This window comes from Acomys russatus, chromosome 1 (assembly GCF_903995435.1).
Source record: "Acomys russatus chromosome 1, mAcoRus1.1, whole genome shotgun sequence".
In the NCBI taxonomy this organism is placed as follows: Eukaryota; Metazoa; Chordata; class Mammalia; order Rodentia; family Muridae; genus Acomys; species Acomys russatus.
In genome coordinates, this window is record NC_067137.1 from 112,341,260 (window position 1) to 112,412,927 (window position 71,668).

Genomic DNA, 71,668 nt, shown 5'->3' on the forward strand with positions numbered 1-71,668 from the left:
AATTTGGCAAACCAGCCATTGGGTCAAATGTCCTCATTTCAACCACTGACAAAATTCTGCCTAAAAATAGGCAAGCTTGCATTCAGGCAGAGTCAACGGCCAAACTCTGCCACAGCAGGGTAAGCAAGTCCTCAACAGTTCCTACCTCACAAATATGTCTGTCAGATATATTGGGCCAAAAGGCTGAAGATAATGCTCCAATGTTATAGAGAGTCTTGGGTGACTGTTCAGGCAGAAAACTGTCTCTGTCATTTTTTTCACTTTGGAAACTGATAACCTGCACTTCCTGTTTACTCAGGTAATTGATTTTATTCCTTGTCAAGTCTCTGATGGGGTTGAAGACCAAGTAGTCTAGTTTCACAATTAAGCTTAGGGATTAAGATGTTTTTAGGTCTAGATAGATGTTTCAAGTTGATAGAGATGAGATATGATAGATATTGATTTAAATTCAGAATTTTAGACTCACCAAGACAGGAAAATGTTTTCTTCAAGGTTGCCAAATACAAATTGCGAAAACACGAGGAATATAACATTAATATAATTCCTGATTGTTTTATGGTTTTTCATGCTTTATGTAATTTATTCTATATAATATAAATGTGTATGTAAAAAATAATAAATATTTTTTAGAAAACACCTATGACTTGGGACTTTAAATAGAAGGCTTGGGTGGATTCTGAGGAAGGTATAAACTGAGAGGGAAATGGTGAGCAAAGCAGCTTGGGTTAATGATTTGACTTTTATGGAAAAATTAGCTGCCACAGATAGCCGACCTTGGAATTGTCATACTAAAGGTGCCCTTCAGTCAAAAACAAAACTGGCCGAAGAGTTCAAACATTGACGTTAATAAGAAATAAAATGATGTGCTTGCTCCTGGGCTAGTGGGGCATAGACATGGGACTTGCTGCTGCTTCCTGAAATTTAGATAATTTCTGTAAAATTTTATGTAACCATCATGTGAAATCACTGACTTCACTTCCTCAAAAAACTTTTTTACTTTACTTCCTTAAAAAAAAACAAAAAAAAAAACTAAAAAAGAATTGAGGTTTGTGTTCTGTGGTCTGCTTGCTTGTATGCTTGCATGCTAGCAGCTACCAAGAACACTGCCTGTCAGTTTGCATCAAACACCTGACTTGAGAATTGATTTTGCGCAGCTCCCCTTCATCCCTGCTTCAAGGACCCTCACAATATCTGGAAGTGCTAAGGCTGGTCCCCCGCACTGAATGTGGATGGTGAAGGCCACATGGGTGTGTGAGAACACTTGAATTTCTGAGGTTTCTTCATGCCTGAGAAAACTGATTTACATGCTAGATACTCCTGCTGAAGAGCTTGTGACTGTCCGTCCTCTACTACCTGGATATAACATATGCTAGGAATGTATGGTGTGGAAGTGCTTTTACCTGGTATTAGACCACCACAGGCAACAACCTGGGCTGACCTAAGGTGCCACTGACAGCCCACTGCAGTGCCAAAGCATTTCAAGCCTTGGCTTCCTCACTGCAGAGCTAGGCCAGCACATCTTGACCTGCACCCAGAATAGCCACACTGAAAGTAATAACAGGAATCTATTACAGTTCTAATGAACAGCCTAAGAGTAGGAGAGAAGACACCTTAAGAATGTCTTACTACAATTCCCTGATACTTAGGCTGCAGTGCCTATAGCTCTGTACACTACCCACCCCCACCCCACCTCCAGCCCTGGGCTCAGTTCTGTATCATCATAGCATGGCAGTCTAGGAATGTGAAGCCATACCCTGCGCATTGCTGTCGCATATCCCATGGAGACTGGAGCAGGAGGGATGCTGAAACCTGCACCAGCTGCCAGCACACTGGCTGTGCCTTGCAGGGATGCTGGGAGTATTTCTGTGTGGAACTGCCTGCCATTGCCTACTCCCATCCTCCAGTATGTTGAGGGCAACACAGATTCAGACACTGAGCAGTCCCAAGGCATGCCTCATCTCAGACCCTGAACAGAGATTTGAAAAATTCAGGCTTAGAGCTTATGATAGGAACAAATAAATTCACCTACACATGAGGCCAGCAGGCACTTCATGCTTCAGGCTTCTCTACTTCCCTCCCTGGTTGCCAGTGAGTGATGTGTTTCTCTCCCAATAGCTGGTCCACAAAGTACTAGGTTGGTTGAGACAGGCACAGAAACAGCTGCTGCCACAGAATTTAAAATGATGATAATATCTACAAAATTTGACCCTGTGACTGAATGTCTACAGGCCACTTCTGATGACTATCTTTGATACAAATTCTCAGACTTCTCTCTTTACGGCCAAAGGCACAAACCCCAAGAGAGGCTACTTCTCAAGTAGTTAGGCTTCTTACCAGGGCCCAGGGAGTGAGTTCTCTGTGGGTCTCTGTGTGCATTTTGGCCTGCATGCTGTGACTGGTGAGGACACGACTGGACTGCACAGTGACCATGACTAACTGTGTGATTCTCACATGCACAAGAGCCTCTGGGTGCTCAGTGTCAGGCTCCCAGACCTCTTGGCAGCAGAGCTTATGTTCTAGAGCTGCAATCTGTCTTTATTTCCTGTCACTGCTCACTCTCTGTATCTTTCTCTACCCCAAAGCCTGGGCCTCACATACAGGCTCAGTCCCAATATAGGCTGTAGTTATGTCTGCCTTCAGCTTCTGCAGTCTTGATGGAGCAGTACAAGCATACCAGCCAACCCATGTGGACCTCAGGCACAGGACCAAGAAGGGGACCTGCTGCCCTGTGTCTGTTCTCAGCATCCGGAACAACCTGGTGGCCAGTTCTTGTGTCACTCTTTCCCTTCTCCAGGCCCTGACAGCTACTGCACATGTGCTCCCATCTGGCACAGTGTTGGAGCCCTCACTCCTGCAGCTGCATGGAGGATGTTAGCCAGACCATCTGCTTTCCCTCTAGCACTTATACTTAAGGCAGAGGAGCCATTTTGCAAATTCCCAGCTGACCACCTGACATGACAGATGGACACCTCTGCCTTCATCACCCAAAATGAAGGGCTATGACCAGATGATCAATAAACATATACGTGCATTGAAAATGGCCAGGCAGTGTTCACTCAGCTCCTGTTGGCAGGGGTGTGTCTCTAATGACAACAGGAAAGTAAAGGTTGTCACTCACATTCTGTGACTCCTGTGATGGACCTCTGGCCTACTTGCTATTATCAATAATGCCTTTAATGGAGGAGGAAACTGAGGCACAAAGAAACATAGTCACTTCCCATGACCACACAACTAAACACTATGGTATTCCAAGTTTTCTGATGCCACGGAGACCATCTTCATCAAGCCTAGAGTCTGCTCCTGAGGCATCACAGTGGGTGTGGGCACATAGATCATATAACAAGACTCTAGGTGCTTCCCAGAGAGCACCCGAAGGGGCCTGGCATCAGGAGGTGAGCTCTGTGCTAAGGTCAGAGGAAGATGAGAAGGTGGTCAGACGACCAGAAAGAATATTTTGGGCAGAGCAAAGAACAATGGAGACATTTCCCAGAATCTGAGAGAAGGTCCCTTTGGGAAAACAGCATAACAGCCATTAGATGGCAAAGGGCCTGGGCCTGTGAGATTCTCAAATGACTCAGAGCCACAGGGAGCTTTGGAGTGTCAGTCAGTGTTCCTGCCTCTTGAACATAACTCTGTGTGATTACTATGCAGATGCCTGGGCTGGGTAGAGGTGGTGGGGATTGTCATTGAGGGCAGGTTCAGGGAACATCAGGCCACATCTGGAGAGAAGAGGATGTGATTCAGAACACTAGTGCTGAGCCAGTTTAGTGCCCAGATAGAGGAGGAGAGGAGGCCAAAGTGCATTTGGGTTGGGGTGCTGGGTGTTCATGGGAGAATCCTGTGAGCCTGGAAACACAGCCAGAGGCCTGCAGACAGAGGTTGAGACATACCTGAGTCTCAAGGCTCCTAAGAACACACATGTGAAATTGTGGTCATCAGAGAATTAAACACATGGGATTTCCTTCCCCCATGAGCACTGAGTTGCCAACCCATGAGGACCATGGAGTGAGAGAAGAAGGGACCCATCTATTGAAAGAAGCCAAGTGCCCCAGGCATTCCAATGTGCCTGTCACTCAAAGCCCTGGGATGGACACCGCATGCACTCCATGAGTGTGGACATGTCCCAGCTGTACTCCTCCTTCCTTTCTGGATTCATCCCAGGTGTATAAGGAGCCTGGTGTTAAATACATCTCATGCTGCCTGTGATTTGGCTTAGAACTTCTGGCCAAGTCTACGTCCACCTCTTAACAGAGTCTAGAACCTGGATGTCAAGGTTTACTTCTCCTCATTCCGTGGCTGCTGAGAGTTTCCCCACATCTTGTCCATCAAATGTTGTAAAAGGAGAGACCCACTGTGCAATAGAGGTAGTGCACTGTAGAGGCGGAAGATATGTGCCTGGAAACAGTCAGTTCACTTGGATTAAATGCTTGAGAACTTCTTGCATAGCTCAGTGGTTTCCATATGCTGAACATCCACTTTAAACAAATTTAACAATGGTAAGTTGCTATACTCTTGGGGTCTCAAAAACTCAATGCATCTTGTCCTTCCTTCCCTGCTTCTGCCACACGGCCTACCAGGTCTAATCAAAGTCTGACACATAGTCATCTTGTGACTTGAGCCAAATTACCTGACAGAGGTAGTCACCAAGTTCTCATGCTTACATATCAATGAATGGTCAGAGAGAATCTACAGGGGAGCACTGTGGGATGGAGAGTAATAGTGGCAACAGTACTCATAGTGACCTCCAGGATCTGGAGGCCGCTTCTATCCTCACACGTCTCCAGCCACATCAGAAACCTACTCCAAAACTCAAGCATATGAAGAGCACTTGTCCCTCCAGGAGATGTGTGCTTGGCACAGCTTAGGAGGGCTGGAGTTCAAAGCCTTCTTAAAACAGGAGGAGAAATGGAGAATGGCACAGTGTCTGTGGAAAAGTTGATACACAAGTCCACTGGAGGTTTGTACTCAGAGGAACAGAAAAAAAAGGAGTTGGCAGGAGCTGCAGTCAGTGTCCACCATGACTCTTCATAGTCAGTTAAGGTCTTGCAAGTCAAGTGGCCACCAATGGGTGAACGGATAAGCAAAGAGAGTTTGCTGTAGCCAAACATTGTTACTATACTAGACTGAGGAGGGAGGTGCCATTTCCTGCTGCAGTGTGTGTGAGCCTGCCAATGTGCTCTGTGAAAGAAACAGCCACAATAGGGCATGTGGGGTGTGACTTCATGTACAAGCAATATCCAGAACAGGGGATTCCCATACATATGGAGCGTTCTAATGGTCATCAGGAGCTCTGAGGAGGGGGAGTTGGGTGACTCACCAATGGGCATGGAAGCTGTTCAGAGGTGACTAAAATAGCCTGAACACGGACGAACTGGGAAATCACATAGATGGGCAGGTAAGGTGACCACACAAGACTCAGACAGAAATGAAATGTCAGACCTGAGGGGAGGTTCTCTGAGCTTTTTAAGCATGTGAGAGGGCTGGACAGCAGAGGAAAGGCCCAGTTGCTGGATGTGAAGTGTGTGTGTGTGTGTGTGTGTGTGTGTGTGTGTGTGTGTGTGTGTGTGTATGCAAGTGGAGGAAGGATGGAGACAAGACACCAGGCTCCACCCAGAGTCTTTGGGAATGGGGAGCAACGCTCTTAAGTCTGTGTCATTCCCAGCCTGCTGAGGACTTGGCCAGCAGAGGTGCTCCTTGCCAGGTCACTGGATTTGTCCTGCCACAATGAGGAGAAATTGAAGTACATTCTACTGTTATTCCATCCATTCCTCCTTTGGGGGCCAAGAAGGCAGTATTTATAGTGAGTTTAAGGTCAGTCTGGGTAACCTAGTGGGACACTGTGTCAAAACAAAAATGTAAGTAAAGGGCTGTGCACATGGATGCACACATATATTAACAAACACACAGACACACAATAACTTACTGTTCAAGAATGACTCAGTGTTAGGGAATTTTCTGAGTATATGTGAGGCTCTGAGTTCGAGTCCACTAGCCTCCCCCAAAAGGAAACGGATCTTATGAGGATTGTTGACAGAGGTAATGACATTTTAATTTTTGTCATTGGTATTCCTTTTGCTTTGCTCTCACTGACAGACACTTTGTGGGTTGTTGTTGTTGTTGTTGCTGTTCCTGTTGTCTGAGAAGAGGCCTGTGCTTAGAAACCAAACTCACCCCATCTTCCTTTATATCCAACATCTGCACAGCATTGTGAGCTCACTGCCACACTAAATCACTAAATGCCACCACACAAGAAGTCCCCAGCCATTCAACCGAAGTGAACTGACTGTTTCCATTCACACAACTTCTCCCTCCACAGTGTGTCACCTCTATTGCACAGTGGGTCTCTCCTTTTACAGTGTTTGATGGACAAGATGTGGGGAAACTCTCAACAGCCACGGGATAAGGAAAAGTAAACCTTGACATCCAGGTTCTAGACTCTGTTAAGATGTGGACGTAGACTTGGCCAGAAGTTCTAAGCCAAATCACAGGCAGCATGAGATGTATTTAACACCAGGCTCCTTATACACCTGGGATGAATCCAGAAAGGAAGGAGGAGTACAGCTGGGACATGTCCACACTCATGGAGTGCATGTGGTATCCATCCCAGGGCTTTGAGTGACAGGCACATTGGAATGCCTGGGGCACTTGGCTTCTTTCAATAGATGGGTCCCTTCTTCTCTCACTCCATGGTCCTCATGGGTTGGTAATTCAGTGCCCACTGGGGAAGGAAATCCCATGTGTTTAACTCTCTGATGACCAGAATTTCACATGTGTGTTCTTAGGAGCCTTGAGACGCAAGTATGTCTCAACCTCTGTCTGCAGGCCTCTGGCTGTGTTTCCAGGCTCACAGGATTCTCCCATGAACACCCAGCACCCCAACCCAAATGCACTTTGGCCTCCTCTCCTCCTCTATCTGGGCACTAAACTGGCTCAGCACTAGTGTTCTGAGTCACATCCTCTTCTCTCCAGATGTGGCCTGATGTTCCCTGAACCTGCCCTCAATGACAATCCCCATCGCCTCTACCCAGCCCAGGCATCTGCATAGTAATCACACAGAGTTATGTTCAAGAGGCAGGAACACTGACTGACACTCCAAAGCTCCCTGTGGCTCTGAGTCATTTGAGAATCTCACAGGCCCAGGCCCTTTGCCATCTAATGGCTGTTATGCTGTTTTCCCAAAGGGACCTTCTCTCAGATTCTGGGAAATGTCTCCATTGTTCTTTGCTCTGCCCAAAATATTCTTTCTGGTCGTCTGACTACCTTCTCATCTTCCTCTGACCTTAGCACAGAGCTCACCTCCTGATGCCAGGCCCCTTCGGGTGCTCTCTGGGAAGCACCTAGAGTCTTGTTATATGATCTATGTGCCCACACCCACTGTGATGCCTCAGGAGCAGACTCTAGGCTTGATGAAGATGGTCCCCGTGGCATCAGAAAACTTGGAATACCATAGTGTTTAGTTGTGTGGTCATGGGAAGTGACTATGTTTCTTTGTGCCTCAGTTTCCTCCTCCATTAAAGGCATTATTGATAATAGCAAGTAGGCCAGAGGTCCATCACAGGAGTCACAGAATGCGAGTGACAACCTTTACTTTCCTGTTGTCACTAGAGACACACCCCTGCCAACAGGAGCTGAGTGAACACTGCCTGGCCATTTTCAATGCACGTATATGTTTATTGATCATCTGGTCATAGCCCTTCATTTTGGGTGATGAAGGCAGAAGTGTCCATCTGTCATGTCAGGTGGTCAGCTGGGAATTTGCAAAATGGCTCCTCTGCCTTAAGTATAAGTGCTAGAGGGAAAGCAGATGGTCTGGCTAACATCCTCCATGCAGCTGCAGGAGTGAGGGCTCCAACACTGTGCCAGATGGGGGCGCATGTGCAGTAGCTGTCAGGCCTGGAGAAGGGAAAGAGTGACACAAGAACTGGCCACCAGGTTGTCCCAGATGCTGAGAACAGACACAGGGCAGCAGGTCCCCTTCTTGGTCCTGTGCCTGAGGTCCACATGGGTTGGCTGGTATGCTTGCACTGCTCCATCAAGATTGCAGAAGCTGAAGGCAGACATAACTACAGCCTATATGGGGACTGAGCCTGTATGTGAGGCCCAGGCTTTGGGGTAGAGAAAGATACAGAGAGTGAGCAGTGACAGGAAATAAAGACAGATTGCAGCTCTAGAACATGAGCTGTGCTGCCAAGAGGTCTGGGAGCCTGACACTGAGCACCCAGAGGCTCTTGTGCGTGTGAGAATCACACAGTTAGTCATGGTCACTGTGCAGTCCAGTCGTGTCCTCACCAGTCACAGCGTGCAGGCCAAAATGCAGAGACTCATATAGAGGCTTACTCCCTGCCTCCTGGGAAGAAGGCCCACCTCTCGGGGAGTTCTAGCCTCTCTTGGGGTTTGTGACTTTGCTCATGAAAAGAACAGTCTCAGTATTTGTGTTATAGATAGTCATCAGGAATGGCCTGTTGAGATTCATAATCATAGGATCAAATTTTGCAGACATTAGCATCATTTTGATTCCTGTGGCAGCAGCTGCTTCTGTGCCTGTCTCAGCCACATCCAGCACAGCCTTATGGACCACCTGTGAAGAGAAACACATCACTCACTGGTGACCAGGGAGGGAAGCAGAGAAGGCTGGAGTACACAGTGTCTGCTGGCCCCATGTGCTGGTGAATTTCTTTCTTCTTACCATGAGCTCTAATCCCATTTTTTCCAAGTCTCTGCTCAGGGTCTGAGACGAGGCACACCCTGGATCTGCTCAGTGTCTGAATCTGTGTTGCCCTTAAACCCAGTACACACTGGAGGATGGGAGTAGGCAATGGCAGGCAGTTCCCCACAGGAATCCTCCCAACATCCCTGCAGTGCACAGGCAGTGTGCTGGCAGCCTGTGCAGGTTTCAGCATCCCTCCAGCTCCAGCCTCAGTGGAATGTGCAACAGCAATGCCCAGGGCATGGCCTCACATTCCCCCAATGCTATGCCCTGCTGGTACAGATTTGAGCCCAGGGCTCTGATTGGGCACTGTGCATCTAGGAATGTAGTATGAGGGTCCTAAGACATCTCCTATTCTTAGGCTTTTCATCTGAAGTACCATAGATCCCTTATTATTACTTTTGGTGTTGCTATTCTGTGTGCTGCTCAAGACGTGCTGGCCCGGCTCTGCCTTGAGGAACTGTTTTGGCCCTGTGGTGGATTTTGGGTATATCTGCTATGGGTTGTGGGTGTTCCTGCAGTGGATTGTGGGTGACCCTGCAGTGGGTTGTGGGTCATACCTGCAGGTCAGCATAGGTTGTTGCCTTGGTGGTCTAAGACCAAGCATAGCCACTTTCCACCATGCGTTCCTGGGTCATGCTATGTCCACGTGGTAGAGGAGGGACTGGCTAGAAATTCTATAGCAGGGGTATCCAGGATGTAATCCAGTTTTCTCACACTTGAGGGAACCTCCAAAATTAAAGTGTTCTCACACATGTAGCATCCCCACACACCCATGTGGTCTTCACCATCCTCATTCAGGACCCGACATGAACCACCCAGTGTTTCTAGGCTTACCTGAGAGACTCTCAGGTCCTTGGCTCCTGTGATCCCAGACAGATCAGCCTGTGTGGAGAAGACTTCCCTGATGCCCAGCTCAGGGAGGATTTTCTCCAGGCTGTAGTCAGTGGAGATGGAGAACTTGGGCAGGTAGAGCTCATCGATCATCCTGAGAAAGAAAAGGAGAAATGAAAGTCAGTGGACTCCATGGTCCCATCAACCCACTCTGTAGCTGGGGATCCTCTCCACAGAGAGCCCTCTCACTGGAGAGAGGCCATCTTCCCATCAGTACATAGACTACTTGCTTTTGCCCTTCCTAATGTGTTAATTATCCATCAGGGCCTGAGAGTGTTTACAGCAGACAGGCAAGTGATTAGTGCTAGCTGTTCCTTTACCGAGAACTCTCTCCTCCTATATCCACAAAAAGCAGTTCTCGCATGTCCTGCCAATCCACAGACATCACCTAATGACCCTGATGTTTGAAATCGCACACTGCATCATACGCCAGCTTTCCTTATCCTGGCTCTCTCCCCTTCTTACCTTCACCCTTCCCATCTTTTAACTTGTTATACAATGAGTGTTGTTTTCCCCTTCCCGTCCCCTCTCTCTTCCTCAATTGACAAGGAAGCCCATGAGAATAAAAAGGTTTGTGCTCCAGTCTCTGATACACTCTGAGGGTCTATGTCAGAGCTTCCCACATAGTAGGTCCTCAAGTCACCATCCCATGAATGGCGAACGACTGAGTGATAAGGAGCTGAGATGGTCACACAGCAGAGTTGACTCTCAAAGTAGGTATGTCACCACACTTCCCTCTGCCTCCCAAAGACACATTCAAAGTTCCTTGTAATTTAAGGCCTGTTAGAGATAGAGGAAACCTCAGCACCTGTTCTAGAGGCTCTCATTTTGTGAACAGCAAAACCAACAGTAAATTCAGACCCCCCAAAAATGGAGTCAGCAGAGGGAAATGTGTCTCAACTCCACATGTTCCCTGCAGACTTTCCACCATCACACTGGGCACTAGTGAAGTACAGGGACATTGGACCATAGGTCCTCAGGAGGACAGGAAGCCAGGCCAGCTCTGAGTCCTGTAGACACACACCTGGGCTTCAGAGATTCCTTCCATTTCCTCAGAGTCTCTAGTTTTAAGCTGGCTTCCACCTGCTGCATCTTGCCCTGGTCAGGGAGGATGAACAGAGCGCTGGCATTGCCTGTGTACTTCAGCTCCACCACAGAGCAGGACAGCTCTTCATCCCGGAAGTAGGGTGTGGTCAGGTCCTCAATTTTCATCATGGGCACCTTCACAGACTTCTTCTCGTCCAAGTGGAAGTCAGACTCGAATGTGTCAAGAGGGTCAAAGGGCATCTTCCATTTGCCTGAAGACAAAGCAAATTATCAGAATGAAGCAAATTTTAACAGCACCAGAACAACTCAACCTCCACCCCTTTTATGCTCATCCTCTGAGTTATGTTAGCCATCAAGTCCTCTTCAGTCATCCAGAGTGTCCCTTAGAATTGGGAGGAAAACCTTGCCAGTCATTCAAGCTTCTAGCAATAAGAAGTGTCTCCAGGCTTGGTTTGGAAAAGGGATTTCATAACCACAGCCTGGCAACCTGAACTCCTGACAGAGTCAGGGATCTGGGGAGGTTATGTGTCAGAGAGAGTGAAAATGCTGAGACTAGAGCCTGGGGAGAGTTGGCGATCCTTTCTTCCTCAGGAGGAACCATGTGTAGAAGGCAGTGGTGCATGGGACAGGTTTTTGGGAAAGCAGGTTGAAAACAACAGAGTTCTCCCACACTGTGAGCAATCATAATGCCATAGACTGTGGGCTAAGTGGTGGGTAATGAGCTCGCATCTCACTTATGGGCCATGGCCATCTCCACAAGTCACAGATAGCTCCATCAAGCTTATTCTGGATCCCTAGTTTGTATCCTCACTACCAACAGACATTATAGGACATGGTTGTGAACCTACTTGTTGGCCTCAAGATCAAGTAGCTTATACATCCATCCCACCTCACAGCCAGGCAGCCTTGGAGCTTGGGTCCTGGGGGTGATTTGAAGGAGTCATGGCCTGTAGTCTAGTCCTCAGGCTGTCACTCTGCTTCCACCACTCCCAGCCCTCAGCAGGTCTGAGGACATCCTATACTCCTATCCTTCTGTCCGCATACCCTCATTTTCTGTCTATGACCACCTTTATTTTCTGCCTACGGCCTCAGAGCATGGCCTCCTTCTGCCATGAGATATCTTTTATCCAGCCCCAGATACATCCCAGGTCTTGCTATACACCATGGCTTCGGTGATCTCCTTGCTTAGCTCCTTGTTCCCTGGTCTCTATCAGGCCAGGTGTTGCAGGTGCAAGATCTCTGGATTTCCCTCGCCCCCAATACTCCTACCCATAACATCTCCAGCTGAATCTCCAACTATCCTTCACCCAACACTCATCAGACTCCCTGGCTCAGGAATGTGTCTTGGGAACTCAGACCTTTCAGGATATGTGGCTAGCAATTTTACAAAAGCAAAATTACATTAAACAGACAGAACACTGCCTAGCTGACACTTCCTTCTCATTAAATGGCTTTTCTGCATGTCTCTTTACCAGTTGTGGGCCATGCTACTTTCCCCCTTAAGATTAGAGTAACTAGGATTCTTAAGAACAAGTAGTCCTCAGCCCACCTGAGCCCTCCTAGAGACAGAGGCTCTCCAGCAGGGAAGGACACCTCCTGTAGGGGCATATTAGAAATGCCTGCAGTGGGCAGCCTGAGGCACCCCATCTCTACAGGAAGTAGCAATGGCTTCTGTCTAACAGACAGGACTGGACATGTGAGCTATGGCATTCTGCCAGATAGTAGGTTTGAGTCACAGCCCATATCATGCCTCTTAGACTGAGAGCTCAGTATTTCTGGTGAGTATGTACCAAGAAACACAACCATTGTCCAGAAACACCCCAGATGAGAAGTAAGACTTGTGAGTAATAAGAAGTTGGGCATCCATGTCTCCAAGAACGATAGCCTGCTTTCCAGAAGTCAGCCCGTCACCACAGGTACCCAACCAATATTCTTTCCCTCCACTCCCCAACCAGTGCCCTTTCTCACCTTTAAAGTAGATGTAATTCACCAGCACCATGGATATCCTGTCATCCAGGTCTGAGATGAGTTCCTTGATCTTCCCCTGGGTCTGTTTCCTCACATAGTCATTGATGAGCTTTTTGGCCTTTTGAGGCTGCTGGAAGTCGGCCATGAAGGCTTCAGCCTGGTACAGAACCCTTGCCTTCTCCTTGAACTCTGCCAGAATCTGCAAGCGCTTTTCAATAAACATGGCGCTGCCTGTGCTGATCTGCACCTGGTCCTCTGGCCGGCTGAGCATGTGTAGGAGGTGTTCAAAGCCCTGGTGGATATCTGCCTCAGGGGTCTCTGTGATATTGAACTTAAGACCTTCTAGGATCTCTTCAAGGGTGTTGCTGTTTGCTCCCAGCGACAAGACGGCCAAGGCACTAGAGATACTGAATGGGGAGAAGAGGACATTTTTTCCTGGATTCTTCGATACCAGTTCCTTGTAGAGGCTGAAGGCAAAGTCAGTGTTGATGGAGGCCAGTGTTAGACTGTCCATTTGTGTCCCGTTGTTTTGGTCCTCTTGGACTGTAGAGTTTATTCCCAATGTACCATCTGGGTAGCAGAGCACAGCAGGGCAGATCCCAGCCATCAAGATCCCCAGAGCTACAAGGATGTCCATCTTCTCTGTCCCCCCTGGCTGAAAAGAAAAGACACTTTGAGTCTGGGAGGACCAGGGGTTTCCCCGACCATCCACTAGTTCTCCCATCAGGCCTGCATTGTGCCTTGCCCTGCTACCCCTTGCTGCCTCTCTATGACAATCCACAGGAAGTACTCTTGACACCCAGATAGTAGTACCTGATCTCATGCATCCTGTAACCACTGGAGGAAGCGCTGTTTCAGTGGCCAATTTTCCTAATAGATAGCCAAGATCTAGAGGTAAAGGGACATGGCAGGTTCACAGAGAGCAAGCCAAAGAAGGATGTGGGATGGGCACAAGCTCTGCTTGACTTGGAACCTCTGAGAACAAGTATTAGAAGGACCAATAGGAGAAGGTTCTTCCAGTCCTGTCATGTTAGCACATGGTGGTTTGCCCCTCAGGCTTGAAAAGCCTCCCGGTGGGAAGAAGGAAGATGCCATCAGTCTCTGATACCTGGACCAGATTTCATTTTGACTGGCAGGATGGCTATGTGGTGGAGAGCAAATGGGTGGACCTCTCTGTGCAACGTATTGAATGAGCCAGGTTACATTACTGGTAAGGGTCTGGCTTCCTATTGGGTGTTCTGGGTTTGGGGCCGCTGTAGAGAATGTTTAGGTGGCTATCTCCTCCACATGCCTCTGGAGTGGAGGTCAAAGGCACCCTGAAGGACTATAGTTGATAAACATGGCTGCCACCTTTAGCATCTGTCTGTTTGCTCGGGTGTCCAAAGGTGAAAGTGGATGACAATGGATGGGAGGAGGGGAAGAAGAGATGAGAAGGGAGAGCTGGAGATGGGAGAAAGGAAGGAATGAGAAAGTAGAAGAAAGCAGGAGGGAGGTAGGAGGAGGGAGGGGGAGGGAAGGGGGGAGGGAAGGAGAAGGGGCAAAGCAAGGAGGAGGGAGCCAGTGGGGGAAGGGAGCGGGGATGGAAGCTGGAAGAGCACAGAGGAATTTGGAGGGAGCAGGGGAGAGTGTGTTGGAGCTTAGCCATGGCTGTGGCATGCCTGGTGAAGAGCCAGGGACCTCGCCACTTGGCCACCTTTACCCTGCGCTTCCCTTTCAGAGCAGTGTAACCATGTCTTTGGAAAAAGCACAAAACAACATTTTGTGCCAAAACTATTTCCAGAGAACAGGGCCTGCTTGGTTTGTGCGACAGCTGAGCTGTTGCCTTCTCTGCTTAGCAATGGGTTCTAGGAAAGGAATGCAATCCCCGACCCCCAAGATCTCCTGCGTGATGTGAGCTTGGCAGTGCTGCCCCCTCCCCCAAAGTCCTGTCTCACCCTAGCTATGACAGCTGCCTACAAGCTGGACAAAGGCTCAGAACTTCCTCCCTGTGGAGGGTCACAAGGAGCAGGCTCCATTCGCTCTCTGGCAGCATAGCCCACAGCACCACATCTGCAATAGGCACAAGAACCAAAACAGAGAGAAGATTTCACAAACCTTAGAAGTGTTTCCTGATTCTAATCCAATAGAAAAACCCCTGCCTCACCCCCACAAGCATAGGCTGCCAGTCATAACCAACACCACACAGTCCTGGAAGGTTCCTTTCTCTATATCCAGAGGGAAGGAACCCTGACCTTACCTGCAAAGCGAATGCCTGTTGCCAGTCACTGCGGTTGCTGAGTCCTGATGTTCAGGGTTGCCACTTGCCTGGCGTGTTGTTCTCACTGTGCACATGAATGCTTATTTATTCCTGCCACGGACTCCTCCCACCTCTTAGGAAATGCTGGCCTGTACAAGCTGTGCTCTGTGCTCAGACTGGAAATGGACAGACAGGATAATTTCTGGTAACACGGATTTATAGGCCGTACCAGAACTACTTACTGACGGGAAAACTCACAACTGTCTTCTAATCAAGCCTACTGGATCTCCTGGGCATGACCTCCAATGATTAAATGGTTCAAGGTCAATTTGGAAAGGGGTGGGGGAGAAGTCAGAAGCAAAAAAAAAAAAAAAAAGTGTGCCCCACACTTGTCACCAAGGAGGGCTGCAGCTGTCCATCCTCCCAGGTCTTTAGAGAAAATCACATATGAATAAACACATGCTTAATGTTGACTGGACCCTACCAGCATCTCTGTAACTGTCCTGTCTGGCAGGAAAGGACATTCTAAATTGAGGCTTGCTTCCTCCCCCTCCCCACTTTATTGAAGTTCCCAAACCCTCACTGTTGGGCAGGAACATCATGGCCAAATTACAGTTTTCCTTTCTCCTTCACTGCTCCTTACCCTCATCCAACTCCTTTGAGAATTCTCCCTCTCCTTCTAGGCTCTGAAGAGCCTCCTTGTCCCTGAATGACACTGATGCTTCCCCGATTCTCTCGCAGACTGTCCCTCGTTAAGGTGTGGCACATCTCGCCCTCAGTGGTTTCCCACCATCTTCCCATTAAGATCCTACTCCAGGACCCTAGTGTTTACCCCTGTCGCTGTCAGTACCACACACAGGCTTACAACAGACCATACAACACCGACTTAATACAACTAGTCCCCAAAACTACTCAGTCACCCTATAACGCCCATAGGTTGCAGGTCATAGCCAACACCACACAGTCTAGAAGGACTTACCCATCCCAAAGCCTGATGGCTGTTAGTGCACATGCTCAGGACCTCAGGACGAATAATGAAGGAGTGGTAACTATCCACCCAGAGGTGCCTAACCCTTATGCTCTACTTTTTCCCATCCCTTCCTCTACTTCTCCCTTCCCTGTTTTAGAATAAGGATGCTTTCTTTACCTTTCCTTCACACCCAGATAACAGCATCTCATCTGACATGGACTGTCTGCCCCAGAGAATCCCAGTGAGTCCCCACTACCTCAACCAAGCTCTAGCCACTGACTTCCTTTCTCTCAACCTGTCCCCGGCTCCGGCTCCTTATTCCAATATGTAGATGACCTTCTACTGTGCAGCCCCTTAGAAGACTTCTGCTTTGGAGCAGTATTCAAGAACCGCTCTTCTTGCCGGGCGTGGTGGCTCATGCCTTTAATCCCAGCACTCAGGAGGCAGAAGCAAGCAGATCGCTGTGAGTTCGAGGCCAGACTGGTCTATAAAGCGAGTCCAGGACAGCCAAGGCTACACAGGGAAACCCTGTCTTGAAACCCCCCAAAAAAAGAACCCCTCTTCTCAAGCCCCCTATCAGCAGGAAATAGCCAGAGGACTATTAGAACCTATTATTTTGAGATCCAAACAGGAAGAGTATCCTTGCAGGGTAAGGGTTCTGTTTTCAGTTAAGACTGTTGAGAGTACGTTTCTGTTTGTCTGGTGCAGGCTAAGGTTTCGGTTTGTAGTTAAAGAAAAAGGTCCTGTTTGTCCTGGGTTAAGTCCTTGTAAGTTATGTAAGACCGAAACAGGAAAAAGATACCTTGCAGGTTAAGGGTCTGTTTGCACTGGGTGTCCTTGGTCACATGTGGGCGAGAGGAGCTTGGGCAGGAAATACGTCAGGATGTGAGCTTTCCCATGCTTGGACCTGATGTTGTGAGTTTTACCTCATCTCTGCCCCCAAGATAGGGTTTCTCTGTGTAACAAGCCCTGGCTGGCCTAGAACTAACTTTGTAGACCAGGCTGGGCTTGAACACAGTGATCTGGCTGCCTCTGCCTCCAAAGTGCTGGGATTAAAAGTATGTGCCACCACACCTAGCTCAGGTTTTGCCTTTTTAAGCCTCTGCAAAACTTGACTGGTGGTCATTTTCTGGGAACTGGGAGATAGACCTGGTCAAAGCCTAGCCTCCTGGCCAGTATTTAATTAAAATGTGCTTCAAATTGACTTTAAATTGTGATAGTGGTTTTACTCTGGCCTAGTGGGATTAACAGCTTCTGTTTGCACTTAAAACAGTTAAGAATAAGTTCCAGTTTGTCCTGGGTTATGTCCTTGCAAGTTTAGGTTTTTATTTGTAATGAAGAATAAGTTCCTGTGTCTTAGATCAGATGGAAACTGCTCTCACCCCATTCACACGGTGTATAGCCTTACCCTTGTTTCTTCCCTTCCATTGCGTCTTTCTAAGAATGTGTAACCACCAACTCTCTCGCCCCTGTCAGCATCTTATCTCTCCTATAAAAGGGACTTCAAGAGGCCAGCAAAGGTTGCTCTCTCAAATCCCAATTTAGAATGAGACAGGCAGCTGGCCCAGTCCCAGATGCATCCCAAAATACAGATTGCTTTAATTGGACAATCATGGATTTGGTCTTTTCTCCTCGTAATTCTCAGGTTTAACACTATCTTCAATAAAAGGTTGAGTCCATAGCAGAGACTCCAAAAACAGCAGTTCAGGAAACAATTCCCTAAACAGAAGGGCTTTGTCTGGGTCACCAGAAACCTAAAGGCAGCTTTCTATTTACCAGAAAAGCATATCTCTTAAAGTGAGATTTCTTTACCAGAAACCTCTCCATCTTAGTGTTCTATTGCTGTAAAAAGACACCACAACCAGGGCAACTCTTATGAAAGAGTATTTCATTGGCACCTGGCTTACAGTTTCAGGGGCTTAGCCATATCATCATGGTAGAAAACAAGGCAACAGGAAGGGACAGTACTGGAGAAATAGCTGAGAGCTACATCTTGCTCTTCAGGCTGGGAAAGACTGGAATCAGCATGGGCTTTTGAAACCTCAAAGCCCACCCACAGTGACACACTTCCTCCAACAAGCAATACCTATCCAAGAAGGCGACACACACACACTGAGTTTTATGATCCTTTTGAGCAGTTCTACTCCCTAATCTCCAAGCATTCAAATATAGCTTCTGTAAGAGTACATTTGGTTTCCAAAACCGAAACAATTTATTTCTACAGATTCTTGCTTCCCTTACCCTATCAACCCCCCTCCCCCAATAATGACTGGCCACAAGAGATGTGTATCTAGGCACCAAAAAAAAAAAATTTTTTTTAACTCACTACTCCTTGGTTTTCCTAGCAATGACCAAAAAAAAAAAAAAAAAAAAAAAAAAAAAAAAAAAGAACCTTTTCAATCTCCTTGTTACCTTACTTCCTGAGAAGACTTTAAGGGGCCAGCACTGCCCTAATCTCTCCTCCTAAGCCATGCAGCTGCTGAGTGTTCTGCTGCAGCGCATGGCTGGCATGGCTGGTATGGCGCCTCTGCTACCTAGGGGTGGGGCTTCCCCTCTCCCACAAGGTCACTATAGAAACCAGACATTTTGATTCACACCCTCTTTCCCTTCCCCCTCCCAAGCTGCTTCCAATAAACCTGCATTTATAGTATGGCTTCGTCACCAGTTAGCCCATTCTGGTCTCATCAATCGTCTGGTGCCATGACTGGGGGAGCAGGGAGCAGGGTTTGAGCCCCGTTCAGCCAGGCATGCCAGATTCACCGGGCCACTACCCCCTATGCCTCACATCTCTCCACCTGCTCTGACTCCATCACCGTTAAACCCAGAATTTAAGTAACCAGCCTGGTGACCCAGGGCCACGGGGGGGGGGGGGGGGGAGGGTGGCTTCTCCCAGCTTCTCCGCCTGATGCAACTTAGCGCTGTACCCCAGAGCCACAGGACAGCGAGTTCTCAGGAACAAAGCCAGGCCTTTGTTCCGAGGTAAGCTCGTGTTCCAGAGAAGTCTGTTCCTGGAATTACCTCGCCAAGCTTAAGCAACCACAGGATATAGAATTGGGATGCCACTTCTATAGTCTTGTGATTTGGCAAAGGCTGGGAGACAGGATTGCCGCTGGGTGTTGTCATTATTTTTTTTTTCCCAAACTACATCTGTCCAGGTGTTTTAAAAAGCTCATACTCTAATTTAAAAAAACAAAACAACAACAAAAAACAAAAAAAGCTCATTCTCGCCCCTCCCCCTCCCCATCGCCCCCCCTGCCCCTCCCCCACCCCCTCTCCCACATGGTCCTGCAAATTCTGCTCCATCTCCCCAACCCCGCCCTTCCAAGGAAAGCCTTGCACATTCCTGGCATTTCTGAGGACTGCCCCAAACCCCCTCACCTGAAGGAAGCCACCATTTCTTTAGATCAGCTATATTTTTATAGATGACTGTCCTCAAACCTGCAAGAGAATCTGCAGCATAAGCACATTTAAATGCTTAATAGAAAAGCTTAGTGTGACAGAGACCCCAGCTTCTAGTGGTGACCCTAAGGCCTCCAAGAAGACTCGAATGCAACCAGAGATGACTCCACCTGGACTATGATACTGGGCAAATCTGCCCCAGCTGGCCCTGCTGCAAAGGCTGTGCCCAGAACTGTGCACACCTGGAGATTTGACTGCCCCATTTTACTTAGACAAAATAAGGTCGGTCATCCTCCCAAATTCCTCTTCCACAGAAAGACCTCTCAGATATGCTGGGCCAGGGCTGACGCTGTGATGCTGCCCTAAGATCTGTGCCCAGGATGAAGCCACTGACTCCACAGGAGCTTGTGGGGAAGGCCGCCTGGATAAGGGGGGGGGGGGGTAAGCCTCTGTCATATTAATTAATACTTAGGCTGGTTGGCTTATGCTCCCTGTGGTCTTTTTTCTTTTTTGGGTCTCTAGTGGGTTTGAAGATAAGTTTAGCAACAAAGACCAAGTCTTCAGTTGCCTTTCCAGGACAGTGTAAAGTTTATGTAAGGTTTGAGGATCTAAGCCGTGTTTGAGGGTGAGAAGGGGTTTAAAGGGTGTTAAAGGTATATAAAAACTGTTCCCCAATTATGGACTGGACAGGGGCGGGGCTTCCCCTCTCCCAGAGAGTCACTATATAAACCAGACACTTTGGTTCCAGGGTCCCCCTTTTCTCCCCACCTCCCTACCCTCTCTTCTTACCTTCACACCCCACCCCCCAGTGCATGCTCCCCCTCCCCTTGCCCCTTCTGGGCCGCTTCCAATAAACCTGCATTTATATATTATAGCTTTGTCGCAAATTGGAGCATTCTGTTTATTTAATCAATAATACTAATTTTGATGTTAACACTTCTTTAATAAATCTCTTACTCAAAAGAGTCATCTATTTCAACATCCCCCCTTGGTACCCCAACCTTTGATGCTCTGTACCCTCCTATCCCCAGCAAGCTACAAAGCAGAGTTGTCCCAAGTTGAGCTGAAAGAATGAAGGGAGGATGGTCCCTGGAAACTGCAGTGCTTTAGACCAGCCCAGGCTAGCCTCCTGGACTTTGCCATCCTCACTCCTTCACCTCTACATGGGGCAGCATTGTTCTCTCTGTGCCCCGAATACCTCACTCCACTCCAGTGCTGATTCCCACAGTCCTCTGGACCCTCCTATGCTCCTGTGTCTATGACCTCTGAGCTGCCCCCATAGGTCCACACTTGTCTCCACAGTATCCCAAAGGGTGGAGTTATGGGGTCACAGGCCCATTAGAAGCTCTTGCTGGCTTCCAAGTGACCTAAAAACACCCTGATCTCTACATTCCCAGGTGCTGTGGCCCTAGCTCTCTGCAGCTGTCCCTCTCCCCAGCACTCCCTAGAGCCTGGGATCCCAATATGAACTGAGGGAAGAAATGCCCCCCCTTGTGGGGGGCTTTGTAGAAGAGTCTTTGCTATGAAGAGTCCTCTCCCACCCAAATACTAACCAGGCCTGACCCTGCATAGCTTCTGAGATCAGAGGAGATCAGCATGTTCAAGGTAGGGGGTCCCTGCGGCCTCAACTCTCTCATTAAATCTGCTGAGTTAGCAACGCTTCAGTGGAACAGGCATGGCAGAGAAGATTCTGTCTCCACTTTGACTGGATGCAATCTCTGATGAGCAAGGAAGGCACTCTTCATGTTTGGCTATGCATCACAAAGCAGGGTATCTCCTGGTTTCTTCCTCATGGAAGCAGCTCTCTTCTGACTCACCCAAGCCCATTGACAGCCCCACTACACTGAACTTCTTTGACTGTGGTTCCATGACTCCCCCTCCTTTCTGTGAGGTAATATATGGGCTCCTGGCCATCCCAGCTGCTGCTCCTTGCTCATCTCTGCTCCCTTCCAATGGAATTGGCAGGTTCAGAATCAAAGAGCTTAGGTTTGGGCTAGGGCTTGTTCAGACCGTGCGTTTCTCCCACTCCCCTCCCTCTCTCTATCCCTGTCCCTGTTTTTATGATTAATAAATAAGATATAATATAACAAGATAATAAGACAGCAGGCAGCAGATATTATTATGTTGTGGAAGAGTTTATTAAATGAGCATGTGGGGAGAAGGAGTGGAGGGAGAGGTACCCCAGAGAGAGACAGAGACAGGAAGAGTGGGAAGAAGAAGGAGGAGGAGAAGGAGAAGAAGAAGGAGAAGAGAAAGACCAAGTGGAAGATTTATCCTTTTGTATGGCCCTGGGCAGGGCCACGCCTCTGTGGCAGTCAAGCGGTAACATCACCGGTAGGCAGACTGAAGCAGAGCTCTAGCGTTCCTACCTTTTCCTATAACTAAAAAATGAGGAACACTGGATTGCTTTATATACGGTAAGTTAAAGTATATAAATGCAGGTTCATGGGCAGCAGCTTTTGGCTGTCATGTAAAAACATAAACACAGTGCAAAAACACAGTCCATAAAAAAAAAGAACAGTTTTTGTAGATCAATAATTCACATTTAGAATTTTAGGCTAAACAAGTTTTAAGGCTCTGATTTACATTTTAATGTTGTAAACAAATTCATGTTAATACAGTAGACTATTATAAAATAATTTAAAAACTGTAGCAAACACATTAGCCAGGAATGGTTGAATCCAGGTTAGCTGGTGACAGGAGGAACAGCATTTATTTGCTTGTCTACAAATTAGCAAAAGTGTTAGTTAGAAACAAAACATTTTGGATCAGGGTAAAAACATAGCCAATAAGCAATCATATAACCAATAAGCAATCGTATGGTTTTTGTTTTGTTTTGTTGTTGTTGTTTTGTTTTGTTTTGTTTGTTTTGGGGGGTTGGGGGGTTTTTGTTTGTTTGTTTTGAGAGCAGACAAGAAATCAGAGACAATTTTTGTTTTTAAGAGTTGGAAAATATGAATTTAGAGAAAAAGGCGGTTTTTTGTTTTGTTTTTTTAGCTGAGAGCCAGGTGTATTTGACTCTTTTAGACCACAATTAACCAAGTGAGCAAAGCTGAGAGTCCCTGGTCACCAGTTGGAGGTTATCTCCACCCCTGGCCTTCCCTGGCCCACCTCTGGGCAGGCGGGGCTCAGGGAGTGCCGCTCTTGCTCCTGTACCTCAGGCTGGCCTGCGGTGGGAAAGGGGAAGGGGCCAGGACAGTGAAGGGAAGCAGTCTTGTAGCTGGCTGTAAAGATGGCAGCTGGCCACAGGGTTGACCGAAATGCTATACCTCCTCTACCCCCAACCAACAGGGCTGTAAGGGCGGCGGGTAGATTTAAAATGCTAGCAGGCTGCCATGATGTCCAGCTGTTGTAGCTGCCAGCACAGGGACACTGTTGAACAGCAGCCTGCGCAGCGGCTCTGTCGCCAGGGAAGCACGGCTGCGCCGGTGGTCGCGGTCTCTCTGCCAACCCTGTTCCATGCCGTTCTGTCCAAAGTTCCATCCTGTCTGGGCTTTGTGTAGCCCGCTCAGCAGGAATAATCCAAACCAGGAACATTAGCCAAGGCATGCCCAGGGGTGGGGGTGCCATGCAGTAGAGCAGAGAGAAAGCTAAGCAGCAGAAATTGTCTCAGCTTAGAATCACTCGGTCTGAAGACAGGACGGTGATGGGTTAAGACCAGAATGAATGGAGATTTAGAATGAAATTTGGAAAAATGGAGTTTGGGATAAAGGATTCAAGACTTAAGATACTCATGGAAGAGCCTTTTTAGTACATGGCCACCAATTTTATGATTAATAAATAAGACATAATGTAATAAGATAACAAAGTACCAGACAGTAGATATTATGCTATAGAGGAGTTTATTAAATGAGCGTTGGGGGAGAAGGAAAGAAGAGAGGGGTACCCCAGAGAGACAGAGACAGGAAAAATGAGAAGGAGGAGGAGGAGGAGGAGGAGGAGGAGGAGGAGGAGGAGGAGGAGGAGGAGGAGGAGAAGGAGAAGAAGATTGAGAAGAAGAAGAAGAAGAAGAAGAAGAAGAAGAAGAAGAAGAAGAAGAAGAAGAAGAAGAAGAAGAAGAGAGACCCTGTGGAAGGTTTGTCCTTTTGTATGCCCCTGGGCAGGGCCACGCCCCCATGGCAGGTAAGCAATGACATCACAGGTAGCAGAACTGTAACACCTGTTCCCTCCCCCCCCCCACCCCAATTCTCATGGCTTACTTTGCAATTCCCACTGCTGACCTAGAAAGTCTGCTTGTGAGTCTTAAATCCTTTCTTCCACAAAGGAAGTTTACCAGGCATGCGGCAACCAGGATCTGCAGGCAACACATCTGATATACTGGATACACAGTAATTAAATCCAAGGACTCCTTTCCCTCCTGTCTAGAGAACCACATTCTGGCTGCAGGGCTGCTCACCAGCCCTCTGGTATCTCCCCCATTCTCTCTGAAACTTGTAAGAGGTTGTTTTGTCCCTGGGCCTGAACATTCTTCAGAGACCCCCACCACTATGTGTATGGCATAAATAACTCTCCTAATTTCTTTTTTTTTTTCTATTTTTTTTGTTGTTGTTTGTTTGTTTTTATTTTATTAATTTATTCATATTACATCTCAATGGTTATCCCATCCCTTGTATCCTCCCATTCCTCTTTCCCTCCCATTTCCCCTTACTCCCCTAACCTATGACTGTGACTGAGGGGGACTTCCTCCCCCTGTATATGCAGAAGAACATTATGATAGGCAGATTTGGGCCCAGGGGTCCCGCTCAAACTATGGCACCAGCCAAGGACAATACAGGCGGTAAACTTCAAACCCCTACCCAGATCTAGCCAATGGACAGGACATTCTCCACAGTTGAGTGGAGAGTGGGGTCTGATCTCCTAATTTCTTAAGCCAAAGGGCAAGCAGCCTCAGTTTCTAACCTGAGATGTCACAAAAGGGACCTCAAAAGTCATGGGTCAAGTTAGAATGTACCCTGTGTCTGAACTCTCTAGCTCACTCAGCGTCCTGCATGCGGTCAGATCACTGGCATGCAGGGACAGCACAGCACCGATGTGTGGTGAGGCCTGATTACCTGCAGGACAGGAGATGTTCATGTGCACTGCAGCACAGAAGATTCACTTGGGCTTTGGTGTGTGGCATGCCAGGTGAACAGTTACAAAGCTGCCTAGGCACATTTCCACAGTGAGGAGACATATTAAAGTGACCAATGGAGCAATTTCAGGAAGCAAAGTCTCTCTGGGACTGAGCGCTCTGCTGTCTATGAGATCACCGTGGGCACTGGGAGGGAAGACAGCACTGCAGGGATGGTTGGGTTGTGGTGACCCTTGGATCTGAGTGGTGGGGTGGCAGTTGAGCTGACTGCATAGCTCTGCCTGTTAGGTACAGTGAGCACCACATGTCCATCTAGAGCTCAGGGAAGAACCTTAGGGCCTTTACCGTTAACACCCTATTCCTAGGCGTGAGCCAGGAAGATGAGCTTTTTTATTCACTTCCTTGATTCATTTATTTATATTTGTGCAAATGCAGGTTGTGATTGGAGAGTATACATATGCAGGTGTGTGTGCGTGCACATATTGGTGTCATGGCTGTCCCAGGAGGCTAAGAATGAGTGTCTTGGGGGAGCAGCTGCTATGTGTGCAGAAGCCCTGCACAACAACGCTTGCCCAGTGAGTAGAGACTAATGGAACCTTAGAGATGAAAGGCGAGTACCCTCTCCCCTGCCAATAGCAAGTCGATGTCTCTGCTGATGTGCAGTCTATGAATGAAGGACAGGAAGAGGTTCAGGAGCATTGTCACACTGCAATGTCAGATATAAGAGACATCAGAAAAAAAATCTGGTCCTGTGTCCAAGGCCCTTGTTCCCAAGTGGCCAGAACAGCCACTTCCTTTTCCCTGTTTTTCTTCATGCTCCCCACACAGGTCCCAGCTAGCCTCTGTACTTTCTCTTTCACCAGACCGTGTCTATTTCTGCTCACATCCACCTGGTCCCTCTGTCTGGAAGTCCCCTATCTGTTCCAAATTTCTATCTACTAAGGCATTACTTCTTCGTCAAAGCCGGTTCCATGCTGCCCTTTGGCAAAAACCTTCTGTTCGTCTCTCTGCAATACTTTTCTGAACATCCCAGGATCCTGTGGCCACTGAGTTCAATACCATCTAGGAAGTTCTCAGACAACACTGACGTGTGATGTGCAATAGAGACCCCACATGCTGCTCCCCCTGACACTAGAACCGTGCACAGGGGTGGCTTTGTCTCTGTTTGCTGAGTGAGCTTTCAGAAGCACTGAACCTTGGTCTCACACATGACCTTTAGACAGGACTCCTCTCTGATATCTGACAGACTGGGCAAACAGGGAGAGACACAACTTGCCAAGGAATACTAGACATTATGCAAGGGGGAAGGCATGAGGGGCTGGATGACCCATAAGAAGATCTGATCTTATTCAGCACAGACACAGATAAGATGTGTGGATCTGGCCACAGCCGTGTGCCCTGCTGCAGCAAGGCAGCACACATATGCCAGGCTTCAGAGTCTGGGCCATCTCTGTCACTGGTTACTTCTTAGTGTGGAGCAGAGACAGCAACAGACCTCGGTAATGAGAAATAAATATTATTTCAATTGAAAAGTGCCCAATGCAGACAGGCATGTGCAAGATCTTAGTTCTGTTGTGGGCAGTCAAAACTCAAGGCTTCTTAAGGAGCTTGAATGATGGCTCAGTGATTAAAACACACTTACTGCTCTTCCAGTGAACGCAAGAAGCACAGCGGTGGCTCTCCCCTTCCTGAAATCCAACTCCCAGGAATCAGATGCCCTTTTCTGGCTTCTTCAGGCATCTATACACACACACACACACACACACACACACACACACACACACACACACACACACACACACACACACACATAACAATTTTTTAGTAAGGATTTGACCTTGTGTGATAGCTTACCTTGGTTGTCAAATTGACTACGTCGGGAACCAACAAAAACCCCAGCTGCTGAGTACTTCTGTGTGTGGTGACTTTTCTTGGTGATTGTCTGAAGCAAGAAGACCCATCCTAAATCTAAGCCACACCTTCCGGTAACAGCCAGGTAAAAGGATAAGGAGAAAGGAAACTGCTGTTTGCATGCTTTCCCATGCCCAAGCTGGTAAGTGTATCTGCCCCATAGCTATGGCATTTCTTCTCACCCATATCAGAACCAGCTACTTAAGGATTCCAGTGTAGACTGATGGACGGCTGCTCCTCTGGACTCCTGCAGCCTCCACTGCGAGACTGGGACTGCAGAGACACCCAAGCCTCATGGATTAAAGATCTACCAGATTCCCAGCCTCTTCAATGTGAGACAGTCACTGCTGGACTACCAGGACTGCATCTGTAAATCTCCAATAAATCATCACCCCCTCTTGTTCCTTTAGAGAACCCTGATTAACACACACCTAGATATTTCCAGTGGAACACCCCTCTTCAATATGGTCCAGGAATCAGAGCACGGGGCACAGCTTCATGGAAACCATGGTAATGATATGAGGGGAGGGGGCAGATGCTCAGATCTGTCATCAGCTAATGAGGAGGGCACAGTTTGGTGGAGGAATTGCTCTTTAATGTGCCAAATTCCCTCTTTGACAGAGCACAAGAGGGAACTTATGTGAGTCCATCCAGGCTGCGGACACACACACACACCCGTACTCTGTCTTCATTCTACCTACTCAATAGAATTGAAAGCTGAGGGTAGCTGTGCGGTCATACTAGTCAGCTGTTTAGTTTACGTGTAAAAAGCTCCCTGTGTGTTTGAACACTTGGTCCCCAGCTGGTGGTGCTGTTTTGGTCGTTGTGGGAACCTTTGGGATCTGGAAGTGAGATGAAGGAAGTAGATATTTGGCATATGTCCCTTTGCTTTATAGCCCAGCCTTGCTTTCTGTCCGGTCTCTGTTTCCTGATATGCTCAGAAGTGAGCAGGCAGCCTCCCCTGCCACTATGCCTTCCTCACTGTGACAAACTATACCCTCAAGCCATGAGCCAAAAGGCGCTGACATATCACAGTGGTGAGGAGATGACCAACATACTATTGAGCTTAGTTTGAACACACACGCAATCTATGTGACTGTGTAACCCTCTTAAACCTCAGAAAGCCTTCCTTTCCCTGTCAGGCAAGCAGGAGTGATGGTGGCATCTTGCCTCATGAGGTAGTACGTTGGGGGATGTGCCTAGCACCAACTTTGCAACATAGTGACGGTCGCTATCCCCAGGGCTGTCTCCACAAGGACATTGAGTCCAAGTCTTTGCAAAATGCTTTATTGTCATTGCCAAGGTGGAAATCAGCAAGTCTGCAATCCAGGTTCTACAGACCTCTGCCATTCCACCATAGCCAGCCAGGCTCGTGAGTTGATACCTTTGTTGCTGGTAAGACACTTCTACGCTGATGCTCAAGTATGCTACTGAACTGAGTTCTTATGTCAACCACGGCTGGCGTAGAGCAGATAACCCACATAACAATTGCACAGCACAGTGGATGGACTTCTTGGTCTTCGCCTTCATCGCGCTTCATCTATAGAGAAGCAAAGGTCTGGAGCGGAGCACTGCCATTCCCATGTTACATAGCTACAAGTGCCATTTCAGAACCTCCATCCAACCACAATGAGCTGGTAGTTGCTGCTGAAAGGCAGGAGACCAGGTTTAAGGATGACCCTCCCACTGGCCTTTATCTTATAGAGCTATGTAGTGCTAGACTGAGCACAAATGGCCCGCAGTCTGCGCATGACTATGACACAGATATGGTAGTTGGACCTTGGAGAAACCAACGGGTCTCTTTAGGATCAGTGTTAGCAGCTGTTGAAAGATGAGAGCATCTCTTGCAACTGTGATCAAAGAAGCAGTCATCAACATATGTCAGTCAATCCATGTTATGCAAATTGCTAGCTACGGAGAGTTGGATGAGCTGTAATATATGCCTGGCTCGCCCTGGGTAGACCTGTGGGTTACAGAAGGAGTCCCACCTCAGGGTTTGGCCACTTTGCCAACAAAAATGATATTCTTATTTTGAACAATGACTATCAAAAAGGGTTTGTTGAATCTTAACTTCAAAGAGCTTGGGCGAGCAGATCTGAACGTGAAGGCTGTTCCTGTGGCAGCAGCTGCTCTGGTTCCTGACTCATCTACTTCCACCACGGATTTGTGCATCATCTGCAGGCAGAAAGCAGGGCTGGGTTGTACTGATGCATCATGATAAAAATATTACTTATATTCTAAGGAACCGGAACTTTTGTTCAACCTTGCAGCCAGAGTTAATCACACACGAGAGGTCTACTGTGTACTCAGCCTGTTTCTTAAACCTGTTTTTAAGAAAGCAATGAAATAATCATTCTTACTTGCCTTGGGTTTCCCGTGCAATCTTAAATTATGAACTCTTCCATGTCCCTGATCTAGAACAATGCATGTATATCATTTACTGAAACAGCAAATGTAAAAGTTGACAATAATCATCTAAAATGAAATCTACTGTGGATACCAGTTTATAAATGATCATGTTTGCAGAACTGTTTGATGTCTGGGTAGTTGGAGTCAGTGACTTAATCCCTTTTAAAACACTGTCAAAGATTTCTGTAAAGTGTTCCATTTCTTTTCCACGTGATATTTTTTGTGCTGTTGAATAAATACAGAGCAAAACTTCTTGTCAGGGACACACACGCACATGCACAGGCATATGCACACACACACACTCACAGACAGATTCACAGACTAGCATTTAGAAAGTCACATATTCCTCTAAGGCTGGTGGCAAATATGGGTTCCCACTGTAAGAAGAACAAGGCACAAAAGGATGTATTTGAATCTCAGGGGGAAGGAAATAATATTGAGATAGTATGGAGTGAGATGGGATGAAACAGAATGTAATAGGGTGAGGTACGATTGAACAGGATCAAAGTAATAAGATGAGCTAGAACTAGATAGAACCTAATTAAATGGAACATGAGAGGGTGGGATGGTGTGGGATGGAACAGGATGGGGTGGGATGTAGTGGGATGAGGTAGAATGGGATGGGTTAGTAAGGAATAAATAGGATAGCATGGGATAAAATATGATAGGTTACTCTGAAATGGCATAGGATGGGATGGGATGGGATGGGATGGGATGGGATGGGATGGAATGGATAAGATGAAACAGGATGGAATTGGATGTGTTGAAATATAATGGGCCAGGATGAGACATCATGGGTGGGATGAATAGGATGGATTGTGATTTGTTGGAATGTGTGGAATAGGGTGTCATAGAATGAGTTGAGATGGAGTGGAATAGAATAGGGCAAAATAGAAACTACCAAGTTGTAAAAGGACTTAAGAGAATGAGATGGGATACAATGGGTGGGATGGGATAGAATGAGATGGGATGCTGTGCTATGTAATATGATGAGATGGGATAGAATGGGGTAGAATGGGGCCAGGATAAGATGGTAATTTCTGATACCAGGTGCTAAGGAACTTCTAGACTCACCTCAGACAACTTGATATTGGTGTGGTCAGTAATGCCAGACAAGTCAGCATGGGTGGTGAAGACGTCCCTGATACCCAGCTTGGGGAGGATTTTCTCCAGTTGATAAGTACCCTCCATGGAGAACTTGGGAAGGTAAAGATCTAAGCGTCTGGAGAAAGCAAGGACCATTCTTAGACAGCACAAGCTTGCTGAGAAGTCCATAGCACCTGCTCTCTGTGTCCTTAAAGACTTTCTGGAACCTTCATCTCTGATGGCATGTCCCTTGCTTTGTACTTATACTTGGGTTGCCCAGAATTATGTCACCCTAGAACCCCAGCTTTCCAGGTCTTCTCCCTCAAGTTGGGCCAGGTTCTGGACTAAAGATTTCGTGGGAAGCCTAAGGTTTAGAGAGAGCTCACTCCCTGAGGAGACAACCCCACAAGCATTGTGTGGTCCTAGATCATGGTCTCCCTAGGGTAGTGGATGTGTCCCCAGAATAGGCTAGAGAGTACCTCTTTGTGGATATTTTAAGCCAGTTCCTCAGCACTCCCTCATTCAGACCACTCTCCATCTGCTTCATCTTGCCCTCACTGGGGAGAATGAACAGAGCAATGGTGCTGTCCTGGTAAGGGATGCCCACAACCGCACAGGAAAGATTTCGGTCCATGATGTAGTAATACTCATCTTCACGGTTCATCATGGGTACCTGAATGGTCCTCTTGGGGGTCACGTGGAAATCTTCCTGGCGGGTATTTTTGTCACTGAAAGCAACCTGCCACTTCGCTAAAGATGAACATGGGGTAGGAATGAAAGAGCACTGGGTTAAAATGAGAGACCCTTGTTGTGACTGAAGAGTGGAGATCATCCAAAGAGCATCTCTACAAAGCAACCTCAGCAACAGGAGCAACCACACCCCTTGGCCTCAGAGGCCAAACCCCACAAAACTCTGGGCAGCCTGAACCATTTCTGTTCCTGTCTTCCTGTGTTCCCAAACTCTTGCTGTGGTGGCTCTAATGAGAATGGCCCCCTTAGGCTCATCTGTTTAAGTGCTTGGCCCCTGATTGGTGGAACTGTTTTGGGAAGGATTAGGAGATGTGGCCTTATGGGAAGAAGCTTGGCATTAAGGGTAGGCTTTGAGGTTTCAAAAGCCCACACAGGCTCAGTCTCTCTCTTTCTGCTGAGTGCTTGTAGATCAGATGTAAGCTTTCACCTACTTCTCCAGCTTCAAGTCCTCTCCATGACACCATGCTCCTTACCACTGTGGTCATAGACTCACACTTGGAAGCTATATGCAAGGCCCAGTTAAGTGCTTTATTTTTATCAGTCTGGCCTGGTCATCATGCTTTGACATAGCAATAAACACTTGCTTTCAGAGGTCGTTGACTCTTCCTGTTCCCTGTCCTTTTAGCCCTGGCCTATATTCTTGTTTCTAGTGGGTGTGATGCTAGTGTTGTTTTGTCATGAAGGCTAATACAAGGACCAGATCCTGACTGGTGAATTGCTGACAGTCTTATAAGGATGCTCTGTCTTACATGTGGCTGCTTTCCTGCCACCCAGCTGGAACCAAGTGAGTTATTCTTTTGTGAGGAAGGGAATGCTATCCTGTGATAAAAACAGAGAAGAGAGAACATTCAAATGTGAGCCTCAGGCTTACCTTTAAAGAAGATGTAATTTACCATCACCATGACATGGGTGCTGTCAAGTTCCCTGATCAGGTCTACGATCTTGCCCTTGGTCTTCTCGGCCACATAGTCATTGATCTGCTTCTTAGCACTTTCGGGGTTCCCAAAGTTGGTAGAGAATGCATCTGACATGTATAGCATCTTCATGGCACTCAGGAAGCTGTCTCGAATATGTATTGCTGGGTCTGTAAAAAGGGCACTTCCCAGGCTCAGCTGGAGGCCATCACTAGGCTGGCTGAACCTCTGCAGCAGCTGTTGGAAGCCCTTGTGGATCTTGTCCTCTTGGCCTTGCTGGAGGCTGAGGCCCAGGCCCTCCAGGATCTGTGTCTTAGCGTGGCTGCCAGCTCCCAGGGAGAGCATGCCCAAGCTCATAGACACGCTCATGGGGGAGAAAACAACATTCTGACCAGGAGCTTCCAAAACCAAGGCCCTGTAGAGGCTGAAGGTAAAGTCCTTCCTTCTGGGAGTCCCCACAGTACCCCTAGAAGACTTCTTAGCTTTCTTTGCCTTGGGGTGGGAGTGGCGGTGGGGGGCCACCCCAAGGCTGAAGAACAGCAGCAGGTAGAGAAGTGGAAAGAGCCTCATCATTGCCCCAGCTCTGAATGGAAGAATAGAAGAGGGAACGGTCATAGATCAAAGTGATCTCCTCAGAGGATGTCCCCACTCACCCTCCAAGAGGATAAGGAGCCCAGGGCCCCAGAGCCACAAAGAGAAGTGGTGGTCCTCAGTGCTCTGGGGGAGGTGAGATGAAGTAGGGAATGGCGCAAGACAGACTTGCAGACCAACATTCAAGAGGGTTATAAAAAAAATCATCAAACATTTTTCTCATAATGTCTTAGTAAGTTTGGAATTTTGTATTGAGCTTCATTCATAGGGGACCTTGCCTGAAGCTTGGACAGAGTTGCCTAGGGTTTGTGTCCAACCCACCCACCTCCTTAAGCCCACCTCATCCCATCACAACAGGCGTACTCACTTCATTTCCGGTGGTTGAGTGTCAAGGTGGTAGTCTCCCTGGCTTAGCAGAAGACAGAGAGCAGCCTACAAATGCCACTGATCACAGGGACTCTGTCCTGCCCCACCCCACCTCTGCCCTTTTGGGAGCTGGGCTGGTTTAAGGAGTTCTCAGAGGAGGCCCTGATAACAGGACAAAGGAACATCGGTTTGTTTCTTTTTCGGGTGTGATTTGGCATTGACAGTCTGAGCCTGCAGCTGCAGCCTCTGATAAATTATGGTTTCTGTTCCTGGGACTTGGCTTTTTTCCCCCATGGGGAGTGGAATTTTCAGTGCTGAGGCCACTGTGTGCTCAGTCTGTGATGTTCTTGAGACATCCTGCTCTCCTTGTGCAATGCTGTCTGATTAGCTCTCCTCTGACTGAGTCCCATTGTGTGATAATTTCTGCTGACTCTGTCTCATTTTGTCCCTGAAAATACTATGTAAGATACTGTACTTTTTAAGAAGCTTGTTTGGTATAGGGCATGGTTTGTGCATTCAAGGCCTCTTGATCCCAAACTTTATCTTCCTCATCTTCTATTCTTTTTATCTTCTAATCTCCTGGTCCTCTCTCTCAAGATCTTCTTACTAAAGAATGATGAGCTGGTCCAGACCAGGTAGTGCCTGAACAAGGACATCTGAATAAGAGAGAGAAAGTATGGCCATAATACAAAGATACATTTTTTTTTAAAGGCTCCTCCAGAGAGACCTCTTGAAGGAAGAGGTGGAAACATCAGGAGTAAACGACGGCATAGCAAAATCGTTTTTAACATAACGTTTTTATTGATTATTTGGGAATTTCACATAACGTACCCTAATCACCCTTACATCCCAGTCCTCCATGGCTCACACACTCATAATTGGCTCCTCCTGAATGGTAAAAGAACAAGTCCAAATTGTGTTGTCCATATATTCACTGGAGCATGGCCAAAGCCCTGGTGTCCAGTCCCTTAAAGATAAGTGGGTCCATCGCCACCCCAAGCTTATGAGTAGCCATCTATTGTGAAGAGCTCTACCCTAGCATCATTATCACAATTTTTATGAGTTCTCTTCAATGGCTTCCATGCTACTCTACGTGTGTGTGTGTGTGTGTGTGTGTGTGTGTGTGTGTGTGTGTGTGTGTACATGCAGTGAGGTGGGCGGGCTGTCATAGAAGACTTCCATATCCTTCTTTCTCAACTGTGAGTCTATGGTCATGGACATCACTGCAGAAGAAGCTTCCTTGTTCTTTACAGTCAACAAGAGTGTGGATCATGGACTTCCATGTGGTATCTGGTGACAATACTGGCCATGGACATCAATGTGGCATCAAACAGCAGCACTGACCTCAGCCATCTTTATGTCCTTCACTGGTAACACAGACTACAGACATCAACATGGCCACTGGGGGCAGCAGGACCATGGACTGAGACATGGCCTCCAGTGGCATCACAGACCACGGAGGTCAACATGGCCTCAGGTGACAACAGAGGCTACTCACATCTGCATGGGCCCCAGTGACATCACAGTCCATGGACATCTTCCCACCTCTCCATTGCAAATCCCTTGGCTGTAGTGGCACTGGAAATGGCAGCATGCCACTCAGTGACATTTCCCACAAAGCTCTCCTCGGAAATACTTATTGCCATGAGTCACTCAACTAGCTCCAGGCCTCTGGTCTCTGAAGCATCACAAATATCCAACCACTGATTAGATCTTTCAATTATTACAGTGCTTCTGGTTTTTACCTTTGGTGGTGAAGACATGCTCCAAGACCTGGTTCTGCAGCACCAGCTCCTCCTCCAGTGTAGGAGCTTGTAGCTGCAGTAGGTGTTGGGGTTGACCAGCTCGAATAGCTCTATCTAAGCCTTTGGCTGCCAGGTCAGCAGGATATTCCAGAGAAGTTCTTTTTTTTTTCTTTTAATATTTTTTATTTTTTACATATACACTTATATTATTACACATATATAAAATAAACTACATACATCAAGAAGAACAATGAAACAATCAGGAATTATATTAGTTCATAGAGTTTTGGCTATTTGTATTTGGAAACCTTGAAGAAAACATCTTTCCTATCTTGGAGTCTAAAATTCTGAATGTAAATCAATATCTATCATATCTCATCTCTATCAATTTAAATCTCTATCTAGACCTAAAAATAGTCTATATTTTATTCTAAAAATATTCTATTGAGAAATTGCTTACCCTGTCTTGGCAGAGTTTAGCCGTTGACTCTGTCTGCATCCAAGATTGCCCATTTTTAGGCAGAATTCTGTCTGTAGCCAAAATGAGGACATTTTGCCCAGTGGCTTGTTTGCTATATTAAATCCATCTCCATAAAGAGGTTCTTTGATGTTCATCATTTTCTTTGAGGTGAGCTTAGTGTTGCCAGGAGTTAACTTGTCTTACTGTCAAAGAATCCTTAAAACAATAAAAATATTTTAAATGCCATATTCCATAGGTCTCTGAGGTTTTTTGAAGACCTTATCTAACTACTTTACCTTATCTTTCTATAGAATCATATCTATCTGTTACGCCCAAGAAGTATGTTCTTATGTAACTGATATGACCATGATTTCATCAACTAATGGTTAACGTGTATAACTTACTTATCCTAAACAGCCTGCAATAGCACTTTCTAAGTATTAGAGGTAAATCTTGTATTCTACTTGAGTTTTATGGGTACAATAACTCATATTAGGGTAGAAATATATATATACTGTGTTTAAAGAAAAATCTTAAGTTTGAATTCTATACCAATGTATCAAAATTAAACTTATTTTACATCTATATACAAAATTCTGTACCAGTGAATTGAAAATAATCTTGTGAGTAACAATTAAGGCCTTAAGTTGAGGAGTAGACTCAATAATCTATTTTTGTCATATCATACCTATATATTTCTATATCCCACTTCTTTCTTTTCAACCCCCTATCTTCAAACCTAAGAAAGATAGATAAAGGAAAGGAGAGACATCCCTGAGTCCAACCTTGTTTTCTCTTTGAATAAGACCAATACTAACTTATAACCAACTCCCAATGAAAATAAACATCTATTGCCCAAGAAAACAACTAAAAATCTACCCAACCCCCCTTAAGGGAAATGAGGTGTTGTTGATTTTCTCAAAAAACCAGCTCTTGGTTTCATTGATTCTTTGAATTGTTTTCTTTGTTTCTAATGTATTGATTTCAGCCCTGAGTTTGATTATGTCTACTCCTCTTGGGTATGCCTGCTTTTTTCCCATAGGGTTTTCAGGTGTTCCACAAGTTGTTTGTATGGATGTCTCCAATTTCTTTATGAAGGCACTTAGTACTATGAACTTTCCTCTTAGCACCACTTTCATTGTGTCCCAAAGGTTTGAATATGTTTTAATTTCATTTTCATTGAATTCTAGGAAGTCTTTAATTTAATTCTTTATTTCATTCCTGATGTGGCTGTCATTGAGTAGAACATTGTTCAGTTTCCACGTGTTTTCGAGTTTTTGTTAATTCCATAGTCATTGAAGTTCAGCTTTAGACCATGGTGGTCTGATAAGATGCAGGGGATTGTTTCAATTTTTTGTATCTGTTGAGGTTTGCTTTGTGATAGATTATATGGTCAGTTTTGGAGAAGGTTCCATGTGGTGCTGAGAAGAAGGAATATTCTTTTGTTTGGGTAGAAAGTTCTGTGGATGTCTGTTAGGTCCACTTGATTCATGACCTCTGTTAGCTTCATTATTTCTCTATTTAGTTTCTGCCTCAAAGATCTGTCAATTGGTGGGAGTGGGGTGTTGAGATCTCCCACTATTAATGTGTTGGGATCAATGTGTAATTTAAGCTTTAAAAGCGTTTCTTTTATGAATGTGGGTGCCCTTGTAGTTGGAGCATAGAAATTCAGGATTGTGATGTTTTCTTAGTGGATTTTTTCCTTTGAAGAGAACAAAGTGTTCTTCCCCATCTTTCTTTATTAACTTTAATTGAAAGTCTATTTTATGAGATATTAGGATGGCTATTCCAGCTTGCTTCTTGGGTCTGTTTGCTTAGAAAATCTTTTTCCAGCCCTTTACTCTCAGGTGATGTGTCTGTCTTTGTTGCTGAGGTGTGTTTCTTGAATGCAGGAGCTTGTTGATCTTGTTTCCGCATCCATTCTGTTAGTCTGTGTCTTTTCACTGTGGAGTTAAGGCCATTGATATTAAGAGATACTAGCGATCAATGATTGTTTGGTGGTGATTGTGTGTGGCTGTGCCTATTTTGGTTTTGCTTTTGTGAGATTATCTATATACTGTGTTTTCTTGGGTGTAGTTGACCTTATTGTGTTGGGGTTTTCCTTCTAACATCTTGTGTAGAGCTGGGCTGGTGCATAGATATTGTTTAAAGATGATTTTGTGGTTTTGTAGTGGACTATCTTGTTTTCTCCATCTGCCGTGATTAAAAATTTTGCTGATATAGTAGTCTGGGCTGGCATCTGTCATTTCTTAGTGTCTGTATGACCTCAGCCCAGGCCTTTCTGGCTTTCATGGTCTCTGTTGATAAGTCAGGTGTAATTCTGATGGGTCTGCCTTTATATGTTACTGGGCCTTTTTTCCTTGCTGCTTTTAATATCCTTTCTGTGTTCTGCCGACTTAGTGTTTTGATTACTGTGTGGTGGGAGGAATTTCTTTTCTGGTCTAGTCTACTCGGTGTTCTGTAGGCCTTTCATATGTTCAAGGGCATCTCTTTCTTTAGGTTTGGGAAATTTTCCTCTATGATTTTCTTGAAAATATTTTCTGGTCCTTGGAACCTGGCATCTTCTTTTTCATCTATTCCTATAATCTTGAGATTATGCCTTTTCATGATGTCCTTGATTTCTTGAATATTTTGTGTCTAACTCACTTAGTTGAGCTGATTCCCGCCTGTTTTTAGTATATAGAGGATTGATAATCCTCACACTAAAGACTTCTGTCTTTCATAGCTTCTGCATTTTGGGCAAAAGCAAAACAAAACCTGCTTGTGTTTCCTAGATTTCTCCTCTCTACAGAAGAGAATTTTACAGCAGAGGTTTGGGGGTTATGGAAGTTGTAAGGGGAGGCACAGGAAAAACTCAAAGCAGTGCTCCACAGACTTCAGAGCCTGAAATTACACAATAGAATGTCCAAACTCCTAGGCAAAATGGTCCCTCATTGACCTGACTTGCCTGAATACATAATTGCTCTGAAAATCCTTCCCAGCTAATTTTATATTTTAAAAAAGGAGAAGACTTATTTACATGACTATAAAAATTCTCATAATATTAAAAATGAATAGAAAATGTTATAAAAATAAAAAATAATTTTACATGCTATTAAAGAATAAAAATGTTACAAAGATAAGAAGTGATATGTAAAGTATTAAAGATATGAGATAAAATATTCTAACAAAAATTTATATATATATAAAATGTAAATTATTTTAATAAATATGGATTTACATAAATATTGAGTTGAATATATATGTATAATTAAAAACTAAAAGGCTTATAAATTATGAAGGTCTTAGTAAATTATTTAAAGTATATAAGAGATAGACTTAAAGATAATATATACAATATTAATGTTTCTAAGGTTTCAGATTATCAATTACAAAAATAGTTAAAATTAAGATTTATTTAAAACCTGGAAGCCAGGCATGGTAGTGCATGCCTTTAATACCAGCACTCAGGAGGTAGAGGCAGGCAGATCACTGTGAGATTGAGGCCAGCCTGGTCTACAAAGCAAATCTAGAATGGCCAAGGCTACACAGAGAAACTCTGTCTTGAAAAACAAAAATAAATAAATAGATAAATAAATAAATAAATAAATAAATAAATAAAACTACCTGGATACTAAAATATTACATGATAGTTAAAAACATAATACTTATGTAACTGACCTGGATGTTTCTCACATAAGGCCCCACACTGTTCTCTTTAACTATATTTGAATATATGGGAATCAGATGCCCTGGCTTCAGAATGGAATTTCCCCTTCCCTGGAATATTCCGCAGTTCTAAAGAATCTGTGCCTCTGAGTAAATGACCTGAGGTGCTGGTCCATTTGTTCAAGAGGTGCCTTCCTGGTCTGGATAAAGATAACTTCCTAGTTCCCCCTCATTGGCCACATCCTGTTATAATGTCTCCAGAAAAAAAAAAAAGACTCAGCTGGACCTTTGGCTGTTAGCCACAGCCCTGGACAATGAGGTCAGCTATGGGACTTTTGAAAAAGATAAACAGTTATAACATCGACACCTTTGATGTTTGCACTCACTGCTTATGCCAACCTTCCCTACATGTCACTCGACTTGGAGTTCTTCAAGAGAATGTGGACGCGTCTGAATTACTGTATCAACTGCTCCCTTTGTAAGTGTGGAGATCCCCCTTCTGGGCCGACCAGATTCACTGCACAAAATGCAACCCCTTTAGCTTCCGCCAACATTTATTCAGGATTATGATTGGGATACTTGTGGTGACGATCCTTTTGATTATGCTAGGACGCATTTCTCAGGTTAGGAAAAACGAGAGTCCCTTAGACTCTCTGAGTGCTAGGTCCAAAAACAAAAGAAAACAAAAAACTCTTAGGACAAGTGGTTTACCATGTAGCTGTGGTATACCAAAGTGCATCTTACTAAAAGAAATCTACAGAGTCAATGCCATTCCCATCAAGATTTCAACACAATTTTTTACAGACCTTGAGAAAACTCTCAACTTAATACAGAAAAACAAAAAACCTAGAATAGCTAAAATCAAGGGTGGAAAGATGGCTCAGAGGTTATGATCACTGTTTGCTCATCCAGTGGTCCGGAGTTCAATTCCAAACAGCCACATGGTGGTTCACAACCATCTACACTGGGATCTGATGCCCTCTTCTGACATGAGGTGTACATGCAGATAGAGCACTCATACACATGAAATAAACAAACAACCAGCTTCTAGAGCTATCACCGTCCTTGATTTCAAGCTGTACTCCAGAACAACAGTAATAAAAAACTGTTGGTAGTGGCATAGAAACAGACAGGTTGATCAATAGAATCAAATAGAAGACTCAGAAATAAATCCACATACTTACGGAGGCTTGATTTTTGACAAAGAAGTTAAAACCATACAATGGAAAAAAGATAGCATCTTCAACAAACAGTGCTGATCTAGCTGGAGGTCTGCATGTAGAAGAATGCAAATTGATCCATATTTATTACCCAGCACAAAACTCAAGTCAAAGGAATAAAAGACATCAATATAAATAAGATACACTATATCTGATAGAAGAGAAAAAGCGGGGATAGCCTTCAACTCAGTGGCACAGACAGGAAACAACTTCCTGAACAGAAAGTTCAGGCACCAAGATGAACAATTAAAATGTTTAGTCTACTACTTTCTTTCCCTGCCCTGGGCTCTTCCAGATGCTCCTGGCTGTACTCTCCCTTAGATCTACAATAAACTCCTTCTTATCAACCATACCTTGGAGAGGTCATAGCTTCATTTTATTCATCTAATGCTCAAAACCCAGGAGGGGCATGCCTGACCTTCCTTCCGAAGGGCTTGGCCTTTCCTAACTGAACCGAGAGGCTGATTCAACTCTCCTTTGGTACCTATGGATTGTTTGTTTCTGCTGGCTTTGGCCACCTACAACATCTGACTCCAAATACAGCCACTTCTTCCCTCCGTCTGATCTATTTGTCTCTCCTCACCTACTCAGTAAGTGTTCTCTCTGTCTCTCTGCCTCTTGCAGCCTGCTATGCTCCCCAGGATGCCCACCACATGGTCCTCTCTTTACTAAGACACTTACCCCCCCCTCTCTATTGGAACCTTTCCTTGCCCCAAAAGCCTCACCCAGCCTACCTCTTCAGCTATTTCTCCTCCGCCTGCTCTAGTCACTTGCCTCTGCTCCTCCACTGGGTAAGTGTCATTGGAGCTCCCTGCTTTGTCTCTGTTGGATTACTACAAAAGCCCATTGCTGAGCCAGGATGCTCCTTTCTCCCTACTGAGCCCCTGCCATGTGGAAAGGGACACCTCTCCTCTGGGATGTGGGACATTTCTCTCTGACAAGTCTCTCAGTCCACTTGCGGACACTCCAGATTCCTCACACACACACACACCCAGGCCTATATAACACTTGTTCTCTTTCTCAAAAGACTCAGAGATTTTCTTAAAGCCTTGCTGTGCTACTGCAAACACCTTCGCTTCAGTACAGCTCAATGACCAAAGAATGACACACTCAAATTCAATTTCTTTCAAATGGTAACAACTTTTGCCACTGCATGACAAATGATCCAAAAATATCTTATACCTAAACTTTTTCTGCTCTGTGATACCAAAAGTCTCTTAATTCTAGGCCTTTTCTACTGTCTACTCTTAAAAATCTTTTACCTTTATGATTTCTTTGTCCTTTGTTCTCAAAAGAATTCTCTAAAAACTACTATGTAATCTCTGTCTCAGGATTTGTAAGTTTGTTGGGTATGATTAAAAATCTGAAATAAAATATTGATAGTTAAAAATATATACCTGGTGGTTCAACTCTTGTTTAGGAAAGCAGTTGTTTTAAACTAGCAACCATGTGGCTCCCACCACCTTGGCTAATGAGTGCATCAAGATGAAAGCAATCATGTGGTTGGTAGCCATCTTTACTAAAGTTAAAAAAAAAAAAGAGTACATGGCCTGGTGGTGCATACCAGTAATCTCAGCACTCAGGGAAGCAGAGGCTGGCAGATCACTATGAATTTGAGGCCATCTTTGTCTACAAAGTGAGTCTAGGACAGCCAGGGCTGTCACACAGAGAAACCCTGCCTCAAAAAGCAAACATGAACAAACAAAAACTACATGGCATGTAATTTAACCACCATCTTAGTTAAGAAGACCACATGGTTTAAGCCAATTAAGGCAACACTCACAAATCTTAGTCTCACTGAGCCCTCTGCTTAGCATTGTATCTCCCTTCTAGACTAAGGAGTCAACACCGGGTCTCCAGAGTATTTTGCACAGGGATGGGTTATTGTGGAAAGATGAACTCCTAAGGTTATAAAGATATACTCAAGTTAACAGAAACTGACCTAGAGATGTGTGTCTAACTACTTGCATCTCTGCTAACTGCTCAATACCAAGTTTCTAGAGAGTTTTAGGTAAGAAACAGCATGTTTGATAAGTAAGGCATGTCTGAGAAATAGGCTGATAAATTCCTAAGGGCTATTGTTCAAGTTAACAGAGGCTGACTTGACGATGTATGCCTGGCCTCTATGTCTTCACTTTGTTAAGCCTTTAGCATTTGGATAAACTGAGTCAAACAAGAAACTATCATGGTGAACTATGAAAGGATAAAAAGGTAAATTTCCAAGTACCTCTGTGGACTTCTTATGGCTTAAATTTTATTTTGACACTAAAGGATCTTCAATTGAATCTTCAACTCAAAGCTCTAAGGTTCAAACTTAACAGGGATAAAAACCTTAATCTTATAAAGTCTCAACAAGTCAACACTTGTTGTAAACTCTGAGATAAGCCTCTGTGTCCAAACTCTCTCTAGATATCCAACCCTAAGGACAGAGGAAAAAATATTAAATGCTTTTTAACTCAGAAGCCTTTTTTGGGGTCCCCAAGTTTTGCTGTTACTCAAAAGTATAAGTCTATTGTATGTTTTACAGTGAAGGCCTCAGTGAAGATTACAAACACTGGTAGTGTTAATATCTCTAAAATTTTTATTTCTTCTGTAAACTCAAGACATTCTTGCATGCTTCAGAGAATCTTGACTTGGATCTGACTGTCTCAGGTCAGATAAGCACTCCTGTCAATCAATAGCCAGAGCTTCCGCACTTCCTGCCTATTCCTGAGGGTGTGACCTCCCTCTCTCCCCTTTTCCCTCCACCTTGAGACTCCTCACTTATCAGAAGCCTGGGCCTCTAAGTTGCAAGTGTAGAGCCAAGATAAAGACACTCTGTGGCCTGGATGAAAGGACAAAAGGACCTAGCTCTGTGTCTTTGCTTGGGAGTGGACTTGTCAAGGCCAGTCTGGGCCTGAGGCCACGGCCTGGAGAAAGTTAAGGTGTTGGTTCCCAGGACATGTCTTTTTCCCCTCTCATTACTGTAATGTTCTTGAGATATCCTGTGTTCCCTTGTGCAACATGATTCGGTTAGCTCTCCTCTGACTCAGACCCGTTGTGTAATAGTTTTGCTGGCTCTGTACCCTTTGTCTCCTGAACATAGTGTATAAGATGCTGTGCTTCTTTAAAATAAAAAAGCTTGCTTGACCAAGGGCAGAGCGTGTGCAAACCCAGTTACAATCTTTGTCTTCTCTCTCTTCTACTGTTTGATCCCCGTGCTCCTCTCTCTCAGAACCCTGTCCCTAAAGAATGAGCTGTGGTCCACACCACTGCCCCAGCCTGCATTGTGTCATCCTGTATGGTTTCCAGACAACATTCCAGCCTCAGGCAAAGTGGCCCAGGACACAGGTTCTCATAAGGTTACCGAGTCACTGCTTTCTGAACCCACTTCAGTCACCGCTGTCTAGCCTTGTGGGCACTCCAGGAATCAGAGTGCCAGGTTACTCTAGACTGACATGACAGAGGCAGGGAACAGGACACAGAAGAACAGCATCCCTTCTCTAGACTCAACTCCGTCATTTTCCTGCAGCCAGTTTCCAATGGACCCAGGGAAAAGGGCTTTGAACCACTTCCCTCAGGCCTGTGTGCTTGCTAGATAACAATCCTGTCAGTCTGATAATGGCTACAACAGGAAAGTCCTGCGTCAGTGGAGACACAGAGGTCATTATGTCCACCTTGTACGTCCTAAGAACCCAAATGGGGCTCAGAAAGCAGAAGGTGATGTCCCTGATAAGGCATCAGATTAGGCCCCAGTCTGGGGCTGTGGCCAAGGCATGACAGGAGCTAAGGTTTTGGGTCCCTGGACTTGGCTTTTTCCCCTGAATAGACTGGTGTTATCAGTCCCATTACCGTAAAGTTCTTGAAATGCCCTGAATGTTATTTAGTTAGCCTCAGTGTCTAGGGGATTGACAGTGCCCTTTATTGAGGACAGATTTCCATCCAGGACTTCAGTGGCCTTGTGGCGTTGTCTTTTTCTTACTTGATATGAGGGCTCACTCACGCACTCACTCACTCACTCACTCACTTACTCTTCCTAACATTGTAGATGGTTTCCAAGATCTGGTATAGACTGCTAACTCAGGACTTATGACATTTACATAGTCCCCATTCCATGGGCTTTTAGTTGCTTGCACAATGTGGAGCTGGAAGATCCACACGTGGCTCATGTATGACGTACATAAACTGATCTTGATAGACACCCGCCCAGGGAGCACCGACCAACCTTCAGGACACTCCGCTGTTCCTCTCTCTGACTTCAAGGCCAAAGTATTTCCTCTTCTAGGTCAAATGTTGATGTATCAATCCCCAAGGACATCAGATAGCCTCATCTGCAAAGCAGGTCCTCACTGCAGATATAATTAGTTAAAATAAAGAAATAAAGTCACTTTGGACCATGGTGGTGCTTTAATCCAACATGGGTTCTCACACCCCAACTCTCCACCCTCTCTCTTTCTTTGTGGTGTGTGTGTGTGTGTGTGTGTGTGTGTGTGTGTGTGTGTGGTGATTAGTGCGTCTGTGTTTGGTGTGTGCACTTGAGTCTGTGCACATGCATGTGTTTGTTGTATGTGCTTGTGCATGTGTACATGTGTGTGCTTTTCCATGTGTGCATGTGTGCATGTATGTGTATGCATTTATGTACATATGTGTGCAGATAGAGGATACTTTCAAGAGCCATCTACTCTATCCCCTAGGAATTCACCAAATAGCTAGCCTGGTTGAGCAGCGACTCTCCGTGACCCGCCTGTCTCTGCCCCCTTAGTGCTGGCATTATATGTACGCATCAACATGGTCAGAACTCAGGCTTCGGGTCTCGGGTTTGTAACAAGCAGCTTAGCCTGCAAGGATCAATGGGGTCTTTGATATGATCAACATTTCTCAATGCTCCAAAGTAAAGGTTTTTTGAAAGCTGAGTGATTGGACTCAGTATTTGTCCAATCCTAGGCCAAGGGACAGTGATCAAACCATAACTGAGTCAGCTTCCATTCCTTACCTGCTCTAGTCATTCATTTCTTTTTTACTGCCTGGGCCTATACCATACAGTTTACCTGAGGCCAGTGGAGCTTTGGGAATTTGGGGGGTAAACAAGGCTCTCCTCTAAGATGTCCCATCTGATAGAGGCTAGACTGACATGGGGACAGAAGTGATGCTCAGTCTAGCCATGCATGCTGACAGGATGACAGTCTGGCCATCAGAGGGAGTTTATGGACAACCAGGGTAGCATGTGGGGTCTCAGGTAAGTGCCTGCAAGAGAAAGGCTTGGAGATGAGCTGCAGTAGGAACGGACAATGAAAAAACCTGTCCTTAAAATCACACAGTACAGGAGAGGCAGCCAGCATCAGGTCAGACAGTCCGTGACTATTCGTAGGAGACTTGGAGTAACATCTCCTTTGCAATAGGGAGTCACTGACTGTCTTAGAGTGAGATGGGCACAAGCACAGCATCAGCTTAAGGAGGCATCAATCACCTCCTGTCTTGCTCCTTGCTGACTTGAGGGTGAGGTGCATTCGTCTCCCCTCCATCACACCTTGCTTGTTGCCATAGCAAGCTTAAACTGCCTGCAGCTTGCCTTCCACCGACCCACCTGCAGCTTGCCTTCTAACCATCTGCCTGCAGCTGCCTCTTACCCATCCACCTGCAGCTTGCCTTCCACCCACCCACCTGCAGCTTGCCTTCCACCCACCCACCTGAAGCTTGCCTTCCACTCACCCTCCAGCAGCTTGCTTTCTACCAACCCACCTGCAGCTTGCCTTCCACCCACCCACCTGAAGCTTGCCTCCTACCCATCCTCCGGCAGTTTGCCTCCTACCCATTCACCTGCAGGTTGCCTTCCACCCACCCACCTGCAGCTTGCCTTCTACCCATCCACCTGCAGCTGGCCTTCCACCCACCCACCTATAGCTTGCCTTCCACTCACCCACCTGCAGCTTGCCTCCTACCCATCCACCTGCAGCTTGCCTCCTACCCGTTCACCTGCAGGTTGCCTTCCACCCACCCACCTGCAGCTTGCCTTCTACCCACTCACCCACATGTGTCTGTAGGGTTGAGAGGGGTCATGATCAGGCCCTGGCCTAAATTTAGCTCTTAAAGAGATGTTGAAAACCAGAACCCAAATTGTCACCTGGCAGAGGGGAAGTGGACCCGAGCTCAGCCATGCAGTTCTGTGATCTGCAGGGCCTCTAAGCACTTATATGTCCTTGTGAGTATAATATAGAGCAGGAGCATTGATCTCTAGAATGATCCCTCTCAGCAATGACCCCTGATTGACCCTCCTCTGCCAGCGTTCTCCTGAGGCTGTCTTGGGTCCTATTCAAATCTGTGTTTTAGAGGCCTGAGTGGGGAACAGCCTCCTTCTTGGTTCTACCCACCTCATTTCTCTGGGCTTCCTGTTGTGAGCTACTGGTGGCTCTCTATCTTGCTTTTCTGGCAACCAACCTATTCCTGGGCTTGTGGCTTTGTCACATGTTCTATATAACATGTCTCTATGTGGCCATGGCTATGTCACATAGTCCCTGTATACTCTGACTCTTGAATAGGCGCTGTCCTTGTTAGGATTTCTATTGCTGTGAAGAGACACTACAGCCACAGCAGCTCTTATATAAGAAAGCACTTAACTGGGGCTGGCTTACGGTTGATAAGTTTAGTCCCTGCATGCAATGTGCATGTGCATGCAATGTGCGTGCAGACATGGTGCTGGGGGAGGTGAGAGTTCTAATCCAGACTGGCAGGCAGCAGGAAGAGAATCAAACACACTAGGAATGGCTTTAGCTCTGAGACCTCAAAGCCCACCCCTACTGGCACACCTTCTCCATTAATGCCATGCCACTTTTACAAGGCAAAGCTTCCTGATAGTGACAGTCCCCACGAGCCTTCGGGACCATTGTCATTCAAACTACCACAAGTATCAGCTGGACTGTGCTCTCCAGCTTGCTCTTCTGGGTTACCAGTGACCACTCTGGTGTTGTTACATGGAGATTCTTATATGCCAGAGAGAAGAGTCAGGCAGCCTGGGTCCTGTTCTCCAGCCATGGACTGAAATTTCAGAACCACCTCTTTGTACTCTGGAGTGGGTGTGGACAGCTACCTCCAGTCTTGAAGTCTAGGAAAATTTCATGAGTTGGCCACAAAGTAGCAACCCCCATTTCTATCCAGAACAAACTGTGAAGAGAAGTTCTGCCTCAGCTTGGCCTACACAGAGAAAGGAGAGAGCTGTAAAGTTGAGTGTTGATCTAGAACCTTCTGGAAGTTCAGCTGACCTTGGACACAACAGTAGCTCTGCCTGGTCTTTCTTCATGGGAGGGAAGATTTAATAACACACCTGGCTCCTAGACTCGTCCTTCCCTGCATAGCTTCCTAAACCTGGTATTACATACTTTCCTGTGGCTTTAAGTGAATTACCCAGAACACCCTCTGTCATGTCAACAGCTTCTGCCTGGAGCATTGGAAGAACTAGAACTGGCAGATGCTGCTCCTGAGTTGTCTGTGTGGAGGCTTTAGGGCCTTGAGTGGCAGCAGCCCAGCAAAAGATCAGAGGCACTGAGCACAAGTACACCAGGGTTTCTATCTAGTCTGACCATTTCTACCAAGTAGGGAGGGTGACCGGATGTCCAGCTGGCCCCAGACTCCCCTGGATTTAGCTTTGACATTCAGTGACCTGGGCAGAGCTTTTGGTCTTGGGCAAACAGTACAGCAAGTCACCCTCTTTTGACATTATTCCCCTTCTCCCTGAGTTACTCACGGTATAATCCATCCTGGAGTGGCCCTGGGTGGCTATCTGAGCAGCAGAATGATTTGTAGAAGCTTAAGAAACTAGAATACTCTGACCTCCTCCAGATCAACTAATGATTAACAACAAGACCATGGAAAAGCACAGATTCCTCACCGGGAGTGAGCCAGTCACCGGTAGGACAACACCCCTCTACCCTCCCAGAGGAATTTGGCATGGCTTGCCTCTTTGTGTTTGCCTGATGTGTGGGGTTTGCCTAGGAAAGACATTGAAAGGGTCTGGTCTCCACCTGGCTTCCCATGTGCTTTGTGAATGTATGCCCTCCACCCTTTTCCCCAGGTTTAGCTGGTTGACTCCCATCTCAAAAATAAAAGGTCACACTGGACCAAGGCCAAGTGAAAAGTCCTCAGAATGTCACTGTGAGGAATGGAGGGCATGCACCACTGGAAAGAGCTAGTTCTCATAGGATGGATGTATGGAATAAGGGTGAGAGCCTTCCAAGGACCTTCATTAAGAGCTGAGCGAGTCGGAGTCACGCCATCATCTGCTTACTCAAAGCAGGTGACACATTTTTACCCCCAAATGTGCAAATATTGCCAATGCAGCACCTCATATTCTTTGGGTACAATCCCTTTAAGCAATTTCAAGAAACCTCTGGGCATTTCTGAGGCAGGCATTAGATCTGGCTGGGTTGGGGACCTTTCTCGCTCTACTCCAACCCTCTTGGTTTTTTGAGATGGAATCTTGATGTGTAGTCCTGTGTGGCATGGTACCATGTAGCCCAGGCTAGACTAGTACTCTTGGAAATGCTGTTTCAGCCTCCTAAGTATTGGTAGTATAGTCTGTTTTTATTAATTTATTCATATTACATCTCAATTGTTAGCCTATTCCTTGTATCCTCCCATTCCTCCCTCCCTCCCACTTCCCCCTTACTCCCCTCCCCTGTGTCTATGACTGAGGGGGACCTCCTCCCCCTGTATATCCTCATAGGGTATTGAGTCTCTTCTTGGTGACCTGTTATTCTTCCTCTGAGTGCCACCAGTCTTCCCGATTAAGGGGATGTAGTCAGAAATGGGGCCCCAGAGTTTGTATGAAAGTCAGACCTCACTCACCACTCAATGGTGGAGAATGTCCTGTCCATCGGCTAGGTCGGGGTAGGGGTTGGAAGTTTACTGCCTATATTTTCCTTGGCTGGTGCCATAGTTTGAGCAGTAAGGACCCCAGGACCCAGATCCGCCCATCATAGTGTTCTTCTTGTAGGTTTCTAGGACCCTCTGGATCCTTCTATTTCCCCACAAGTCTCTCAATTGTTTTTGTTGTCAAAACCAGGCCAAGGTGCTTTGGGAGTGTCAGAAAACAATGAACTGTGTGTCAGAAAAGCCTGGCTGGGAGAGCAGCTTCTGGTTTTAGTCTTCTTGTGCAATATGTTGCCAAGTAACAAGAAAGAGCTGTGTAAAGGAGGCACCGCTCCAGTCCATCTGAGTCATCTGAAGCTACGCTGCTGAATTCTAACTTTAGCCTCTGTCACTCTCAGCTTGGCTGGATCCCAGCACCGATCCTGGCTTTGGGATGCTCAGCTGTGATGTGAGAGTGCCAGTGTCCCCATGCAGCACTGTGGATGTATGTCCTGAGAGGAGGTGTGTGTGTGTGTGTGTGTGTGTGTGTGTTGTACATGCAAATGATGCATAGATGAGGACCAATCAGGATAGAGGAGGAGAGCTGTCAGACCTGGGAATGGAGAGAGAAAGCACAAAACCTGAGCATGCTTTCAGTCATCCCATAGGCCTGGTTCAATGTGACCATGGGCTGTAGCCCATCACAGATATGGCCAGGAAACTCTGATTTCTCTCACACCCAGGGTTCTCAGACCCTGCTGCTTCAGGGTTCAAGAGGTCAGAGAAATGCTGAGAACCCTTCTGTGCCTGCTGGCTGGGATGGCCATGGTGGGAACTAGGGTGGGGGATGATAAGGGTTGGCAGTCTTCTCTCAGCCTGTCACTAAAGACCAGCATCACTGAGCTTCGGTTTGCTCCCTGGGTCTCTGAGGCTGAGAGACCACTGTGGTTGTCAGCCTCAGCTGGGGCTGCCCCTGTTACTGGGTCTGTTACATTCTTCACTAGGTAAAGACTGGCTGTGTTTGGGTTTAACTTTTCTAGAGAAAAACACTGCAACAGAATTTCTATGACTTTACAGCCTCAAACCAGTAGCTTGTATTTCCAGACAGGAGAGGCCCTTATGTCAGAGGGCTAGTTCTCTGGACGAGGGTGTTAGTGGTCCATCCTCAAGCAGCTAGCCCTACAGCCCTGAGCTTTGCATGTCAGGATTATTGCACCCTTAACTAACCCTTGGTAGCTCTCACAATTTTACCTCCTTACAGCTTCTTGGTCACATGTGCACAGATTCTGCCCTCAGCTGCTCTACTGGACTCTTCAACTGCCTTCCCACTGCTGTTGGGTAGGTGGAGGGCTAAAACCCCCCAGTATCCCTTGCTCTGTATGCAGCAGCTCAGATGAAGCCATGATAAATACTGCAAGCAGGCAATAGAAGATGCCTAGAGAAGCCTTTATATGGGACCCGATGCTGCTACACTGGACAAGAGCCACAGAAGAGAAACTTCTCATATTGACCCAAAACTATTGGAACTAGTCTGCGTATGTAGCCAGAAAAGGGGTGGGACTTGCTGGAGCATAACCGCTAGTTCAATGACACCCTGCTTTTTGTAGGGTGCCAATCTCAGTCTTCTCATTTGCACCAATCACAGGCTTTTTGTCTAGTCAGTGGGAGGGGAAGCACAACTCCCCCATCCCCAATGAGAGCAGCTGCAGGATGGGAAGGGTCTGTCAACTGTCAAACAAATGGCTGGCTGGCTTACTTTTGATATTTTTGCTCCTTTAAAACATCCAAGGAGTGCTTATAATATACACTGAACACAAAATTAGCATTCTCAACAGTGCTTAGCAATAATGGGAAGTGGGCATGGGAGCGCTCACGGGAAGTCTCACCACTACAAAGCCAAGACAGAGAATACAGAGTACCAGGACAGCCTGGGCTAGATAACAAAACCCTGCCTCAAAGAACAACAGCTACAAAATAGCCCTTGATTCCTGGCCAAGATCTTAGCCCTCGGCCCTTGAGAAACTGGATCTCCTTCATTCTTCCTGGGCTGAATTCCCATCTTCTGCTCCACATGAATTGTCAAGTCTGACTAAAGCAGCAGAAGTTCCTGTGTTGAGTCTTCAGGGGCCCTTATGAGGGGTTCTCATCCACCTAGATCTCATGGAAGGCTCTTAGCCCTTCCCATATACTCCAGAGAGCCACTCCCCCAGCAAATGAGCAGCTGACTGAGTCCAACTCTGTGGGGATCTTTGTTTTGCCATCTGCTGCTTCTCTCTCCCTGCTACTTGTTGCAATATTTAGTTTTGGGGGGTCTAGGATGGTTGTTCATCCTAGAAGAATGGAAGTGGTAGAGAAGAGGAGACAGAGGCGAGGGTGAAAGAGAAATGGCTGGCAGACTCCATCTGAGATCTGGCAGGGGAGGGAGAGAGAAACAGAGGAAGGAACAAGAGGGAAGGAGAGAGAGACAGAAACAGAGAGAAAGAGAGGACAGAGACAGAGAGACAGAAGAAGAAAGACAGAGACAGACACAAAGAGAGACACAAAGAAAAAAAGACCTATAAAGCAATGGTCACCTAGAGAAAAAGTACAGAAACAATCAACTTAATTTGGAGAGAGAAAAAGCTCCCAGTGGGCATTAGGGATGAGGGGCCCCAGACCTGGGAATCCACTCCCAATAGGCTTCAGACCTTCTCCTTTCCTCCCCTTCCTCTTTTCTGGTCTCATCTAACACTCAGAGGACAGGGAAACAATCCAGGGAAGTAGGAACAGCGCCTCCTGGGGGCCGTTCTTATGCCCAAGGGCTGCACAGGGTCCACTGTGCCCCACCTTCACACCCACACTCTCTTCAATCTTTGTTTGCTCTGAGCTTGGCAAACTCACTCCTTGGAAACCCTAAGCAGGGCTTCCCTAGCTCATCTCCAGTGCACAGACATTTTTCTGTAACTATTAGAAACAAGGTAGGCTGCCCATCTCTCCAGCAAGTATCTATTGAGCATCTGCTCCTGCCAGGCACCTGGTTGGGGCTTGGAAGACAAGGAGAGTCTGTCCTTGCAAGGGTGATGCTAGTGTGTGTGGGAGCCAGACAGCAGGCAGCTGCTAGGTGACAAGAGGTAGGGAGGCACCTAGCAGGACTAGGGTGGAGAGAGGATTAGTGTTTGTTACAAGGTCATAGAGGGAGGTCCCTGGAGCTGGCATTTGGGTTGAGGCAGAGGTGCAGAGGTGGGAGCCTCCGGCAGTTGTTGGTCAAGGGTTTGTGGTCCAGGCAGGGTCCCTCCACAGTGGGTTTAGCACCTCGTCTTCCTTAGAGACCAGGTAGTGAATTCACCAGAGCTGGAATGTGCATATGGATTCCACTTTCCCCATCAAGTGTCCCTTTAACCACAGACAGCTCCACGTTGCTTCACTGGTCTCCATGTAGACTTAGGCTTGAATGAAGAGCTGTGTTGTAAAATCAAAGAAGACAACACCAGCAATTAAGGTGTAGGACAGTGTCATATGACTTCTCCTGGGGAGATGTGAACACATGTATATTCACCTCAGACAGGGCACTAGCAACAGACCAAAGAAAGGATCCCACTCAAGGCTCGCTTGGTGATAGAGTCACTTACAGGAACACAAGTGACTCAAAGACACCTGCATCACCGAAAAGCTCACCACAGCATGGGTGACCCCTCATGATGGCTGCATGCCTGAGGCTTCCTGCACAGCTTGTAGGCAGCCCCACTAAAGAGTCCCCCCTTCCCAGCAGTTATTTATTTCCTCTATTACTTAAGTAAGGACCTCATGACTCCTATTTAACTTCCTGAGTCTTATGAGATGAACCCCTCCTCTCTTAGGAGAGATGTTTTAACTCTGAATACGTGATTACACAAGAGATGAGGATGGCGAGGGATGGCTCCTTGGGAAGAGTAGAATACTGAAATGCGATTAAGGCGAGGGCAAGGACTTGGCAGATCTTAGGGGTAAGGTATGCACCACCACCCCAAAATGGACATGTTGAAGTCTCAACCCACCCACCCCCAGCCCCTCAGAATGGGATCCTATTTGGAAATCGCGTGCTTTCAGATGGGGAAGGTGGGCCCTGATCTAGTATGACCGGTGTCAGTCCAGAAAAGGGACCTTGACTCAGAGAAGACAGCGATAGCAGGGTGGAGGCAGGGGTTGGAGTGACTAGAGACGACAAGCTACCAGCGACAGCCGAGTAAAGACAAGAAGGAACCTCCCCAGAATCTCAGGGGAGAGCAGCCATGGCAATGGCCTGATGGTCACTTCCACCAGCCTGAACAATGAACGGTTGATGACTCACTTCAGCCCCCACCTATGTGCTTTTTGGGGGTGCCTTGCGGCCTCACAGCACAGATAAAAGGAGTTTGAGACAGGTGAATTTGATATTGACAGAGGATTTAGACAGGAGAATCACTCGATCTGGTAAGGCCTACTCATTGGGTGAGTGTGGAGGGCCTGGCCCAAACAAGCCCAGTAATGGGCTGCCCCAGAAAGTTGGTGACATCAGGCCCTTCTGGGAGTGTTAGGATGACTGTCAAGGATCTGGGTGGAGTGCCTGAGGAACAGTCGTAGCATCACTGAAATCACGAGCGCAGGCAGAGTGGCCCATAAGGAATGGAAGCCAGGAAAGACACCTAGGGCTACTTGGGACTTGGAGCTATCTGTGAGGAAGCTAGGCAAGCAGTTCCCACCTGACTGCCTTCCTCTCAACCATCAGCACTCAGATCATATCTCTCCTCAGACTCAGGAACACTTTGCCATACACCCCTGTGGAGGGTGGCTTCCCTAAGCGTCCCCTGTCCCTTTGCCCTGTTATTACAGTGTTGATGCAAGAGTATCCCCAACAGGTTCAAGGGTCTGAACACTCAGTCACCATCTGGTGGCTCTGTTTGGAACAGAATTGGGAATTGGGGCTTGGTTAAAGAAAGTGGATCTCTTGGGATGGCAGTGGGGGGGGGGCGGGGCAAATCCTTGAGCTGAGTGGTCCAGTCCTGCTTCCTGGTTCTCTGAGATGTGAGTAAGAGGCCTTGCTTTGCTCCTGCCATAGCTATGGACCACTCCTGCCAACAAACCTTCCTCACCATGATGGACCCTACCCAGAGTAAACACTTTCTCCCTTAAGTTGCTTCTTGTCAAGTATTTGGTGGCAGTGTTGAGAAAAGTGCCTGATATGCCTGTCTTTTCTCAGAGTATTTCCCATCATCTTATTCATGTGCTTACTGGCTCCTTGTTGATCTGTTGCTGTAGGTCTGTGAACTCCTTATTGCTCACTGCTGAACCTCAGGACACAGAATGCTATCATGTAGATGGTGCACAGTGTTTGCTGGATAAGGAGCGATAATGATAGCTGGTGTCAGCTGTAAAGTTATGAACCACACTAAGTCTGGCTCCTCAAGATAACCCCATTGGTGCAATAGTGGCACCTTAATCGTGGGGGTAACCAACAGTTGTCTAGTCAGACCTAAGGTCTAAGGATAATGTAAATTATCCAACTATCCACACTGGAGAAGCCATAGACCCTCGAGGAGAACCTACCGCTGCCATTATTTTAAAGCAGTATGATTTCTAGCTGTATTTAAATCCTTATCTACAAACCCATAGAAGTGGAACTCTTACCCCATAGCAAAGATGCTTTTTCCCCAGCAACAGTAGATGCGGACTCTGACAGAGATCCAAAACTGTTCAAAACACAGAGAATAGGATCTTGGGGTACCCAATCCCAGGTGGTACACACACTCACACTTCAACCTTTATACCTAAGGCCCCAAGAACACTGTGGAGAGGGTGATAAGGATTGTGAGGTCCAGAGGATGAGGATGTCTGCTGTGACACAGTCTTCTACACCGGTCAGGGACGCTGCATCCACGAAGCCCAATGATGTAAAGTACACCAACACAGATGGGAAGTCTCACATCATCTCGATCCCTAGAGGGAGAGCTACAGACAACCAATGGCTGCTCAGAGAAAGAGAGTTAAGTGTTAACTACAGACAAATTCTCTGATAGGCTACCCAATCTAAAGTGGGATGTGTATGTGTGAAAATAATAATTAAAGAAGAGTTAATAATTTGAAAGGGAGTAGGGAGTGGGGGACATGGGAGGAGTTGAAGGGGAAATGGAGGTGGTAGAAATGGTGTAAATATGATACTCAGGCATATAAAAATTAACTAAAATTTATTAAAATTTCTAATTTATATTATTAAATTTAAGTTAATTATTAATTAAATATATATATTGATAAAAATAATTTTATTTATTTATGAAAAATAAACATTTTAATGAAAAGGTCAGCAGATGTCCCTGCTGGATTCTTGGGAAGCAGATGCCGAGATGGCGTTTGAGGTGCATGAATCTCTTCAGAGATCCATGTACCTGTGAAAGGAAGTGAGCAGATGAGGGTGCACCACAAAGTGTCACCTTTCCCTGAGAAAGAGGCTATTGCCAGGGAGCGTCCCTTGTTGGAATGAAATGGACTGATCATTAATCTCTATCTCATTCAGTCACAAGATACCTAGGGACGTCCCTAGGGAGTCAAGGGCTGGAGGCTGTCTCCTGGCTTCTCTCCATGACTAAGGGCACATCCATTTCCCAACCAGAGATTCCTAGGGCCACTGTAGTGAGAATTTTGGTTTCATGAAAAATACAGAAATATTATTCGATTGTTTTTGTTTTAATCCCAGGTGTTCCAAAATGTGCACAGCAGCTGACTGTAATTTGTCTTGTGTTCTGGCAGTGGCATGACTTTTCCAGCTGTAGATGGTTTATAATTGGGATTCTGAGGACTCTGCAGAGCATACATCAATATGAGAGCCCCAAGAGGGACCTTGGCTGCCGCTTCTCCTGTTGTTCCTGTTCCCGTTCCTGTTGCTATTCCTGTTCCTGTTCCTGTTGCTGTTCCGTTTGCTGTTGCTGTTGTTGTTGCTGTTGCTGTTGCTGGGTGCTGGGTGCTGGGTACTGAGTGCTGGGTTGCTGGCTGTTTGTTGCTAGTTGGAGACACCCCGATGATGAAGATGAAATTTGCCCCAAGGAAGTCAACACCACTAATCAGCAAGAAGTAATCTAACTATATCAACACCCTCTCTCCCCTTTAACGTTCTTCCCCCCTACATAGTGTTGGGAGAGTGTTGGAAGGGATAAAGGTGGTGTGAGGAGGTAGGAAAAAGAACCCAATAAAGTAGTCAAAAATACAGCTACAGGTCACAGGGCTGGTAGCATTGAAATCAGAAAGGTGGGCAAATACAAACAGCATGTGATGTGTGTACAAGGAAGCTTGTGGGTGTGTAGGGGAGGAAGGCACAGTCTCCCACCCCCAAAGATTCTGGGGACACTCTGGGTGGGGTGCAACTGTAGTAAAGAATTCCATTCATGAGGAGTTTGGAGGAGGAAGTATGCAAGAGCCAGGGCATACTGACTGGTGATGAGAGAGGAGGATCAGAGTTATGTGGTGGCCCTGATGTTTTGGAGAAGGGTAGGGGTGCCCAGATTAACATGGGAAGAGGCAGCTAATGAAGGCTTGGACCAGTGCACCTGCAGACAGGTCCAGGGCTGTCACTGTAGACAGAGCTCAGTGTCTGCCTATCGCACATAGGGTGGGGCTATCCACCTACCTGCAGGTGGGGTTAGTGGCAGTCCATCAGCAGACAGGGCCAAGGGCAGCTCCAGAAGAAATGGGGACAGAGGTGAATCATCTGCAGGCTGACTTTGGTGAGAAAACAAGCCTTCCCCCAGCAGGTCTGGACATTATCATTTGGATTCAGCGGGGGTCAAGTAATGCAGGGGCTGCCTAGGGAACTGGGCTGAGGGTTGGGCTGCTGCAGGTGTCTGCTTATGCAAGCGCTCCACGTTTAAAGTCCCATGTAAAGAGAGGAAAGGCAGAGTTCAAGAGAGTGAGCATGAGAGGCATCTCTTTAGAAACCACTGAAAGGACAGAAAGAAAGGAAACAAGATCAAACCTGCCCAAGAGGGGACAGAAAAATCCGCCTTCTAATGCAACCCTGCAGAGGGAAACAGGAGTTTCATCTTCAGAAGCAGCTCCTACTGGCTGTCACTGTCCCCCTCCAGGTGGAAGGCAGAGTGGTGGCACATTTTGCTCCTAAGGTTAGAGATGGAGGCAGCCCTCCTCATCCTGGAGTTCACACAGCCAGGGATCCATCTGTTCCTGGTGACATGCCTCTGCTGAGCTGCAGGGCTCCCTCTAGTGCCTGGTGACATTCCAGGCCCCAGAAGGACTTCTACCTAGCAGTTCTCTGTGGTCACTCTGGACAATTTTTCTCCACCCTCCTGTCTCCCTTAGGGCCCAAAGCTAAAACATCTAAGCACCCCATGACTCTCTGTGTCTTAGAACCTTGTTGTGATTTCTTCACTTCAGCAAGAGTTCACTTGAAAAGCCAGCCTGATATATCTTGTAGTTCCAACACTCAGTCTGAGGCAAGAGAATAAAGAATTCCAGGCCAGCCTGAGCTGTAGAATTAGACCCCATCAATAAAAGAAAGTATACTTAAGGAGCTATTTTTTTTTTCTTTTTTCAATTTGTTGAATTTCTAGGTTAGAGGACCTATGTATTAAGCCAGCACACCATAGAGCATAGGTAGTTCTGCCACTGGATCTCAGATACAAGAAGAAGCCGCTGTACTTCCTCTGGAGGGGTGTGCATTGAGTAGCCTTGGTTAGTTAGTACAGTGTCCACAGTGCCAAGCACAGGGAAGTTAGTCAGCAAAATCTTGGAAGTGTTTGGGTGGTTGAATGGATGGATGGATGGATGGATGGATGGATGGATGGATTGTAGTGAAGGGTTAGAAAATAGGAATCCAAAATGGCGGCGAGCAGTGTGGACTGTGTTTGGAAGCTCCAGTGAACAATTTAGGGAATTGCACAGATTTCTGCGCCAGGAACACCGAGGTCCCCACACCAAGGCAGAAGGAGTGCTCCACGGTTTGGAGGAACCAGTGTGCAGAGGACCTGCGTGCCCCTACACACAGGAGGATTGCAGATTTTCTCGGATCGGAGCAGCAGCGGCAGAGGCAGCAGTGGCACCAGCGTCAGCAGTGGCGCTGGCTGAGATTTGCAGTTCAGAGCCTTCCGGTGGAGGTGATTGGTGTGGTGGCCGGTGGGAGTTGCTGCGGCAGAGGGGACTCTGGGCAGGATTTGGGTCGCACAGTGCCTTGAGACCCAAACTGGACTCAGCGGACAGTTTAGCCCCAGAGTCCCAGGTTCAGCTCAGTGCGAAGTGCCGTGGAGATGCTAGCTCAGCTCAGCAAGCAATTCTGCCTGAGGCACTAGCTCAGCTCAGCCACAGTTCTCCTGCTGTGATGCAAGCTGGGCGGAGTGCTCAGTTCCACCCGAGGTACTAGCTCAGCTCAGCACTTCTGCCCGAGACACTAGCTCAGCACAGTATGCAGTTCTGGGGCACTGACACAGGCCGAGGATAGCACGCAAATTCGACCCAGAGTCCCTAGCTGGACCTGCTAGGCAGATTGGTCCCAGAGACTCTAGCTCAGCTTTGTGCACAGGCTTGGTGGCCCTAAGACTCTGGCTGGACTCTCCACACAGTTTAGGCCCGGAGTCCTGGGCTGAATTCATCACACAGTGTGGGTCCAGAGTCCCTGGTTGAGCTCGGTGCACACTTCCGCCCCAGAGACTCAGGTGGAGCTCAGCGTGCAGTTTGGGGCCAGAGTCCCTAACTGTGCTTGGCAGACAGACTGGTCCAAGAGACTCTATCTGAGCTTTTGGCACAGTCCTGGCTCTAAGACTCTGGTTGGACACAGTGCGCAGTTTGAATACAGAATTTGTGGCTGAGCTTGGTGGATGGTTCAAGCCCTGAGTCTATAACTGACCACAGCACGCACTTTGGGCCAAAAGCCCCTAGCTGAGCTTGTTGCACAGTTCCAGCCCAAAATTTCTGGCTGGATTCTGCGTGCATTTTGGGGCCAGCGTCCCTAGGGGGGGCTCAGTGCGCAGATAGGGCCCAGAGTCCCTAGCTGAGCTCGGTGCGTGGTTCAGGCCCAGTGTCCCTGGCTGAACTTGGCAGAGGACCCAGAAGGCTATGGATACCTTGGCCTGACTGATGCTCATTCAGAGACCCAGAACAATTGCAGGACCCACAGTACAGGGGAGCTGAGGATCAGTGGCTGTGAGAGTCCAAAACGACAGGGCTAGCCTCCTGCCATCCACACCAGTGAAGTATCAGAGCTTCCAGCCTAGGGAAATCATGAGAAACCAAGTGAATCTATCATCAGACTCCCTCCACCCAACTCTGGAAGCTAACCAACAAAAATAGAGATGGCAAGATGTCTAAAAGACAGCATAAAAGCATATGCAAAAACAAAACAAAACAAAACAACATGGTGTCTCCAGTTTCCAGCTATGCCAAAGAAAACAACCCAGAGAACTCAAATACAACGGAAATACAAGAAAATGACCTTAAATCCTTAGTAATGAGGATGATAATGGAGGAAACAAATAAAATTTGTAATCAAATGCAGGAAGACACAGCCAAACAGGTGAGAGACATGAAAGAAACACATAGAGTGGAACTGGAAAATTTTCAGGAAAATGCAAACAACCGGATGAAAGAAATCAATAAAACGGTCAAGCTCTGAAGGCCCATAAAGAGGCAATGGAAGAAACTCAGGAATATACAAACAATCAGATGAAAAAAATCAAAAATCAGTTCAAGATCTGAAGATGAAAATGGATTCAACGATAAACACACAGACAGAAGAAAAACGAGAATGTGAGACCTCAGAGAATAAGGCAAGCAACACAGAGGTGAGCTTTTCTAACAGAATCCAAGAGATGGAAGAACGAATCTCAGGACTAGAAGATACAATCACAGATCTTGAAGCAACCATTAAAGAAAATGCCAAATCTGGAAAACTCCTGACACAAAACATCCAAGAAATTAAGGACACCATGAAAAGAAGAAATCTGAGGATAATAGGCATTGAAGAAAGAGAAGATATCAGACTCCAAGGCCCAGAAACTATTCTCAACAAAATCATAGAAGAAAATTTCCCCAATCTAAAGAAAGAAATGCCTATAAACATACAAGAGGCCTACAGACCACCAAATAGAATTGACCAGAAAAGAAAAACTGCCCATCACATAATAATCAAAACACAAAACATACAGAACAAAGAAAAAATATTAAAAGCTGCAAGGGAAAAGGGCCAAATAACATTTAATGGCAAAACTATCAGAATTACACCCGACTTCTCAGCAGAGACCATAAAAGCCAGAAGGGCCTGGACAGAGATCCTGCAAACCCAAAGAGATCACAGATGCCAGGCCAGACTACTTTACCCAGCAAAACTATCAATAACCATTGATGGAGAAAACAAAATATTCCATGACAAAACCAAATTCAAACAGTACCTATCCAGAAATCCAGCTTTACAGAAGGTACTAGAAGGAAAACTCCATCCCAAAGGGTCAAGCTACAACCAAAACTACTCAGGAAATAGATAACTATCCCATGGCAAAATACAACTACACAAATGCTCGACTGGAAACAACATCAAAATTAAGACTCTTAACAGTCACTGGCCATTAATATCTCTCAACATCAATGGTCTCAATTCTCCAATAAAAAGACACAGACTAACTGAATGGGTGCATAAATAAGATCCAACATTCTTCTGCATTCAAGAAACACATCTCACCCATAATGATAGGCATTACCTCAGGGTAAAAGGTTGGAAAAAATATTCCAAGCAAATGGTCACAAGAAGCAAGCAGGCGTAGCCATTTTAGTATCAAACAAAATAGACTTTCAACCAAAATTAATCAAAAGGGATGAGGAAGGACACTTCATACTCATCAAAGTTAAAGTCAACCAAGATAACATCACAATTCTGAACATCTATGCTCCCAATGCAAGGACACCCACATTTGTAAAAGATCTCCTAAAAAGGCTTAAACCACACATCGATCCCCACACAATAATAGTGGGAGACTTCAACACCCCACTCTCACTAAAGGATAAGTCATTGAAACAGAAACTAAGCCGAGAAATAACATCATTAACCAATGCCATGGGTCAAATGGATCTAACAGATATCTATAGAACCTTTCACCCAAACAAGAAAGAATATACCTTCTTCTCTGCACCCCATGGAACCTTCTCCAAAATTGATCACATTGTAGGTCACAAAGCAAGCCTCAACAGATACAAGAGAATTGAAATAATACCTTGTATCCTATCAGATCACCATGCTCTTAGGCTGCAATTCAACAACAACAGAAATAACAAAAAGTCTACACATATGTGGAAACTAAACAACTCTCTGTTAAATGACACCTGGGTCAGGGAAGAAATAAAGAAAGAAATCAAGGAGTTTCTGAAATTCAATGAAAATGAAGAAACAACATACCCAAATTTGTGAGATACATTGAAAGCAGTGCTAAGAGGAAAATCCATAGCACTAAGTGCCTTTAGAAAGAAATTGGAAACATCGCACATAAGCATCTTAATGACACAACTGGAAGCCCTAGAAAAAAAAGAAGCAGAAACTCCCAAGAGGAGTACACGTCTGGAAAAATCAAACTCAGGGCTGAAATTAACAAATTAGAAACTAAGAAAACAGTCCAAAGAATCAACAAAACCAAGAGCTGGTTCTTTGAGAAAATCAACAAGATAGATAGACCGTTAGCCAAACTAACTAAAAGGCAGAGAGACAGTATTGAAATCAACAAAATCAGAAATGAAAAGGGAGACATAACAACAGACACTGAAGAAATACAAAGAATCATAAGATCCTACTTTGAAGGCATATATGCCACAAAATTGGAAAACCTAAGGGAAATGGAGGATTTTCTTGATCAATTTCACTTGCCAAAGTTGAGTGAAGATCAGATAAACAAACTGAATAGTCCCATTTCCCCTACAGAAATAGAAGCAATCATTGATAGTCTCCCAACCAAAAAACGCCCAGGGCCAGATGGTTTTAGTGCAGAATTCTACCAGACCTTCAAGGGCAAGCTAATACTGATACTCTTCAAGCTACTCCAAAAGATAGAAATGGATGGAACATTAACAAATTCATTCTATGAGGCCATAGTCACATTGATACCTAACCTCACAAAGACTCAACAAAGAGAACTTCAGACCAATTTCTCTTATGAGCATCAATGCAAAAATACTAAATAAAATACTTGCAAAACGAATACAGGAACATATCAAAGATATCATTCATCATGACCAAGTAGGCTTCATTCCAGGCATGCAGGGATGGTTTAAATATACGAAAACCCATCAATGTAATCCACTATATAAACAAACTGAAAATAAAAAAACCAAATGATCATCTCCTTAGATGCAGAGAAAGCATTTGATAAAATTCAACACCCATTCATGTTTAAAGTTTTAGAGAGATCAGGGATACAAGGCACTTTCCTCAACATAATAAAGGCTACATACTGCAAGCCAATAGCCAAAATCAAATTAAATGGTGAGATACTCAAGGAAATTCCCCTAAAATCGGGAACAAGGCAAGGCTTCCCACTCTCTCCATATCTCTTCAATATAGTACTCAAAGTTCTAGCCAGAGCAATAGGACAACAAAAGGAGATCAAGGGTATCCAAATGTGAAAGGAGGAAGTCAAATTATCCCTATTTGCAGATGATATGATAGTATACATAAGTGACCCTTAAAATTCTACCAGAGAACTCCTACAGCTGATAAACACCTTCAGCAAATTGGCTGGATAAAAATTAACTGTAAAAAGTCAGTAGCCTTCCTATATACAAATGACAACCATGCAGAGGAAGAAATTAGGAAAACCACACCCTTCACATTAGCCACAAGCAATATAAAATGTTTAGGAGTTACTCTAACTAAGCAAGTGAAGGACTTGTTTAAAAAAATTTCAAAACTCTGAAGAAAGAGATTGAAGATGACATGAGAAGACAGAGTGATCTTCCTTGCTCATGGACCGAGAGAATTAACATAGTAAAAATGGCCATCCTACCAAAAGCAATCTACAGATTCAACGCAATCCCTATCAAAATACCTACACAGATTTTTAAAGACATTGAAAGTTCAATTCTGAACTTCATATGGAAAAACAAAAAACCAAGAATAGCTAAAACAATCTTGTATAATAAAAGGTGCTCCAGAGGAATCTCCATACCTGATATCAAACTGTACTATAAAGCAATAGTAATTAAAACAGCATGGTACTGGCACAGCAACAGGCTGGTTGATCAGTGGAATCGAATCAAAGACCCAGATATGAATCCACACACATATGGTCACTTGATTTTTGACAAAGAAGCCAAATCCATCAATGGAAAAAGGATAGCATCTTCAACAAATGGTGCTGGTCTAACTGGAGGTCTATGTGTAAAAAAATGCAACTGGACCCATATTTCTCACCTTGCACAAAACTCAAATCCAAGTGGATTAAAGACCTCAACATAAAACCAGAGACACTAAGTCAGTTAGAAGAAAAAGTGGGGAAGAGCCTGGAACATATTGGCACAGGAGACAACTTCCTGAACAGAACACCAACAGCCCAGGCCTTAATGTCAACAGTTAATAAATGGGACTTCATGAGGCTGAAAAGCTTCTGTAAGGCAGGAGACACTGTCAAGAGAACAAAGCGACAGCCTACAGAATGGGAAAAGATCTTCACCAACCCTACATCTGAGACAAAGGTCTAATATCCAAAATATATAAAGAACTCAAGAAATTAAACACCACCAAACCAAATAACCCAATTGAGAAATGGGGCTTGGAACTAAACAGAGAATTCTCAACAGAGGAAATAAAATGGCCGAGAAACACTTAAAGAAATGCTCAACCTCCTTAGTCATAAGGGAAATGCAAATCAAAACAACTCTGAGATTCCATCTTACACCCATCAGAATGGCTAAGATCAAAAATTCAAGCAACACCACATGCTGGCGAGGATGTGGGGAGAGAGGAACACTCCTTCATTGCTGGTGGGAATGCAAACTAGTACAGCCACTTTAGAAATCTATCTGGTGCTATCTCAGAAAAATGGGAATAGCCCTTCCTCAAGACCCAGCTATTCCACTCCTTGGAATATACCCAGAAGATGCTCCAGCACACAACAAGAAAATTTGCTTAACCATGTTCATAGCAGCCTTATTCATAATAGCCAGAAGATGGAAGCAGCCTAAGTGTCCCTCAGTAGAAAAATGGATAAAGAAACTGTGGTACATATGCAATATAGAATACTACTCAGCTATTAAAAACAAGGAATTCTCGAAATTTGTGGACAAATGGATTGAGCTAGAAATGATCATAATGAGTGAGTTAACCCAGAAGCAGAAAGACTCAAATGGTATATACTCACTTATATCTGCATACTAGCCCAAGGGGCATGTCCCACAAAAGCCTTCACCTTCACTTACCAGGAAACTGGGACAGAGGGGACTACATCTTCTTGGGACTCTAGATGAGAGAAGCATGGGAGAATAGCAAAGTAGAAGGATCCAGAGGGTCCTAGAAACCTACAAGTAAAACATTATGATAGGCAGATTTGGGCCCAGGGATCCCGCTCAAACTAAGGCACCAGCCAAACACAATACAGGCAGTAAACTTTAAACACCTACCCAGATCTAGCCAATGGGCAGAACATTCTCCACAGTTGAGTGGAGAGTGAGTTTTGACTTTCACACGTACTCTGGTGCCCCATATTTGACCATGTTCCCTGGAGGGGGAGACATGGTGGCACTCAGAGGAAGGATAGCAGGTTACCAAGAAGAGACTTGATACCCTATGAGCATATAAAGGGGGAGGAAATCCCCCTCAGGAACAGTCATAGTGGAGGGGAATAAGGAGAAATGGGAGGGAGGGAAGAATGGGAGGATACAAGGGATGGGATAATCATTGAGATGTAACAAAAATAAATTAATAAAAATTTTAAAAAATAATAATAAACATTTATGTGCCTGAGCCCTCATTTAATGTGCTGTCCTCCTCTGGGATGCTCTACTGTTTCTCTTCATCCAACTGTCAAAGGTGACCCTCAAACCCTTTGTTGTTAGTCAGGGATAAATGACCAAGAATAGGCCAAAGCTAAAATTTCTAAAGATTGAAAAATGTTCAAAATTTAGTATGTGTAAAGGCTGTAGAGTGCAGTACTTAATGATAATGAGATTAAAATATTATTTGGGTAAAATTTGTTTAGTTGTTACCATCAATATCATCAACACAAGCGTTGCAGCTATGATCACCATTATGACTACTATTATACCACTACTAGGAATAATATAATTGTCCAACCATCATCATCATCAAAACCACCATCCCCATTTCTACTATCAATACAGTGATCATCGCCAATCACCACATCACTAGCATCCTCACCTCCATATCTTCATTATCATGACTATTACCATCACCATCATGACCACTTTTATCACCATAACTACCATCCTAGCCATCACTGCCATCACCACCACACTCTTCATCATCACCAATACTATAATCTTCTCCACCACTACCATCACAATCATTTCCATCTCTGTCAGATTAATATTCCAATTATGACCATTATCACCATCATCACCACTGTCACTATAACCACTATCTCTTCCTTCACTACTATTTTTGCTACCATAACTATCAGCATGTCAACTGTCATTATCATCATCACTGTCACTATCAACACCAATATCTTCACTACCCACTATAACTACTGTATCCTTTGTTACTACCTTTGTCACCACCATAGCCATCTTCAACCGTTTCTACTATCATAGTCGCCACCATCACCTCTTTTATCCTTAATGCCATCTAGAGGAGGCTGAAAAGTAATTTCTCAGGTGGAAAAGAAGCAAATACTACAAACTCAAAGCCCAATGCTTGTTGGAGATGAAGAGCAAGGACACATCCCTTCCAGGGTGGAAAGACAGAAAAGGCTGAGCAATAGAGTACCTCAAAGAACCGGAATCAGAGTGGTGACACAGCCATTTCAATGTTTATTATTGTTGCTGTTGAACACATTTGTATTTTTCTTCATATGCAGGCAAGATAGTTTCATGAAAGCAATAGCAATTACTTATTAATTTATTTAATGGGTATGTATTAAGTATCTCTGTGTGTAAGGTTCAAGGGTTGCAAGCAAGAAAAAAAAAACAAGCAAAACAAACAAGCAAAACCCTCTGAAATGTTCACAAACATTTCTAGGAGTTTACAAGCAAATATCATTTTGCTATTATCAGTAAAAGCAAATATACTTCAAGCTCTCTTTCTGTGGATAGTGTAAGTATACGTGTGTATTGCCTGTGTGTGCATGCATGAATAGGGTGTGAGTGTGTATGAGTGTACATGTGTGTGGAGGCTGGAGCTTGGAGTTGTGTCTTCCACTATCAAATTCCCCTCTTACCCTTTGAGGCAAGATCTCTTACTGCACCAGAAACTCACCACCGGGCTGCCCAGTAGCTCCACAGACCTATGTGTCTCTTTGCCCTGCCTCCACCCAACTGCCAGAGGTACAGCTGTGGCCATCACACAGAGCTCTTGCTGGGATTTGAACTCTGGGTCTCATACTAGTGCTGAATTGCCATCTCTCCAGCTCCTGGACTCTATACATTAGACCTGGTATTTGCACAGTTATTCCCAACGATGCCCATGTGGATGAGTTAAGTCTGTTTTTCGACATGATGGAAGTCTGGAGAGGCTAAACATTCCTTCTAGCCCCCCGGGACTCTGCAGGCATTTGAGCAGCTGGTCTTGATCTTCACTTTGCTGCACTGTCTGAGATGAAAGCACAGTGGGTGGGGAACACTGACCTCCATGTACTTCCTCCAGAGCAACGCTTTTAGACTTCTTTCCTCCCCTGATTAAGTGGAATGACAGTGCTGTTTCTTGCTAGCATCATCTGGTCTCTGATGAGAACACCACAGGCTTCCCAGAAGCAGGCTGAGTTCTGGTGGCCCTGGGTCTTTTCAACCAGAGCCATGGCAACCTAAAATGTCCTTGCAAAGCCCCAAGCCTACATGTCTCCAGGCCTTCTTTCTGCTTGGCCTGTCCCTGGAGGGCACCATGGGGAGGAATCATAGATGGGACACTCTCTGGGTTTCATTGAAGCCCCAAGTGCTTGATAGGACAGTCCTGGCCATCCTCCTGCCTGATGCAGGAGGATAGCCAGTGAGGTAAGCAGTTAGCTCTCTATAGGCAGCAAAGGGGGGGAAAGGCTCCTAATAAAACTACAAGCTGCCTATTTAACATGAGCACAAAGATGGTGTAACACAATTAACAGCAGACAAGACAGCAGCCAAGGTTGGAGCTCAGTAACACCTGCAAGGCTGTCCACTAGGGAAGCCAGAGTCACAGGTAGTGGACAGCAGAGGAACCAAGGTCAACCCTAGCAAAGCAACTGACAGATGCACAGAGGAGGCTTCCTCCATGACTCCCTCCCATGCCCGCCTGTGTTTGTGTCTTGAAGCAGCAGTGGCAGTGGCAGAAGAGGAAGAAGAGGAGGAGGAGGAGGCTGCAGAGATGGCTCAGAGGTTAAGAGCACTTAATGCTCTTCCAAAGGTCCTGAGTTCAACTCCCAGCAACCACATGGTAGGTCATGACCACCTATAATGAGATCTTCTGGCATGCAAGTGTACATGCAGGCAAAACACTGTATACATAATAAATACTTAAATCAAGAAGAAGAAGAAGAAGAAGAAGAAGAAGAAGAAGAAGAAGAAGAAGAAGAAGAAGAAGAAGAAGAAGAAGCTGGAGAGCCACCATCTCAGGTTGAGTTTTGGTGACCAGGACTGGCTGTGAGTGATCCCACTACTCCTACAACTCTGCATGGCTAGAAGGCAGATGGAACCACTGGGAACGGTTCCTGCAGCTGAAACAGCAGCTCCACACTGGAGCAGGAAGCCCAGAGGAGGTTTTCTTCTAAGGTCTGCAGAGCATTCATCCCCAGGAGGAGAAGCAGAAGCTTCCATTGCTTGGGAGGGCTTGGAGAGGTTGGACAGATAACTCAATATGCGGAAGGTACAAGGAAAAAGTAGACTCAGCGTAGAGGTGGGGAGGCGCTCCTGATGGTCATGTAGCTACACCAGATTGGTGGTAACTCGTGTGACCTTCCCGGACTCCAGTACTAGCTCTTTGAGACCGTAGACAGTTGGTGCCAAACAGATGCTTGGGAATGAACACAGAGAGTGACAGTTAAAGGAGGATGTAACCACACTTCAAAAGGTGCTGTAGGAGAAAAGGAAGGAGCTAAGGCACATACTTTCAGAGACACAGGTACGGAACCTGGAGCTGCCTGAGAGACAGTGATAAGTTCATAGTGTGCTTCCTGTTGGGACAGCCACCCCCAGGACACAAAACTATGGCAGTCTTGTCCCAGCACCCAGGTGTCCACAGTGGCATGAGGACGTGACATACACTCTTATTTGTATTGCAAGCTCTTGGCAGTTATGTCTCCAAAGGGCAAGCTCATTGCTCCTTCTGTCCACAGAAGTGTGGCTTTTCTCTCTTATTTCCCCTTCTCTCCCACATTTCACCTTACGGTTTCTGTTTGTTTGCTTTGAGGGGGAGGTTGAGACAGTCTCACAATGGAGCCCTGGCTGTCCTAGAACTTTCTCTGCAGACCACTGAAATCTGCCAGCCCTCTGCCTCCTGAGTCCTAGGATTAAATATAGTGCCAACATGTCTGGCTTCCCATTTACATTTAGTGTGTGTGCGTGCATGTGCGTGTGTGTGTGTGTGTGTGTGTGTGTGTGTGTGTGTGTGTGTGTGTGTGTGTGTGTATTAGCTGGCCTGTCGTAGTTTCATCCTTATTGTCCCTATCAATCAATCTCTCTATCCATCTATCTATATCTATCATCTACCTATCCATTTCTTTATTTATCTATATCTATCTATCTTTCATCTATCAATCTACCTATTATCTGTTGTTTTTTTTGAGATTGAGTTTCACTATGTAGCCCAGGCTGGCCTGCAGCTTGATTTATAGACCAAACTGGCATGGCGCTCACAGGAGTCCTGCCTCCACCTCCATGCCCAGCCTCATGGTCCTTATCTGTCCTTGAATGGTAAGTTGAGGACAGTAAAGTTGAAGATGTGGAGTAAAAACCATAAGGCATGCCCCTTGGAGGATGGTAGATGAGGGGTGACTCTTGCAGGTGTCTTTGGAACCCTTTGTCATGCACTGCCAGGTCGCATGCTCTGAGGTTGGTGCAGAGTGTCAAGCGCCATCATCCTGCCTTGCCTGCTGGCACACCTTCTTGTTGTGAAGCAGTGTCTGTGCCAGGCAAGCTCCTCAGATCTAACCAGTGGCTCCTCTCTGGGATTTTCCACATCTTGGACCAAGAGAAAAGCTATGCTCTGCTGCTGGCTCACGAGGCTGGAGAAAGATGTCACCCATGCCCGCTGGAACGGTTCTTGTATCACACTGGCTTTGCTGCCCTGGTGGAAGACTGGCTGTGGGTAGAGGAAGCAAGTTTTATAAGGAAAGACAAATGCTGACCATCCTCTGGAGGCTGGCTGGGTTGGTTGGAAGGTTCCAGAAGCATCATATCTCAGTTCTTATGTCTGAGGCCTCTCTGAAGTCTCCCATGTCAGGTGTAATCTGCAGCCTCACTACTGCCTGGAGCATCGAGGGAACCTCCTCTCATCTTGCCAGTTTGGGCTAAAATATCATCTGCATCTCAAAGACTGACTGAGGAAGCAGTAACTTTCCAGGGCTGTGCTAGCTGCTGGGAGTGGAGGGAGCTGTTTTTCTGACCAGTTTTGTCTGACGTCACATTTTTCTGGCACTGAACCCATGTCAGGATGTCAGTCTGTGAGCAAGGATGAAGATCCCCAGTGCTGAAAGGATGAGCACTTCAGAAGTGATGAGGGCAGAGGTGAGACTGAGGAAGACTGGCCCCCTTTAAATTTGAGGAGGTGACAGTGACAGGAGGTGACACCTCTCTGAGCTGACACTGGCATGGGGACCTGTAGACAAAAAAAAAAAAAAAAGAAAGAAAGAAAGAAAAAAGAAAAGAAAACACCCAGAAGCCCCGAGGGAGCACAAGGGCTTTGTAGGGAGAGCAGTGGAGAGAAGCCTCAGCCTTTAGCACATAGAGCCCTCCTACTCTGCTTAGGAAAGAAGAGCCAATAAATACAGAATTATAGACACATACACAGCACAGAACATGGTGTGGTATGGAGGGGATATTTCTATCCTGACTGAGCATGGAGCACCCTTGAAGTGAACATAGTTTCCTGGGGAGCAGAGCCACCGAGCTCCTCAGAAGAACCAGAGCTGACTCAACGCAGCCATAGTTACAGAACAGGAGAGAAATCGAATCTAGAGCAGCTGAGACCACGTGACACCTTGGTTGAAGCTCATTCCATGCGCGATGTGGAGTCAGTGATGGCTTTGGAGCAGAAGAGTAACTTCAGGTGTAGAGGTGAGAGTGCGTGGGCACACCCGGTGGACCCTTCCCAAGTGAGATTGTGTGGAAAGTCGACCCCCTCCACAGGCTTTGCTCATTTCTACAGGAAGCCTCCCTAGCACTCTTTGAATGTGAACAGACTCTGACAAAAAGGTAGTGACAGCTGCGGTTCCTCGGTCATGGGACCTAGCTTCTGCCTCTCTCAGGCACAGATCTATCCTGACATCCTATCCTATCTGACTGGAGTCCTTCCCTGGACACCATCTATCACAGGGACCCTTACCTAAAAATCGTGGACTTAAAGCTTCAGCACTGGCCTTTCTCTAGCCACGATCTCTCTCTCTCTCTCTCTCTCTCTCTCTCTTACACACACACACACACACACACACACACACACACACACACAAACCAGGATTTCCTCAATCCTGTATTACTCATCAGATATATATATATATATATATATATATATATATATATATATATATATATCTCCTGGGAACAGACTGATTCTGAGAATGTCTGGCCCTACCTACAGTTCCCAAGCCTGGATACCCACAGAGATTGAAATTGTAGGGATCTCGCTCAGCCCCAATGCTGAGATCAAACCCTTTAGGGCTAATTTTCAAGCACCCCACCCACTCGGCCTTGCCAGTCTGTCCCTTCCCCGTGGATTCCAAACAAGCAACTCCATCACCTGAGTTCTCCTGATGTGGTCGTTAAAATTCTGTGACAATGATCACGACAAAAATAAAAAACAGGGGGCTGGAGAGATGGCTCAGAGGTTAAGAGCACTGGCTGTTCTTCCAAAGGTCCTGAGTTCAATTCCCAGCCACATGGTGGCTCACAGCCATCTATAATGAGATCTGGTGCCCTCTTCTGGCCTGCAGGTGAAACACTGTGTACACAATAATAAATAAATAAATCTTAAAAAACAAAACAAAAACCCAGCCCACTCAATGCCTGTGAGACACTTCAGTCTAGGCTTGTAACCCCAGCACTCTCTAATTCCAGTACTCTGGGCAGGGCAGCAGAAGTTCAAGGTTATTCTAGGCATTCTTAGCTGTAGGCTAGCCTGGGCTACCTGAGACCCTGCCTCCTGACGTGACCCCCATCTCCCACCTAATAAAAACATGTAAATCAAAATGTTAAAGTGCTGCCCACTTTAAGAAGTTCAGGCTCTAAGTATCACATGATTATCTGTTCCTAACCCTGGCCCATTGCTGAACAACAGCTTGGTCAGTGAGAAAGTCTTACTCCAGGAGCTTTTCCTATTTATGTAGGTGGCCTCATGAATCCTGTAAGTTTCAGGAATATTCTGAGTCTTGTGAATTGTTTTCATCCTCATCTTTATTTTAACCTACATGATGGCTGACAGATGACTCTGCAAGTCAAAGTTTGCAGACTTCAATCAGAATTGTCAAAAGATTTAATGAATTCTACAAATGGATTGGGGGCTGGAGCCACTTCTCCCTCTACCAGTGACATAGGTGTCATCCCTTTTGAGGTTATAGGAACAAAAACCATCCAGTACCTGCCATTCAAAACATGATTATCTCACTAGCAACCTCAGTATTACTGAGGCCTTGTGGGGAACAGAAGCCCTCAGTCCCACCCCAGAGATGTTGAGCCTAAATCCATCTTTGAGCAAGCTCCACAGGACATGTCTAGTCAAGTTTGAGAAACCACCAAGATTTCAAATAGATGAAACAGACAAATCAAGGCGTTGTGAGAGAACATAACGGAATACTTGCTCTGCTGCCCTCTATATGCATGACCTTGTTCAACTCTCCCAATTTCTATGATCCTCAACTATGAAAGGAAAAAGAAAAAAGTAACATTAGCTGAATCGCCCACCCACGGATCTCCCTGCACATCATTCTGTATATGCACTAGTCACCCAGACATTCACCCATCAGCTTAGCTACGAGTTTGCTTAAATTTTCATGGATACCATCTGCGTGATGCTGGTTGTGATGAATTTTGAACATCACACTAGAATCTATCCATCCATTTCCCTATACATCTAACCAATCACTCTTTCACCCAATCACAACTTATTGCATCGTTCACTTTATCTTGATAATTCA

At 45.9% G+C, this 71,668-nt stretch overlaps 2 protein-coding genes across 2 annotated transcripts; both read right to left on the reverse strand.

Moving 5' to 3' along the window:
* Positions 1-8,320: 8,320 nt before the first annotated feature.
* LOC127193558 (serine protease inhibitor A3N-like) lies at positions 8,321-15,008 on the reverse strand. Its single transcript, XM_051150836.1, has 5 exons — positions 14,853-15,008; positions 12,617-13,271; positions 10,626-10,899; positions 9,545-9,695; positions 8,321-8,578 (listed from the first exon to the last, which is right to left on the reverse strand). Exons 2-5 carry the CDS (start codon positions 13,251-13,253, stop codon positions 8,378-8,380), a joined length of 1,263 nt encoding a protein of 420 aa, XP_051006793.1. The 5' UTR covers positions 13,254-13,271; positions 14,853-15,008; the 3' UTR covers positions 8,321-8,377.
* Positions 15,009-28,087: 13,079 nt separating this feature from the next.
* On the reverse strand, positions 28,088-31,958 carry LOC127193675 (plasma serine protease inhibitor-like). The gene is made up of 4 exons (XM_051150893.1): positions 31,320-31,958; positions 30,178-30,448; positions 29,687-29,834; positions 28,088-28,378 (listed from the first exon to the last, which is right to left on the reverse strand). Exons 1-4 carry the CDS (start codon positions 31,933-31,935, stop codon positions 28,193-28,195), a joined length of 1,221 nt encoding a protein of 406 aa, XP_051006850.1. The 5' UTR covers positions 31,936-31,958; the 3' UTR covers positions 28,088-28,192.
* Positions 31,959-71,668: the final 39,710 nt, after the last annotated feature.

Bases quoted from the DNA above. Each gene is read 5' to 3' on its own strand.
- LOC127193558 (XM_051150836.1), bottom strand. From the start codon at position 13,253: ATGGACATCCTTGTAGCTCTGGGGATCTTGATGGCTGGGATCTGCCCT. The intron at 9,696-10,625 runs GTGTGTGTCTAC...TTTCTTTCTCAG, and splicing joins AAGGAATCTCTGAAGCCCAG to GATGATCGATGAGCTCTACC. The intron at 8,579-9,544 runs GTAAGCCTAGAA...TTCTCTTCACAG, and splicing joins AGGACCTGAGAGTCTCTCAG to GTGGTCCATAAGGCTGTGCT.
- LOC127193675 (XM_051150893.1), bottom strand. From the start codon at position 31,935: ATGATGAGGCTCTTTCCACTTCTCTACCTGCTGCTGTTCTTCAGCCTT. The intron at 29,835-30,177 runs GTACTCTCTAGC...TGCTTTCTCCAG, and splicing joins CTTAAAATATCCACAAAGAG to ACGCTTAGATCTTTACCTTC. The intron at 28,379-29,686 runs GTGAGTCTAGAA...TTCTGCCTGCAG, and splicing joins CCAATATCAAGTTGTCTGAG to ATGATGCACAAATCCGTGGT.